Source organism: Nicotiana sylvestris, chromosome 12 (assembly GCF_000393655.2).
Source record: "Nicotiana sylvestris chromosome 12, ASM39365v2, whole genome shotgun sequence".
In the NCBI taxonomy this organism is placed as follows: Eukaryota; Viridiplantae; Streptophyta; class Magnoliopsida; order Solanales; family Solanaceae; genus Nicotiana; species Nicotiana sylvestris.
The window spans coordinates 18,863,522-18,935,610 of NC_091068.1; the positions used below are offsets into that span (position 1 = coordinate 18,863,522).

The 72,089-nt window shown below is 37.5% G+C and overlaps 1 protein-coding gene and 4 long non-coding RNA genes across 6 annotated transcripts; 4 read left to right on the forward strand and 1 right to left on the reverse strand.

The window, feature by feature from the left end:
• Nucleotides 1–2,563: 2,563 nt before the first annotated feature.
• LOC138884406 (uncharacterized) lies at nucleotides 2,564–7,494 on the forward strand. The gene is made up of 5 exons (XR_011404597.1): nucleotides 2,564–2,716; nucleotides 3,690–3,752; nucleotides 3,868–3,925; nucleotides 4,104–4,257; nucleotides 7,196–7,494. It is a non-coding gene; the product is annotated as an uncharacterized lncRNA (long non-coding RNA).
• Nucleotides 7,495–8,096: 602 nt separating this feature from the next.
• LOC138884407 (uncharacterized) lies at nucleotides 8,097–10,984 on the forward strand. Its single transcript, XR_011404598.1, has 2 exons — nucleotides 8,097–8,469; nucleotides 10,810–10,984. It is a non-coding gene; the product is annotated as an uncharacterized lncRNA (long non-coding RNA).
• A 16,357-nt stretch (nucleotides 10,985–27,341) lies between these two features.
• Nucleotides 27,342–32,223, forward strand: LOC104225349 (uncharacterized). The gene is made up of 5 exons (XR_011404595.1): nucleotides 27,342–27,494; nucleotides 28,468–28,530; nucleotides 28,646–28,703; nucleotides 28,882–29,035; nucleotides 31,974–32,223. It is a non-coding gene; the product is annotated as an uncharacterized lncRNA (long non-coding RNA).
• A 671-nt stretch (nucleotides 32,224–32,894) lies between these two features.
• Nucleotides 32,895–35,734, forward strand: LOC104218740 (uncharacterized). Its single transcript, XR_709055.2, has 2 exons — nucleotides 32,895–33,219; nucleotides 35,560–35,734. It is a non-coding gene; the product is annotated as an uncharacterized lncRNA (long non-coding RNA).
• A 6,890-nt stretch (nucleotides 35,735–42,624) lies between these two features.
• On the reverse strand, nucleotides 42,625–52,107 carry LOC104224032 (glutamate receptor 2.7-like). 2 transcript variants are annotated; one of them, XM_009775585.2, is made up of 6 exons: nucleotides 51,801–52,107; nucleotides 45,893–46,669; nucleotides 44,878–45,437; nucleotides 44,217–44,529; nucleotides 43,474–43,862; nucleotides 42,625–43,393 (listed from the first exon to the last, which is right to left on the reverse strand). In XM_009775585.2, exons 1-6 carry the CDS (start codon nucleotides 52,105–52,107, stop codon nucleotides 42,797–42,799), a joined length of 2,943 nt encoding a protein of 980 aa, XP_009773887.1. In that variant the 3' UTR covers nucleotides 42,625–42,796. The 2 variants fall into 2 exon arrangements, with proteins under 2 accessions (XP_009773887.1, XP_009773886.1); XM_009775584.2 differs by having other exon boundaries at nucleotides 45,893–46,672.
• Nucleotides 52,108–72,089: the final 19,982 nt, after the last annotated feature.

The window sequence follows — 72,089 nt, forward strand, 5'->3', positions numbered from 1 at the left end:
AGTTCTGAGATTGTCTAAGTTTAACTAGGATAATCTGAACCTCCTAAGCTTGTTTAACTAATGTATTAGTTCCTGAATGTTAATAAATATGCTTACTTTCTTTGTCCTGAATCTCTGTAATGAACGCTTCACACTTGTGTTAGAACTTCCTGTGTTAATTATGACGATTTTCTACTATTTTGTCACTCAGCATGCTCATTTGATCTCATACCCCTTTTACTAACTGTTTGAGTTTTGGAACAGTCATCTTAATTTGTTTGAACTGGCTCACGATATTAGGGTGAATCTCTAACATAATCTGGACCTTCTTTAGGTAATTAGTCTACTGTGTCAATGCTAGAATACCTACATATGTTGTTTTATATGAGCTTACTTTTTCACTCTGCTCTGAATCTCTGTAATATTTGTCTTGCATATATCATGTGTTTTAACCTGTGTTAAGACCTTTTCTTTATCAACTATGATCTTGCTTCCCTATTAATATGTCCCTCATTATGTCTTTGGCTTACCTAATTCCTTGTTCCTTCAATGATTATTTGGCTTGTCACAATGTGTGCTCCCTATCATGTCTCAATACAGTTTTGCTTCCCGATGAGAGTTAACATGCCTGTCTTATGACAATAGGATGTATAATTAGCATAATTTGGACCTCTTAGGGTTTCAACTTGTTTAGTATTGTGTACCTATGCATGATAACCTCTTGCAAACTTGTTTCTCCCCTAACTCTTTTAATATGTGGCTGTTATGTGCTACTTTGCTAAGTGTCGAAATCCTACTGAATCTGCTTCTAAGTCATGTGACCTGTTTGATTAGCTGCTCTGTATGCTCAACTTGGCTATGTCTACTTTAGGTTATAAGTATATTCCCAACTTCTATCCCTCAACCATTGTCCATTCTCCTCATTTGTTACATATGCTATTTTGAACTTCTCATTCGTAGCCGGCTGAAAGCCAAGCCCACTAAGGCTCTTACTACTGACCTCCCTAGTGTAAGCACTGTTCGGGGTCCATTTGAGACCCTTGTGAACTCTGACACACTAGGATTTGGGTCCTTAGTCACTCCTTGAAACTTGAACTATCCCACTCAACCCTTTCTTCCTATTATGTGTTGGGGTTTAAGTGGTTCAATGCTTGGCAACATGGTTGTGTGATTTGGCTTTGAGCTTTTCTATGGATTCTGGGTTACGTTGGTGAATATGGCTCCTTGTTGGAAGTCTGGGTATGCTGCATGAGAATTGCTGAAGGCCCAGATAGTGTTGGGTATTTCTTTTGGGCCTATTGTGGGCCTACTGTCATTATTTATACTACATTTGTAATTACTTTATTATTGGGCCTGTAATAATTTTATAATGAACAATGAGGTGTTAGTAAAATGAGGAATGAGTAGATTCTTAATGTTTGTATAAAAAGGGTAGACAACATGCCTATAGGACTTCGTGATTTACTTGCTATTCAATCACTATGTGCATCATAGAAATCATGTCATTAGGGGAAGCGCACACACACACTGTCTACTAGCAAATATGAATTCAAATGCTGCAATTATTCTTACTACTACGTGTTACTAGAAAATCTACCTATAGGAACAAATATCAATGAACTTTCTTTCAATTTACTTCAAATCATGCATATAGGATTTTGATCACTTCATTCGCAATTGTATCACACTGATCACTAGAATCATGCCTATAGGATTTTGATCATTTCATTTGCTATTGTATCTCACTATTCACTAGAAATTATGCCTATAGGACTAAGTACAACAATAAAATGAGTTCCAAGCATCAACTGTTAGAGATCCTGCCTATAGGGTATAATTACTCGTTCTGTTAATGATGGACCTCTAAAATACCGTTTACTATTTGTTCCTGCCGCTGTCAGCAAGCATAAGTAATTTTGGGCTCCTCCCAATGATTTTTGTCATTATTCTTACTGCACGAGTCACCTAGACACAACATGTTTAATAACTGGAAACCTGTAATCTCAATAATCAGCGTATATAATTCTGTCTGTGAGCAGCGCCCAGCCTCTGAAACAACTTATATGCTTTGATGCATTGTCACATAGAAATCATATCTATATGGCTTAAGGTTCTTAATTCTGAATTGCCTAACATGAAAATTTATCTTGCGTGCATTTGTTGCTCAAGTGTGGAGGCAAACTTGAGCTCTTGACTGCCCATATTTGAAGTCCAATGTATTTTTGTATGTCGCGTAGTTTTGACATTTCTGAGTAACCTAAATAAAGTCTAGAACCACCCAAATAGAGGTCCAAAACCTCCTGGACCATAGGCATGGAATGGGTAGTACATGCATAGGGTATGACTTAGAATTGAATTAGAGCGCTTTTAGGTAAATACACCATAGCAAAAATGGGCAAAAATGGCTTTTACCGACTATTTATTGCCGATATAGTAATTCCTAAAATTGAGATATTAGCGGTAGATCGATATTTGCCAGGAAAAGGTGCTCTTTTAGCGGCAATGAAATGGAATGGCCACCAAATTCAATAATTAAATGCAATTTTCATTATTTCATCTTTCCCGCCCATTTTTTTCACAACTATCACCCATTACCTCCAAATATTTTCCCTGTAAATTGAATGGATTCGATTAAAGAAAAATCTTAGACAAGAAATAAGCAAAAGGGATTTTATCTCTCTTAGCCACTCCGCTGCCAATCCCATCTTTCTCCATCATCTCCGACCACCATCCCAAGGTAACCCAACTCATCTCTCTCTCACTATCTCAGTCACACACACACAGAATCTTAATCTCTCCCTCTCTCCCTCTCTCTATTTCTTTTATATTATGGGTTGATGATATAAGATTTGATGGAGTATGTAAAGATTCATGGAGAAGGAATCGGAATACACTTTAGAGGATTTTATGGTTGATGAGATATGGAAAAGTTTCTAGGTTAATCATCTGTAACCTAATCGGAATCTGGATATGTATTTATAATGTGCTAATGTGACATTTTGTTTTCTAGAAAATTTATTTTTATAAAGGTCTAATTTTTTAGGCTTGATGGGTTCCAAAATTTAGAGAAAGGAGATGAGTCTGGAATCATGAAGGGTGTTTCAAATGATGTTTTCCATTAATTCGATAAAATGAATCAAAATAAAAGGTAATTTAGAGATGAAGCTTTCGAAACAATGGGTTTCCTGAATTCTAAGGTTGTATGGTAAGTTAAGATATCTAATTTTAATTTGCAATGTAACCTGATTACAGATTCCGTAAACAGCAGAGATTTGAAAGCATTAGTCACAAGGTCTAGTATGAAAAGGTATTAGTTTACTAAAATCAGGGAATTGCAACTTTTGTTCATATTTTAAATTTTTTCATGAATTTGCTCAGCAAAGGATGGTGGATATTTTATCCGACATGTTTCAAATTAGAATACCTTGACTGATGCTCTTGGAACATCTCTAGTCACTATGACCTCGTAAATAACTTGAATACTGTATCACCCAAAATCATGTATTGATGTTAGCATCTCTAATAGAATTAAAATTCACAATGCAGGTTTTGTTTTGTCGGTTACAGTGCCTTCTTTTATAATTGCGTCTGGTTACCATACATTTAATTTCTTCAAAATATTTTCTTCTAACTTTGTTATCTTAAAAGGCTTTTGGCTTCTATTCTGTAGAGTGATAACTAATTTCGTGGCTCATGTTTTCTTTCCATAGTAATGACTTCTTCTCGCTCTTTCTCAATGAGACAACATCATATTCATCTGGGCAATTCTAAAGGTAACCACTTAAATTTCTAATATTTGCTGCTTGGCTTTTTTATCGTATGAGAATTACATTTTCCCCTTAACCACTTTGTTATGGTGGCCTATTTTTTCTTCATAATATTTCTTAGGCAAAGAGAATACTTGAAAGTTGCAGAGCTAAGAAAGATGTTTCTTTTTATTGAAAAGGTAAGTCATCAACAAAGTAATTAATCCCTCTTTTTCTACATAATTTTTAAGGCTAACTCGATTATGCTTGTAATCTAATTATGCACAAGTTAGCAAGGAAAATCATATTTTAGAGACATGATGTGGTTGGGAAAGTTTAATTTACGACTCTTATTTTATTCTTGGTGGCGAGCCTCAGCTTTTGGGGAGGGCTTCTAGTATTGGAGCATTTGTAAAACGCGGGAGGAGTCAGGGTACATCAAGATTTCCTTTGAGAGGGGAAACCAAGGAGGAACATTTAACTATCACGCGGAAAACAGATACACGGAACAAATCTGAGTGGATTTTTAATGGTAAAGAATTCTTTATCTATAATGAGTGCTTCAATTAGAAAGTTGTTTAACTTGATATTTTTGTGATGATGGGCCACTCGAATGGTACAACTCTTTCTGATTTGCTTTACTCTTTTTATGTCATAATATTATAGATTAAGGTTATAAGTGGATGGTTTCTTGCATTTATCCATACGAGTGAAAACGAAGGCTTCTATTTCCTGGAACTTTATCATTCTTTTCAACATGGATGATGCATATTTTCCGACCCCAGTTTTTGGATAGCGTGAGGCGACACATAGCGACGAGGGCCCGCTTCACTGAGGCAAGAGACGCGCACTGAAGCGCTTGCCTTTTTGATGTGAAGCAACAATTTATACAAAAGCATAAATGTGACGACCCGGCCCGTCGTCTCATGAGTTACCACTTCATTTTCCCCATTTTCAGCTTCCTTATGTTTCATTATCCATATCTTGTGTAATCGAGTTGATTTGAAGTGATTTTAATAAAAAATAAGACATTTAGTCTCTTTTAAGAAGGCTTAAGTTGGAGAAATCAACCGGATGTTGACTTATGTGTTAGAGGGTTCGGATGTGAGTTCCGATGGTTCGGTTAGCTTCGGGAGGTGATTTGTGACTTAGGAGGGTGATCAAACGTGGTTTCGGAGGTACGGTGTAGAATTAGGCTTGAATTGGCGAAGTTATTATTTTGGCGAATGGAATTTCGAGAGTTTCTGTAGTTTCGTTATGTCATTTTGGACTTGTCTGCAAAATTTGAGGTCATTCGGACATGGTTTGGTTGGGTTTTTGATCAAAAATGGAATTTGGAAGTTCTTGAGATTCATAGGCTTGAATTCGATGTGATTTGATGTTTTTTGGTGTTAGTCGAGGTGTTTTGATGATTGGAACGAGATTGAATAATATTTAGGATGCGTTAGTACTTTTGGTTGAGGTCCCGGGGACCTCGGGTATGTTTCGGGTGAGTTTTGAGCGAGTACGGACACCCCGGAACTTAGAAATATGGAGGGAGCAGCAGTTGTGGCGCGGACTGCGCTCCTTTTCGCGCTGGGCGCGTTGACCAGCGCTGACCGCGTCAAAATGGCCGCGGCCGCGGTCACTGAAGACTACAGGTTGCTGGTTCTACTTCGGAAGCACATATATTTTGATCCACAAGGAACTTTGAAGTGATTCAAAAACGAAAGTTGTAGCCTTTCGTGTCTAGTTTCCAGAAAGGTAAAGATATCGCAATTTGGACACCTGTAGCGAAAGCTATGGCCAAAATACTGAAGTCTGTCACTGCAGTCAAAAAGCTGCGCGACCGCAGTCATTTTTGCGCGGACCCCGCTGATTTTGCGCGGACCGCGATCATTTGTATGCGGTCAGCGGTGTCGGAATCCGAAGGGTACTATATAAATACGAGGTTTTGAGTTTTATTTAATGTTTTGACCTAGAGAGCTCGGATTTGGTGATTTTTCGAAGGGTTTTCAAGGAACTCATCGGGGTAAGTGATTTTAATTCAGATTTGGCTAGAATACATGAATCTATCACTGAATTCATCATTTAATTCGTGATTTGAGATGGAATTTGGGAAGAAAATTGTGAAACCTTTCAAAAGTGTAAAATGATGATTTGAAGGACCAAATGGTATCGGAATTGGATAATTTTGGTATGGTTAGACTCGTGAGGGCATGAGGATTCTAAAAATGTAAATTTTACCCGATTCCAAGACGTGGGCCCGGAGCTCGGGTTTTGCTAATTTAGAGATTCTTGATATTTTTCGATTGGGTATTGTCCCCTTAGCATATTGTGATGTATTCGCTCTGATTTTGGTTAAATTCGACACGTGTGGAGGCCGATTGGAGGGGCAAAGGCGTCGCGAGCTAGAGATTTCACCGGTTCGAGGTGTGTAATGATTGTAAATGATGTCCTGAGGGTTTGAAACCCCGGATTGCACATCGTAGTGCTATATTGAGGCAAGATACGCGCTGGATGATGAGCGTGGTGTCTTTTACTACTGGGGGTTGTGACTTGGTCCATCCCGATTGATGATTTTACCGAATATTTGACTGAAATTTATTTGTTATCATCATGATTTAGGCTGATTGCCATATTTGGGCTTCGTGCCAGCTAATTGAACCCTTCAGGGATTTTTTTTATCATTGTTTCCTCACTGTTTGACTTATTACTTGAACTCAGTCCTGTTTATATCTACTGTTTTACAAACTCAGCCACTTTTACTCAGACTTGAAACTTAAATGATATTTCTAAATGATGTTTTGGCTGAGAACTACTGTTTTACTAATGCCCGAGGGGCTTGTGATGAGTTTCAGACTGAATGAGGCCGGGGGCCATATGTGAGGATATATTGAGAGACATGAGGCCGAGGGCCTGAGATACTTTATATGCTGATGTGAGGATATGCTGAGTGATGATGCCACGAGGTGGCTTGATATAGCGCTTGGGCCGTAAGGGGCCCCTCCGGAGTCTGCACACCCACAGTGAGCGCGGGTACCCACGTGATGTGAAACAGTGGTAACAATGACACTGTATGATGCAATTTGGTCAGGTAACAATGGCTGACCATTATGCTGAGTGATGATTTGAAACAGTGGTAACAATGACACTGTATGATGCAATTGGGTCAGGTAACAATGACTGACCATTATGCTGAGTGATTGTGAGGTAGTCTGATGGGGCTGATACTATGCCGAGCGATTGATACTGTGCCCGAGGGGCGGATTTTTTTTTTACTTGTTATTTACCTGTTAAATCACCTGTTTTGCTTGTTTTCAAAAGGAATACCATTTGATTTCTTCACTGACTTGCTGTTTTAAGTGATTTTTACTGCTCGATATGGAATTGCTTTGTGCCTTTATGTGTTTTCATACTTTCAGCCATTATTTGTAATTATTACTCACTGAGTCGGAGTACTCACATTACTCCTTGCACCATGTGTGCAGATTCAGGCATCGCAGAGTCCATTCCTGAGCGCTGATTCCTTCCAGGCTAGGCAGTGATTTGGAGTTACGAGGTAGCTGTTGACGTTCGCAGCCCCTTGTCTCTCTTATCCTCTATCATTTATGTTTCCTTCAGACTGTTGTATCGAATTTCGTACTTTGTAGACTCTATATCAAATTCTGTAGTAGCTCATGACTTGTGACACCCCGGTTTGGGCTGTGTCGGGATGGTTTCTACCGCGATTTTCGTTAAATTCCGCAATTTATGAAGATTATAATATATGTTATTACTGTTTACGAAACTTAACTGTTTACAAAAGGTATTTTGTTTGGTCTGACTGGCCTTGTCTTCGCGAGAGGCGCCATCACGACCGGGTTTGGAAATTGGGTCGTGACAATAAAATATTATATACATATAACTAAAAACTCAATAACAATAATATATTAATAAATATATCATTCAAAAATTAAATACTCAATAGATAGTCAGTCTCATAGACCTTTTTCAACAAAGGTGACATTGTATTACATTTTTAAATCCACCTATCAAATATTGCTTGTGACGAGTTATCCCACCATTATATGTTTTTTGACAAAACACACATTTAATTGTGAATCTTGACGAGCCTTATATAGCATAATTCCAAGCTATATCTCGTTTAGTATTATCGGATGACGCCATTTCAACGCTGTTTTATAGATAAAAATTATCAAGTCAATATGCAATTAATTCGACTATATAAAGAAGACAAAAAAAATAGAGCAAAAAAAAAAGATTCTGCCTGTGGAGTTTGGAAACACTGCCTCAAGAAAAAGAAAAAAAGCAAAGAAAAAAGACAAAAAAATAGAGCAAAACCAAAAATTGATTCTGCCTTTGGAAACAGCAAAGAAAGAAAAACAAAAATGAAATTAAGAAGAAGAGAAAACAGAGCAAATAAAGAAGAAGACAAAACAGAGCAAAAAAAAAATATAAGAGAAGAAGAAAAGACTCAATTTTTGCTCGACAAAAAAAGCACAAATACATAACCTATTTGGCTCTGTTTCTGTCGACAAAAAACAGAAGAAAAAAAATAGAAAGAAGAAGAAAGAAGCACAAATACAGAACCTATTTGGCTCTGTTTCTGTAGACAAAAAACAGAAGAAAAAAATAGAAAGAAGAAGAGAAGAAAGAAAAAAGAAGAAAGAAGAAGCATACCTCTGTTTTTTGACTTTTTTCGCTGTTGAAGCTTGAAGAAGATGAAGAAGAAGACTGAAGAAGACCGTTGGTTTGTTCACAGGTGAAAAGCCCTAATCTCTGAAGTTTTTTTGTTCGCAGGTGAAAAGGATCGAAACCCTAATTTCCCGACTAAAGTCTTCTGCCTTTCTCTTCTTCTTTTTTTAAATAGCGACGCTATAGTTGCTACTCGCTACAGTGTCGCCTCACGCAACATACCCTGAAGCAACCGCTATTTTGAAACGCAACGCAACAGTTGCCATGTTGCGACATTGCCTCGCCTCGCCTCGCCTCACGCTATTAGCGCTGAGGCGAGCTCTATTTATAACACTGTCCGACCCTTAAATTCTTTTTATCTTTTGATTGTCAGATTTCAAATTTAGGAGCTTGGGCGTATTCATGTGCTATCCTTTTCAACTCTCTTTTTTCTATCCCAATTTCCTCTTTCCTTTGCCTTCTTTCCTTAGAAGGCTAAGATTCCTACCAGAACTGTTCTCTGTTGAAGTTAGGCTAATTATTAATATTCTTCTTTTGTGTAATTAGGTTCAAATCTCTTTCAGTCTGTTATGCTTCAAGTTTATGAAGTTGGAGTTTTTCTTGCTTCTACTTAAGAGTATGAATGGCTTTTATATAGTTCAAAGCTTTGGCAGTAGTTTAGGAACGAGATTGGAAGATTGTTATTTCTGTGTTGGTGGTACTATAGGGAGGAGAGCATAAGTTGTCACTTTGATGTTGCTTCATTGCATTTCACCATATTTCTTTAATCAAATATTCCAAGGGCACTATTTAGATGAGCACAACAGTGAAACCGTTTTAATTCCTTGTTTTCTATACTAGCAGCTCTATTCCTAGTTCTGTCAATATTTTTTATTATCATCTTAAGAATTTCATGTTCCTCAACTGGAAATTCCGACATATGTTTGGTTGAAGTTCTTTGAATCGTAAGTAGGTTCTTTATTCTACTTTCTGTAATGCCATGTCTCTCTTTGGGTGGATAAACACTTTTGGGGATCAGATAAGGATGTCGTTAATCAGTTGAAAAGAAAATGTAAATTAACATGACTAACTGATATTTCTTTCATTGTTGATCACCTTACTATCTGGTTATTTTTATTCTGCTTTTATATGGCTTCTTGGTACTGTCCCTTCTCGTCTATATTTTCATTAATGTGATGCTTATGCTTTCCTAAGCCGAGGGTCTATTGGAAATAGCCTCTCTATCCTCACAAGGTAGAGGTAAGGTCTGCGTATACACTACCCTCCCCAGACCCCACGGTGTGGGATATTACTGGATATTATGTTGTTGTTATTCTATTCTAGGTATGGCTCCATACTCTCTAAATTTGACTAAGAGAAATGCTAGATAATTTTATTATCTAGAATAATTAGATTTGTTACAACTTTCAGTATTAAACTTGGTTGTACCTTAGTGTTTGTTTTGCATCTCAATTTCTGTTGTCAAATAGTTATCTCTATTATTTTTAAATGCTTATCTGCTATTGTTCTGCTCGATTTTCCCAAATGCTTCTAGTGATCAGCTGATTTACATGATTAAGCTTGTGCTAAGGTGATCTTTAACTATAGTGATAAAATTGAGTTGTCTGATACATCTATGGTTTTATGTGTGTCATCGAAAAGAAGAATTGAAAAGGTTGGTTATGACTAGAGGAACAACGATACCCCTTGAAATAAATCTGCGCATTTTGGACGATTGCTTTTGGAAAATGGAGAACGATAGGTTATTTATAGAAGAGGAGTGTAGAGAGTTGAATTTAACAGAGCAATTCAGTTTTTAAAAGTTCATTGTTGGAACTAAATGGAAATTTACGTGACGGATTTTTTTGGGTTATATCTGGAGCTTATGAGTACAAATGTGGTGTGGCCTCAAACAGAAGCTAAGTTCTGTTATTTTTTTCTCGATACTGAACTAGCAGTGAGTTTATCTATTTTATTATCTACATGTTGATGGCGATTTCTTATTAGCTGCATCAGATTCACATGCTCTTGCACGTAGTGATAAGTACATTTTCTTTGTCCAGTATGCCTTCTCAATCTAGTCGTCATTCGACCTCAAATAAATCATATGGGCAAGTTAAATTGACATGGCTGTGATACTTTTTCGTATTATATGCCGTGTCAGTGGGATATTGCTTTGCCATATATATTTTCTGATTCTTAGCTCGGTGGTACTATCTTCCTGGTTGTGTTATTGTTATTATTCTATTGTCGCCTTTCATCTTCTTGTGCCGAAGATTTATGTGAAACAGTTTCTCTACCCAGGGTAGGGGTAAGGTCTGCGTACACACTACCCTCCACAGACCTCATTTGTGGGATTATACTCGGTTGTTATTGTTGTTGTTGTCACTTGATTTCATATTTTAACATACTTCTATTATTATTTCAGGTCATATACTAATGATGTCCAAAAATTTAGCATTTGGAATATTTCAATACGTTGAAGAGCTGCGGAAATTGTTTGTGGACTTTTTGTATCTATTATTTTATTATTGTAGGCATTCAATAGGATTAGTTGTAATGACATTAGTTATCTAATTCAAAAAATATAATTTTATCTTTTATGTCGTTGATACATTCATAATATCGATTAAGACTTGCTTTATTGTCTAGATTTAACATAATATTAAGTTCTTGTTAATTATTCTATTTGCCAATTCAAAGAAAGTTATAATTACAATAATAAGGTTGTTAAATTGTACCTTTCATCTGCCGCTAAAAGGGTCATATTTCTCAATAATATAATGGGATTTATCAATAATAAAAATGAACGTATTGCAAACTAAATCATTACCCAGATGAATTTAGCAGCCATTATAATAGTTGCTAAAGTATGTAATTTTTAGCGGCAATTTAATTTAATTTATCGGCAATACAAATAGGCGCTAAAAGAGCAAACTTTGCAATTTTGAAAATGGATTTAGCAGCCATCATAACAGCCGCAAATAATTACCGTTAAAGCTAATAGTTTTTAGCGGCAATAAGTTATACCTTTTATCAGCATTTGTAAGAATGGCCACAAAAGCCTTTGCCAACCCCGGATTCAACGGCTAAAAACCAATGGCCCGCAAATGATATAGCGGCAATTAGTATTGCCGCGAATGACCTTTTTTATTGCCGCTAATGTCCCTTTTTGTTGTAGTGACAACTTTAACATAGTAATCGAGTAGCAGGAGATGATAGTCTGTGTCCGCTGAATAATATGAGTAACTCCCTACCTCAAGGGAGTTGCAAAGTATTATTTATATTGTACGGGGTGATCCTTTAGGCTAAAAAATTTAGGACCCCTTTCTCTTTATACGTTGTTATTAGATCTAAATAGTTGTACCCCTATATTCGTACTAAGATCAGTATTAATCATGTTGTAGTAAGGTTCTTTGACTTCTGAATTCCCTTTGTTTATTTGATCACCTAGCTTAATTGTAATCCACATAATCTTAAGTTCGGTCGGGACCCGCAGTTATGGACCTCAAAGAGTGCCTAACATCTTCTCTTTGAGGTAATTTGAGTCCTTACCCGATCTTTGGTGGCACAGACTAGTCAAAAAGAGTTATCTGCATAATAGGTGCCCTAGCGCGCCTTAAAAATCGTTAGGTGGCGACTCTTCTTCTTTTAGCACTCTAGCACCCATTCCAAAAGGAGTTGTCACGACGTCAAAACCCGCTTTCGCGAGAAAATGAGACGCGACAAGCTTTGCAGTTCAGAGTTTGAGTCAATTCATGCAAAGGCCTAAACAGTCACATATGGAGGCAATTTTAAGGGTAGTCAGATATATAAAAGAATATCCAGATTTAGGAGTATTGCTTCAGGAAAGTCCAATTGACAGTATCATTGCCTATGGCGATTCTGATTGGGCTGCTTGTCCAAACATAAAGAGGTCTGTTACTGGCTATGTAATAAATCTAGGAAGCTCGTTGATTTCCTGGAAGTCTAAGAAGTTTAAACAATGAGTAGAAGTTTTGCAGAAGCAGAGTACAGAAGCATGACAACAGATGTGGCTGAGGTCACATGGCTTTCAGGCTTGTTGGATGAATTGGGGATTAATGTATCAAAACCTGTGAACCTACTCTGTGGCAACAAGGCAACTATCCAGCTAGCAGGGAATCCTATCTTCCATAAAAGAATAAAGAACATCGAGATAGATTACCATTTTATCACAGAAAAGATCAAGTCAGGCCTTATTGCAGCTCATCATGTTCCTTCTTCTCCGCAGCTTGCGGACTTGTTAACCAAAGGCTTACCTACAGCCCAGCATAGTCACTTACTTTTCAAGCTTGAAGTGTTAGATATATTTCACCCTCCAACTTGAAGGGGAGTATTGGAAGACAGTGGGTAATGGAAGTTTAGTCTTTTCTAACTCACTATTTGTTAGACACGTGAGGAGAGGGTGGTTATATACCCACACATGAAGTATTTCAGACATATTTATTATATACGATCAATAAGATTTGTTCTCCTTCTTTCTACTTTCTCTCTTAGATTTGATCTTTTGCTTCAATGCAAGTGCTTAGATCTCGATTCATAGCTAATCTGCAGATTATATTAGAATGTTAGCACCACTTTGTTGGGAAACAAACCTCTTGTACGTAACAATTCCATTACCTATCATATTCTTGAGTTCCATAGGAAACAAGTTTATCTCTTAGAGGAATAAAACCTCTCAAATTCTTCCGTTATATCTCTTCTTCTCTAACTATATAGTCTCCCAAACTTGATGATATGCACATGAAAATTACTGTACAGAGATTTACATAAACCTAACCTTAGACCTGAAGAAGAAGAAGAGAAAGCAATGGAAGTAGCAGAGGCTTCACACGGTCGGATGCAATGGCTAGTTGAACCTTCATGGCAGGGGCGGAGCTAGAGATCGAGGTGCGGGTTCGGGTGAACCTAATAACTTATGTTCAAATTCTGTATTTGTCTTATGAAATTTAATTAATTATATGTATAGATTATTTATTCAAAATTCAGTAACTTAAAATGGCTAGAATTCTGAACTCATAAACTTCTCATTTTGGCTCCGCCACTTTTCCGTGGTGAGATTTACGACCATACTTGAGAAAACCTGAAATGCAATTCTATCTGCACTGATGTTGATTTTGTTTTAAGGGCTCATTTGCTTCCGTTGCCGAAAATAAAGATGGTGAGCCAATGCAAGTTCTCTTTTAGACTTGCCCTAATTTTCTTACTATATTTGGATTCACCTATTATTTGAAGGAAGAGTAAACTATTTACCATAATTAATTTTACTTTTTCTTAAAGGAAAATATAGATCTTCTCCATATTTGAAAAATCTCTTTCTTGGAGGAAAAGATTTTGATTTCTATAAAATGAGAAATTCTCCTTCACATAACAATTGAATTCATAATGTTGTCTTTAAGAGAATCTTGTTTAGGGAGAATATTTATTCTCTCATTAGTACTTTTCTCTTTTGGATTAGTAGACTGAATTAACCAAACATTATTAAATATGCATCTTTAGTATAATTCTTTTTTATCGCCACCAAGGTTTGCTTATTAATTTTCGCATTCGCCTTGTTATTTTTTATCCCAATAGTCAAAGCGAGGTTGAAGACAGGATCATATCAATTTATAAAAAAGAAAAAGTCTGAAATATTATATGTGGAGATAAATTTTCAACCATATTTTTAAGATAACTCGTGCTGCTTCTTTAAAACAAAAAGGCCAAATACATATATAGCCATCTGAAGTTGTTACAATTTTCCACTTAGACACCTAAACTGATGGTGTTTCCTATTAAACACTTACATGTAAAGTGTATCTGTTGAACCCTTCATTACAAGCCAGCAAAACAAATAAAGTGTGTGAGATCCACAAATGATGATGTGGCAAAGACAACCAATAAAATGGAGCCATGTGTACTTTGAGTCCGATTATTTACAACAAAAAAATTGTTGAGCCCAAAAAAAGAACTTGAAGCTATCTTCAGAACACACACCCGGTAGTCATCTCCTTCACCGGAAATCCCTTCCTCCCTCTCCATCGGCTTAATTCCATAAAAACATTTGCTTGTCCTTAAGGACAGAGTTCAGCACGATGATGCCAGAGATGTGACCATTGGTGATGATGGGGTGTTGAGGATGCAGGGCCGAATTTGTGTGCCCAATGTGGATGGGCTTCGGGAGTTGATTCTGGAAGAGGCCCATAGCTCACGGTATTTCATTCATCCAGGTGTCGCGAAGATGTATCAGGATTTGAGGCAACACTATTGGTGGAGGAGAATGAAAAAAGATATTGTGGGATTTGTAGCTCGGTGTCTCAATTGTCAGCAGGTGAAATATGAGCATCAGAGACCGGGTGGCTTGCTTTAGCGGATAGATATTCTAGAGTGGAAGTGGGAGAGGATCACTATGGACTTTGTAGTTGGAATTCCACAGACTTTGAAGAAGTTCGATGCTATTTGGGTGATTGTGGATCGGCTGACCAAGTCCGCGCACTTCATTCCAGTGTGTACTACCTATTCTTCAGAGCGGTTGATAGGGATCTATATCTGTGAGATTGTTCATTTGCATGGTGTCCCCGTTTTCGCACTCAGTTTACCTCACAGTTTTGGAGGTCTGTGCAGCGAGAGTTGGGTACCCAGGTTGAGTTAAGCATACGTTTTTACCCTCAGATGAACGGGCAGTCCGAGAGCACTATTCAGATATTGGAGGACATGTTGCGTGCTTGTGTCATTGATTTTGGAATGTCATGGGATCAGTTTCTACCGCTTGCAGAGTTTGCTTATAACAACAGCTACCAGTCTAGTATTCAGATGGCTCCATATGAGGCTTTTTATGGGAGGCGGTGTAGATCTCTAGTTGGTTGGTTTGAGCCCGGTGAGGCTAGACTATTGGGGACAGACTTGGTGCAGGATGCCTTAGAAAAGGTGAAGGTGATTCAGGAGAGGCTTCATACCACGCAGTCGAGGCAAAAAAGTTATGTTGATAGGAAGGTTCGAGATGTGTCCTACATAGTTGGCAAAAAGGTTCTATTGAAGGTTTCGCCCATGAAGGGTGTTATGAGATTTGAGAAGAAAGGGAAATTGAGTCCGCGGTTCATTGGGCCTTTTGAGGTGCTTCGGAGGATTGGGGAGGTGGATTATGAGTTTGCTTTGCCACCCATCTTGTCGAGTGTGTATCTGGTATTTCATGTTTCTATACTCCGGAAGTATATTGGAGATCCGTCTCATGTTTTGGATTTTTGCACGGTTCATTTGGATGATGATTTGACCTATGATGTGGAGCCAGTAGCTATTTTGGGTCATTAGGTTCGAAAGTTGAGGTCAAAGGATATAGCTTAAGTGAAAGTGCAGTGGAAAGGTCAGCCCGTGGAGGAGGCTACTTGGGAGACCGAGCGGGATATGCGGAGCAGATATCCTCACCTGTTTGAGACTTTAGGTATGTTTCTTGACTCGTTCGAGGATGAAAGTTTGTTTAAGTTGGGGAGGATGTGATGACCCGTCCAGTCGATTCATGAGTTACCACTCCATTTTCCCCATTTTTGCTTCTTTATGCTTTGTATCCCGTGTGATGTAGTATCGGGTTGGTCGGATCGAATCCGGAATGATTTTGGTAAGGTTTGAAACACTTAGTCTCTTTTGAAGAAGCTTAAGTTGGAAAAGTTAATCGAATGTTGACTTATATGTTAGAGGGCTAGGATGTGAGTTCTAATGGTTCGGATAGCTTCTGGAGGTGATTTGGGACTTAGAAGCGTGATCGGAATGAGTTTTGGAGGTTTGGAGTAGATTCAGACTTGAATTGGCGAAGTTGAAATTTTGGCAATTTTTGGTTGGTAGGCGAGATTTTGATATAGGGATCGGAATGGAATTCCGAGAGTTGCAATAGCTCTGTTGTGTCATTTGGAATGTGTGAGCAAAATTTCAGGTCATTCGGAGGTAGTTTGGTTGGGTTTTTTATCAAAAGCGTAATTTAGAAGATTTTGGAATTCTTAGGCTTGAATCCGATGCAAATTTTGGTGTTTCGATGTTATTTTGAGCGTTTCGAAGGTTGGAACAAGTTTGAATGAGGTTATGAGATATGTTGGCATCTTTGGTTGAGGTCCCGAGGTCCTCGGGTGAGTTTCAGAGAGTTGAACTGATCATTTTAAGTTGAAGAAAATTGCATATTTTGGTTTCAGCTGTTGCAGGTATTTTACTCTTCGCGTTCGCGAAGGGTCAGTTGAGGAAGGTGGAATTTATGCCTTCGCGATTGCGAGGAAGGCTACGCGTTCGTGAAGGGCTGGATGTTTGTGCATCGCGTTCGCGAGAAGGGGAGCGCGTTCGCGTAGAGGAAATTGGTCAATTGGGTTTGAGGTCGAGTTCGCGATGGGCATGTTGCGTTCGCATAAGAGGATTTTTGGTCAAAGTCATTTTGTGCTTCGCGAATGCGAGGCTTTGACTGTGTTCGCGAAGAAGGAATTAAGGCCTGGGCAGAATGTTTAAATACTCGTCTTGTCCGCGATTTTAGGGTTTATTTCTTCCATTGTTGGTTGTTTTTGGAGCTTTTTGAAGGGGATTGAAGAGGGATTCAAGGGGAATCACTTGGAGGTAAGATTCTTGGACTTAAAACTCGATTCTAATGTGAATTTCACCTAAATAATCATGGAAGAACTAGGGCTAGGAAACTTAGACCTTTGATTGAGGATTTGAGGGACCATTTGAGGTCGGATTTCAGAACTCTTTATATGTATGAACTCATGTGGAGATAAAGAATCAATTGATGTAAAAATTATTGAATTTCGAGATGTGGGCTCGGGGGTTGGATTTTGGTAATTTCGAGATTTATGTTGTAAATTGATTATTTTCGCTTGGGCTTCGTTCCCTTAGCATATTTTGACGTCCTCATTCTGATTTTGGATAGATTAGACGCAATTGGAGGCCGATTCGAGGGGCAAAGGCATCGCGAGCTAGAGATTTGACCGGTTCGAGGTGAGTAATGATTGTAAATGATGTTCTGAGGGTATGAAACCTCGGACTTGCACATCATTGTGCTATATTGAGGTGACGCACACACTTGATGACGAGTATGGGGTCGTGCACTATTGGGGATTGTGACTTAGTCCGTCCCGAATGACTATTTTACCGCGTATTTGACTGAAATCTATTTGTTATCATCATGATTTGGGTTGAATGCCATATTTGGGCCTTGTTCCAACTATTTGAACCCTTCGGGGATTATTATTGATATTTTCTCAATGTTTTGACTTTATACTTGAACTCAGTCATGATATATTTCACTGTTTTCGTACTCAACCACATTTACTATGTTTTAAATATTTAATTGATCTTTTAAATGATAATTGGGCTGAGAATCACTGTTTTACTGTTGCCCGAGGGGCTTGTATGGATTTTGACAGAGTAAGGCCGAGGGACTATGTTGTGAGGAAACATTTGATACTGATTATGAGGTTGATGGCCTGAGATATGTACGTCACGAGGTGACTTGATTGATATGAGGCCGAGAGCCTAGTGATGATACCACGAGATGGCTTGATATTGCGCTTGGGCCGTAAGGGGCCCCTCCATGAGTCTGCACACCCCCAGTGAGTGTGGGTACCTATTGTGATGTGAGATTGAGCCCGAGGAGCTGGTATTGTTCTGAGATGTTGCCCGAGAGGCTGGTATTATTCTGAGATGTTGCCCGAGGGGCAAACCTTTATGTGTTTATCTTTTCTTAATTTCCTGTCAGTTACCTGCTTAATTGTTGAAAAAGGTTTTTCATGAAGTTAAATTTGAGTTGAAGGATTTTTATCTATCTTTCACTGGTTTACTATTTTAAATGGTTTTTACTGCTTCATTATAGCATGCTTTTGTGCCTTATGCGATTTCCTACTTTCAGACTTTATTTATTATTATTACTCACTGAGTTAGAGTACTCACTTTACTCCTTGCACCCTGTGTGCAGATTCAGGCGTATCTGGTCCCGCTCCCGAGTGCTGATCATTTTCGGCTCAGGCGGATCCGAGGAGTCTCTAGGTAGCTGTTGGCGTTTGCAGCCCGAAGCTCTTCCCTAACTTACTTCTTCATGTTCTTGGTTTTCTGTATTAAACTCTGTAGTTTGATTTGGAGTATTCCGTTTTGTTAGATGCTCATGACTAGTGACACCCCAGTATCGGGCTGTGTTGGGTTATTTTCCATGATTTATGCTATTAACTGCTTAAACCTTGGTTTATTTGATCATGCTTATACTGTTTATTAATGTTTAACTGTTAAATACTGAAATGGGTAGTGTCGGCTGGCCTTTTCTTCACGAGAGGCGCCATCACGACCAGGTCCGGGTTTAGGGTCGTGACAATTGTACTGTCAGCTTGTTATTGAAACAGTATTGTATTTCGATCTTTGAGATCTTTCCATGTACTTGGCTAGAGTTTGTAACTTTGTATTACCAAATCATGGGAGATTGTTTTGATTATTTCTGCGTAAGCTTATTCCGCTCTTGTTCCGGTATTTATGTTAAACCATGTTTCAAATTATCATTGTTAAAACTGGCTTAATTGTATATTAATTGGCTTACCTAGTCTTATAGACTAGGTGCCATCACAACATCCTACGAAGGGAGTTTGGGGTCGTGGCAATTACACTGGTGTGCATGTTTGGTTTTGGAGCCCGAGGGGCTCGAGTGAGTTTCGGATAGGCTACAGATTTATTTGGACTTAGAAATCTGTTGGTTTTGCTGTTGCTAGTGTATGTCATTTTGTGCTTCATGATCGCGATGGTACTTTCGTGATCGGGAAGGGAAAATTGGGAAAGGGGTTGAACTCCTTTATCGCGAACACGATGGCTTGGTCGCGAAACCGAAGCACTGGGGATTTTACCCTTCGCGAACGCGACCAGCCTCTCGCGAACGCATATGTTTATGGGATTATGGGGGGAGTTGGTCAGATGCTTTATGCAAACGCGAGCCCAGTCTCGCAAACATGAAGGCCAGGGGGACAAGCTGTCATTTTATGCTTCACGATCGCAAAGGTACTCTCGCGATCGGGAAGGGGAAATTGGGATAGGGGCTGAACTCCTTCATCGCGAACACGTTGGCTTGGTCGCAAATGCGAAGCACTGAGGGGTTTACCCTTCGCGAATGCGACCAGCCTCCGCATAGGTTATGGGATTCTGGGGGGAATTGGTCAGATGCTCTATGCGAACGTGAGCCCAGGCTCACGAACGCGAAGGCCGGGGGGGAAGGTCATCACGAATGCGCAGTGTTTCTCGCGAATACGAAGGCCATTTGGGCTGCGATTCTTTGCAATCGCGTAAGGCCCTTTGCAAATGCGAAAAAAGCCTGACACCCAGTGATTTAAATGTCCCAAAGTCGGGATTTATCCCTTTTTTTTACCATTTCCACGTTTGAGCTTGACCTAGAGGCGATTTTGAAGAGGTTTTTCATCCCAACTTCATAGGTTAGTAATTTTTGACTTGTTTTCTTCCATTTTCACAAACACTCATTGATTTTAACCTTTAATCTATACTTTTTCGTGGTAGAAATTAGGGATTTAGGTAGAAATTAGGGATTTTAAAAAATTGAGATTTAGACCTCAAGTTGAGGTCGGATTTCGAAACTAATCACATAACTTGGGGGGGATGAATGAGTAATTATGTTTTGGTTCTAATCTTGCGTTTTGACGAAGCGAGTCTGGGGTTGACTTTTGTTGATTTTTTCCAAAATCATTAAAGATTGAATCTTTTTCACTCCTGTGTAGTTTCTAAAGCTTATTTTGAATTTTTTGAATATTTGGTTAGATTTAATTGGTTTGGAGGCTAATTTTAGAGGAAAGGCCCCGGTTGAGCTTTGATTTGATTGCGGAGTGAGGTAAGTGTTGGATATAACCTAGACTTGAGGGAATTAGGAATTTTTGAACTATGTGTTGTGTGGATTATGTGAGAAAACATCGTATATGCGAGGTGACGAATGTATATACGCCGTCAAGATATCTATTTTCCATGTTTTTCGTTATTTCATGAATTATGTTATTCCATGCCTTAATTGTTACATGCTTTATTGAATTCTATGCCATAATTGTTATTTGTCATTTAATTATTCTCGTACTAAATTATTCGTCCCTTGCATGACTCCGTGCTTATACTTGCCTTTAATTGTTTTAGTTGTACATCTTGAGGGTCACATGTCTTAATTGTCCTATTGTTTTTGTAATATTTGTTGCATTCTATGATGTAGTTTCATTTGTGTGAGTTTGTTTAGTTTGTTAGATACCGATAAACTTGTAAAGTTGAAACTTCGAATTGTTAGAGATTCCTTGATTATTATGTGGTCCTTTATTGCCTTGTACCTTTACTCTCTTGATGTATAAATTCTTGTAAATTGGGATATTAGATTGTTTATGTTAGTTTAAATTGTTTGGGGAGCGGGTTTCATGTAGCAACTGAAATTGAAAGGTAACGAATTAAAATGGTGGAATAAGGACGGATTTTGACATTCGTAAATGATGATATGGTGGGATCGGGTTGCGCGCTACAACGGATTGTATATGTGGTACTTGACACTGATAAATAATGATATGGTGGGTCCAGATTGCGCTCCGTAACGGATTGTATATATGGTAATTGATATTGATAAATAATGATGTGGTGGGATCAGGTTGATCGCCGCAACGGTTTGTATATGTTGTACTTGTCGTTATTCTTGAGTTGGCCTCAACATTTTTATATGGGTTATGAGACGTATTATTCTGGGCTTTCTGATAATGAGGTTTAAGTTCACTTTCATGAGTTATTGCTTTACTTCTAATTCATGTTTCTTTTCCTGTTATCATCATTATCAATGCGTATAGATTATTATAAGTGGCCCGCTTTAGCCTCGTCACTATTTGTCGAGGTTAGGCTTAGCACTTATAGAGTACATGGGATCGGTTGTACTCATACTACACTCTGCATTTCTTGTACAGATACTAGAGTTGTACCTAGCGGCGCTCAGTAGCTTTTGCTCGGATTCAGTCGTTGTCCGAGACTTGAGGTATAGTTGCACGGTGTTCATAGCCTTGAAGTCCCCTTCCCTTCTATCATTACTGTTTTATTAAGTTTCAAAATAGTGTATTTTTCAAATTTTATTTGTAGTACTCTAGATATTCATATACTCGTGACTCCAAGTTCTGGGTTTTGTTTAGACTTTGTTATTTGGTATTATTTCACTCTACTTCCGACTTATATCGTTATCATTGTTAATATTTTATTTTCAATTGTTAAAATCAGTTAATTTTCTGTGTCATGTAGGCTTTCCTAGTAAGTAGATGTTAGGCGCTATCATGACCCCGAGGTTGGAATTTCGGGTCGTGACATATATGATTTACAAACCAAGTCATTTTTTGTGAGCATGGATGTGTCATTTAGAGAACATGTATTCCCTTTCAAGGAACTAGCATCACATTAGAATGAATTGTTTCCTCTGCAGTCATCTATTTCACAGTATCCAACAGAGGTCTTTCTTAAGAACAATGTTAAGTACTATGTACAAGAGGATGCAACTCTCCCTCAAATAGAAGCAGGTGTCCCAGAATCTATTCAGACTACAAGTGATTCTGCTCAATCAACATGAGCAATAGTTATAGAACAAGTCACTATGCCAGATGCTAATGAAACTATCAATAGTTCAGTTCAGCCAATAGAAGACATATACCTGCAAAACAAATCCCTGCAAATGAAAATACAGAAGTCTTAGACCTCTCTCATGCACCATTGATAGGAGATTAAGCTTCTGATGTGGTCCACGACACAAATAAATCAGTTAAAACATTTAAGTCGTCAATTTGGTTGAAAGACTATGCGACAAACAAGAAATTTACTAGGAAGTGTTCATATCCATTGTCCAATGGTTTGTCTTATGCTAGTCTCATAGTTGGATATCCATCTTATTTGATGGCCTTTTCAACTTGTATTGAAACTAGCTCTTTTAAGGAAGCTTCTCAAGACAACGAGTGGATTGAGGCTATGCAATAAGAAATACAGGCTTTAGAAGATAACCATAATTGGGAGATAGTAGATATACCAGTAGGGAAACAAGCTATTGGATCCAAATGAGTGTATAAAATTAAATATAGAGCAAATGGAGAAGTAGAGAGATTCAAAGCAAGGCTAGTTGCTAAAGGATACACCTAAAAGGAAGGACTTGACTATCATGACATATTCTCACATGTGGCTAAAATGGTCACAATAAGGACAATCATTAACATAACCGCTATTCCAGATGGATGTTAATAATGCCTTCCTACAAGGTGACGTATATGAAGAGGTATATATGAGTTTGCCATAATGATTTCACATATAGGGGGAGAAGAAAGTGTGTAAGCTTTTGAAATCACTTTATGGGCTTAAACAAGCCTCACGACAATGAAATATTAATCAAACTGAACCTTGCTTAATAGTGGATATGAACAAAGTGCTTTTGATCATTCTCTTTTCACCAAGAAACAAGGGACTGAGATGGTAATTATCCTCATCTATGTTGATGATTTACTCATCATTGGAAGTAATTCTTCATCGGTGCAAGATGAAAAAATGACTTTGCATAATCAGTTTAAAGTTAAAGATCTGGGAGAGTTGAGATACTCTATTGGAATATAAGTGATGAGATCAAAAAGGGGAATCTTACTTAATCAAAGAAAACATACCCTGCAATTGATTTCACAAGTTGGACTGAGTGGGTCTAAGCATGTTACTACACCTCTGGAACTTAATCAGAGACTGACCATTGTAGATTATGACTCTTATGTGGGGAAATCAGGTGATCCAAAGTTAGCAGACATCACAACGTACTACCAGTTGATTGGCAAACTCTTATACTTAATAATTACACGACCAGATATAAGCTTTGTTGATACCTAATGTTGCCCTCATATTTTTAAAAAACAAATATATATATATATATATGTGCTTTCAAAATATCAATTTTCCGTAATTTTAGAGCTTTTAAATTGATTTTCCTGCATTTAAATTACTTGAATAATTATTAGTTACTCCTTCAAATTATTTTTGTGATGACTTAGTTACCTAAAGTTATTATTTACACCTATAATATATGTTTCAAATATTTTATTTTATTTCGTATAATTTCATTATCATTCTTTAAGCTATTTATCTAATTTTGCAATAATAGCCTATATTCATATACAAATGCTCCTTATTTATACTATTTGTGTCAAAAATAGCATTTTATATTTTTATAATATTAAATCATTATTCTTAATCATTTTAGTGCATAAAAATATTTTTTACTCATCTAATAATTATTTTTATAAATTATTTTGCTAAATTATATGTGTTTAAAAGGCTGGCCCAATTTTGAGTGATTCTTTCGGACCAAATTGGCCCAGTACCTTAGCCCAATAACCCAAGCCCAAATCAAACAAACCTTAACCTAAAACCCGGTAGGTACTCGTTCTAATTGACCCGTCCCATTTATTTTTAATCCTGGCCGTTGATCTCTCAAGATCAACGACCCTCGTTCATTCTTCTCTTTTAATTAATCCCAACCCAGAAACCCTAACCCCATTTCTCTTGAGACGCTGCCTCTAAACTCTCTCTGTCTCGCCTCTCTCTGAAGAACCCTAATCACCGCCCTTCACCAATCCCCCTTTCTAATCCCGTTAACAATGGGATTCTCCCATTATTTACTTACTATATTAGTGTTCCTCCGCTACTGGGTATTTCTTCATGGTATCACTTAGTACTTGCCTAAATATGGCAAGTACTACCTCTCAGATTCTAACTCATCCAATGTCAATCATCTAAATCTGGACGATATCTCGTCCATATGCATCATGGCCAGGCTATATTGGGTTCGATTAGCAAGATTTTTGGTCAATCTTTGATTTCGGTCAACTATGGTTTACCTATTTTTCCCTAATCCAATTTTCTATTGATTCTGCATGTTAATACTTTCTTATTTATGTTTGATTTTTATAGTTTTCCTTGTTTACTTGTTTGATTTCTGTCACTATATAAACCCCTCCCCATTCCCCTTTGAGATTGGACTTTTAATCGATAATCTCACTAAAAATTTGAAGCTTTGTTCTATTATTCCTTCATTATCTTATTCTATACTTTGTTTTGGCCGGCTGAAAGCTAAGGCCACTGAGAGTCTACTGTTCGAACTTTCTCTTCGTGCGAGCATTGCCTGGGGTTCTTTTGAAGCTCTTGGGAATTTTGGCGCATTAAGGTTCTGGGTTCTTGTGGATATTTTGTTCTTTATTATTGCCCGTTTAACTGGTAAGCCACTTGACTTTTGCAATTTCATACTTATGTGTCTTTGATTTTCATGTTGAAACCCATGGCCTAATGTGTTTTTGGTTACTTTTCTGTCAACTCTGCTTTGTTTTAAGTTACTTTAGCATTTAACTTCTCATAATGCTACTAGTTCTGAGATTGTCTAAGTTTAACTAGGATAATCTGAACCTCCTAAGCTTGTTTAACTAATGTATTAGTTCCTGAATGTTAATAAATATGCTTACTTTCTTTGTCCTGAATCTCTGTAATGAACGCTTCACACTTGTGTTAGAACTTCCTGTGTTAATTATGACGATTTTCTACTATTTTGTCACTCAGCATGCTCATTTGATCTCATACCCCTTTTACTAACTGTTTGAGTTTTGGAACAGTCATCTTAATTTGTTTGAACTGTCTCACGATATTAGGGTGAATCTCTAACATAATCTGGACCTTCTTTAGGTAATTAGTCTACTGTGTCAATGCTAGAATACCTACATGTGTTGTTTTATATGAGCTTACTTTTTCACTCTGTTCTGAATCTCTGTAATATTTGTCTTGCATATATCATGTGTTTTAACCTGTGTTAAGACCTTTTCTTTATCAACTATGATCTTGCTTCCCTATTAATATGTCCCTCAGTATGTCTTTGGCTTACCTAATTCCTTGTTCCTTCAATGATTATTTGGCTTGTCACAATGTGTGCTCCCTATCATGTCTCAATACAGTTTTCCTTCCCGATGAGAGTTAACATGCCTGTCTTATGACAATAGGATGTATAATTAGCATAATTTAGACCTCTTAGGGTTTCAACTTATTTAGTATTGTGTACCTATGCATGATAACCTCTTGCAAACTTGTTTCTCCCCTAACTCTTTTAATATGTGGCTGTTATGTGCTACTTTGCTAAGTGTCGAAATCCTACTGAATCTGCTTCTAAGTCATGTGACATGTTTGATTAGCTGCTCTGTATGCTCGACTTGGCTATGTCTACTTTAGGTTATAAGTATATTCCCAACTTCTATCCCTCAACCATTGTCCATTCTCCTCATTTGTTACATATGTTATTTTGAAATTCTCATTCTTAGCCGGCTGAAAGCCAAGGCCACTAAGGCTCTTACTACTGACCTCCCTAGTGTAAGCACTGTTCGGGGTCCATTTGAGACCCTTGTGAACTCTGACACACTAGGATTTGGGTCCTTAGTCACTCCTTGAAACTTGAACTATCCCACTCAACCCTTTCTTCCTATTATGTGTTGGGGTTTAAGTGGTTCAATGCTTGGCAACATGGTTGTGTGATTTGGCTTTGAGCTTTTCTATGGATTCTGGGTTACGTTGGTGAATATGGCTCCTTGTTGGAAGTCTGGGTATGCTGCATGAGAATTGCTGAAGGCCCAGATAGTGTTGGGTATTTCTTTTGGGCCTATTGTGGGCCTACTGTCATTATTTATACTACATTTGTAATTACTTTATTATTGGGCCTGTAATAATTTTATAATGAACAATGAGGTGTTAGTAAAATGAGGAATGAGTAGATTCTTAATGTTTGTATAAAAAGGGTAGACAACATGCCTATAGGACTTCGTGATTTACTTGCTATTCAATCACTATGTGCATCATAGAAATCATGTCATTAGGGGAAGCGCACACACACACTGTCTACTAGCAAATATGAATTCAAATGCTGCAATTATTCTTACTACTACGTGTTACTAGAAAATCTACCTATAGGAACAAATATCAATGAACTTTCTTTCAATTTACTTCAAATCATGCATATAGGATTTTGATCACTTCATTCGCAATTGTATCACACTGATCACTAGAATCATGCCTATAGGATTTTGATCATTTCATTTGCTATTGTATCTCACTATTCACTAGAAATTATGCCTATAGGACTAAGTACAACAATAAAATGAGTTCCAAGCATCAACTGTTAGAGATCCTGCCTATAGGGTATAATTACTCGTTCTGTTAATGATGGACCTCTAAAATACCGTTTACTATTTGTTCCTGCCGCTGTCAGCAAGCATAAGTAATTTTGGGCTCCTCCCAATGATTTTTGTCATTATTCTTACTGCACGAGTCACCTAGACACAACATGTTTAATAACTGGAAACCTGTAATCTCAATAATCAGCGTATATAATTCTGTCTGTGAGCAGCGCCCAGCCTCTGAAACAACTTATATGCTTTGATGCATTGTCACATAGAAATCATATCTATATGGCTTAAGGTTCTTAATTCTGAATTGCCTAACATGAAAATTTATCTTGCGTGCATTTGTTGCTCAAGTGTGGAGGCAAACTTGAGCTCTTGACTGCCCATATTTGAAGTCCAATGTATTTTTGTATGTCGCGTAGTTTTGACATTTCTGAGTAACCTAAATAAAGTCTAGAACCACCCAAATAGAGGTCCAAAACCTCCTGGACCATAGGCATGGAATGGGTAGTACATGCATAGGGTATGACTTAGAATTGAATTAGAGCGCTTTTAGGTAAATACACCATGGCAAAAATGGGCAAAAATGGCTTTTACCGACTATTTATTGCCGATATAGTAATTCCTAAAATTGAGATATTAGCGGTAGATCGATATTTGCCAGGAAAAGGTGCTCTTTTAGCGGCAATGAAATGGAATGGCCACCAAATTCAATAATTAAATGCAATTTTCATTATTTCATCTTTCCCGCCCATTTTTTTCACAACTATCACCCATTACCTCCAAATATTTTCCCTGTAAATTGAATGGATTCGATTAAAGAAAAATCTTAGACAAGAAATAAGCAAAAGGGATTTTATCTCTCTTAGCCACTCCGCTGCCAATCCCATCTTTCTCCATCATCTCCGACCACCATCCCAAGGTAACCCAACTCATCTCTCTCTCACTATCTCAGTCACACACACACAGAATCTTAATCTCTCCCTCTCTCCCTCTCTCTATTTCTTTTATATTATGGGTTGATGATATAAGATTTGATGGAGTATGTAAAGATTCATGGAGAAGGAATCGGAATACACTTTAGAGGATTTTATGGTTGATGAGATATGGAAAAGTTTCTAGGTTAATCATCTGTAACCTAATCGGAATCTGGATATGTATTTATAATGTGCTAATGTGACATTTTGTTTTCTAGAAAATTTATTTTTATAAAGGTCTAATTTTTTAGGCTTGATGGGTTCCAAAATTTAGAGAAAGGAGATGAGTCTGGAATCATGAAGGGTGTTTCAAATGATGTTTTCCATTAATTCGATAAAATGAATCAAAATAAAAGGTAATTTAGAGATGAAGCTTTCGAAACAATGGGTTTCCTGAATTCTAAGGTTGTATGGTAAGTTAAGATATCTAATTTTAATTTGCAATGTAACCTGATTACAGATTCCGTAAACAGCAGAGATTTGAAAGCATTAGTCACAAGGTCTAGTATGAAAAGGTATTAGTTTACTAAAATCAGGGAATTGCAACTTTTGTTCATATTTTAAATTTTTTCATGAATTTGCTCAGCAAAGGATGGTGGATATTTTATCCGACATGTTTCAAATTAGAATACCTTGACTGATGCTCTTGGAACATCTCTAGTCACTATGACCTCGTAAATAACTTGAATACTGTATCACCCAAAATCATGTATTGATGTTAGCATCTCTAATAGAATTAAAATTCACAATGCAGGTTTTGTTTTGTCGGTTACAGTGCCTTCTTTTATAATTGCGTCTGGTTACCATACATTTAATTTCTTCAAAATATTTTCTTCTAACTTTGTTATCTTAAAAGGCTTTTGGCTTCTATTCTGTAGAGTGATAACTAATTTCGTGGCTCATGTTTTCTTTCCATAGTAATGACTTCTTCTCGCTCTTTCTCAATGAGACAACATCATATTCATCTGGGCAATTCTAAAGGTAACCACTTAAATTTCTAATATTTGCTGCTTGGCTTTTTTATCGTATGAGAATTACATTTTCCCCTTAACCACTTTGTTATGGTGGCCTATTTTTTCTTCATAATATTTCTTAGGCAAAGAGAATACTTGAAAGTTGCAGAGCTAAGAAAGATGTTTCTTTTTATTGAAAAGGTAAGTCATCAACAAAGTAATTAATCCCTCTTTTTCTACATAATTTTTAAGGCTAACTCGATTATGCTTGTAATCTAATTATGCACAAGTTAGCAAGGAAAATCATATTTTAGAGACATGATGTGGTTGGGAAAGTTTAATTTACGACTCTTATTTTATTCTTGGTGGCGAGCCTCAGCTTTTGGGGAGGGCTTCTAGTATTGGAGCATTTGTAAAACGCGGGAGGAGTCAGGGTACATCAAGATTTCCTTTGAGAGGGGAAACCAAGGAGGAACATTTAACTATCACGCGGAAAACAGATACACGGAACAAATCTGAGTGGATTTTTAATGGTAAAGAATTCTTTATCTATAATGAGTGCTTCAATTAGAAAGTTGTTTAACTTGATATTTTTGTGATGATGGGCCACTCGAATGGTACAACTCTTTCTGATTTGCTTTACTCTTTTTATGTCATAATATTATAGATTAAGGTTATAAGTGGATGGTTTCTTGCATTTATCCATACGAGTGAAAACGAAGGCTTCTATTTCCTGGAACTTTATCATTCTTTTCAACATGGATGATGCATATTTTCCGACCCCAGTTTTTGGATAGCGTGAGGCGACACATAGCGACGAGGGCCCGCTTCACTGAGGCAAGAGACGCGCACTGAAGCGCTTGCCTTTTTGATGTGAAGCAACAATTTATACAAAAGCATAAATGTGACGACCCGGCCCGTCGTCTCATGAGTTACCACTTCATTTTCCCCATTTTCAGCTTCCTTATGTTTCATTATCCATATCTTGTGTAATCGAGTTGATTTGAAGTGATTTTAATAAGAAATAAGACATTTAGTCTCTTTTAAGAAGGCTTAAGTTGGAGAAATCAACCGGATGTTGACTTATGTGTTAGAGGGTTCGGATGTGAGTTCCGATGGTTCGGTTAGCTTCGGGAGGTGATTTGTGACTTAGGAGGGTGATCAAACGTGGTTTCGGAGGTACGGTGTAGAATTAGGCTTGAATTGGCGAAGTTATTATTTTGGCGAATGGAATTTCGAGAGTTTCTGTAGTTTCGTTATGTCATTTTGGACTTGTCTGCAAAATTTGAGGTCATTCGGACGTGGTTTGGTTGAGTTTTTGATCAAAAATGGAATTTGGAAGTTCTTGAGATTCATAGGCTTGAATTCGATGTGATTTGATGTTTTTTGGTGTTAGTCGAGGTGTTTTGATGATTGGAACGAGATTGAATAATATTTAGGATGCGTTAGTACTTTTGGTTGAGGTCCCGGGGACCTCGGGTATGTTTCGGGTGAGTTTTGAGCGAGTACGGACACCCCGGAACTTAGAAAAAAGGAGGGAGCAGCAGTTGTGGCGCGGACCACGCTCCTTTTCGCGCTGGGCGCGCTGACCAGCGCTGACCGCGTCAAAATGGCCGCGGCCGCGGTCACTGAAGACTACAGGTTGCTGCACTTCGGAAGCACATATATTTTGATCCACAAGGAATTTTGAAGTGATTCAAAAATGAAAGTTGTAGCCTTTCGTGTCTAGTTTCCAGAAAGGTAAAGATATCGCAATTTGGACACATGTAGCGAAAGTTATGGCCAAAATACTGAAGTCTGTCACTGCAGTCAAAAAGCTGCGCGACCGCAGTCATTTTTGCGCGGACCCTGCTGATTTTGCGCGGACCGCGATCATTTGTATGCGGTCAGCGGTGTCGGAATCCGAAGGGTACTATATAAATACGAGGTTTTGAGTTTTATTTAATGTTTTGACCTAGAGAGCTCAGATTTTGGTGATTTTCCGAAGGGTTTTCAAGGAACTCATCGGGGTAAGTGATTTTAATTCAGATTTGGCTAGAATACATGAATCTATTACTGAATTCATCATTTAATTCGTGATTTGAGATAGAATTTGGGAAGAAAATTGTGAAACCTTTCAAAAGTGTAAAATGATGATTTGAAGGACCAAATGGTATCGGAATTGGATAATTTTGGTATGGTTAGACTCGTGAGGGCATGAGGATTCTAAAAATGTATTTACCCGATTCCAAGACGTGGGCCCGGAGCTCGGGTTTTGCTAATTTCGAGATTCTTGATATTTTTCGATTGTTTTCGATTGGGTATTGTCCCCTTAGCATATTGTGATGTATTCGCTCTGATTTTGGTTAGATTCGACACGCGTGGAGGCCGATTGGAGGGGCAAAGGCGTCGCGAGCTAGAGATTTCACCGGTTCAAGGTGTGTAATGATTGTAAATGATGTCCTGAGGGTTTGAAACCCCGGATTGCACATCGTAGTGCTATATTGAGGCAAGATACGCGCTGGATGATGAGCGTGGTGTCTTTTACTACTGGGGGTTGTGACTTGGTCCATCCCGATTGATGATTTTACCGAATATTTGACTGAAATTTATTTGTTATCATCATGATTTGGGCTGATTGCCATATTTGGGCTTCGTGCCAGCTAATTGAACCCTTCGGGGATTTTTTTATCATTGTTTCCTCACTGTTTGACTTATTACTTGAACTCAGTCCTGTTTATATCTACTGTTTTACAAACTCAGCCACTTTTACTCAGACTTGAAACTTAAATGATATTTCTAAATGATGTTTTGGCTGAGAACTACTGTTTTACTAATGCCGAGGGGCTTGTGATGAGTTTCAGACTGAGTGAGGCCGAGGGCCATATGTGAGGATATATTGAGAGACATGAGGTCGAGGGCCTGAGATACTTTATATGCTGATGTGAGGATATGCTGAGTGATGATGCCACGAGGTGGCTTGATATAGCGCTTGGGCCGTAAGGGGCCCCTCCGGAGTCTGCACACCCACAGTGAGCGCGGGTACCCACGTGATGTGAAACAGTGGTAACAATGACACTGTATGATGCAATTTGGTCAGGTAACAATGGCTGACCATTATGCTGAGTGATGATTTGAAACAGTGGTAACAATGACACTGTATGATGCAATTGGGTCAGGTAACAATGACTGACCATTATGCTGAGTGATTGTGAGGTAGTCTGATGGGGCTGATACTATGCCGAGCGATTGATACTGTGCCCGAGGGGCGGATTTTTTTTACTTGTTATTTACCTGTTAAATTACCTGTTTTGCTTGTTTTCAAAAGGAATACCATTTGATTTCTTCACTGACTTGCTGCTTTAAGTGATTTTTACTGCTCGATATGGAATTGCTTTGTGCCTTTATGTGTTTTCATACTTTCAGCCATTATTTGTAATTATTACTCACTGAGTCGGAGTACTCACATTACTCCTTGCACCATGTGTGCAGATTCAGGCATCGCAGAGTCCATTCCTGAGCGCTGATTTCTTCCAGGCTAGGCAGTGATTTGGAGTTACGAGGTAGCTGTTGACGTTCGCAACCCCTTGTCTCTCTTATCCTCTATCATTTATGTTTCCTTCAGACTGTTGTATCGGATTTCGTACTTTGTAGACCTATATCAGATTTTGTAGTAGCTCATGACTTATGACACCCCGGTTTGGGTTGTGTCGGGATGGTTTCTACCGCTATTTTCGTTAAATTCCGCAATTTATGAAGATTATAATATATGTTATTACTGTTTACGAAACTTAACTGTTTACAAAAGGTATTTTGTTTGGTCTGACTGGCCTTGTCTTCGCGAGAGGCGCCATCACGACCGGGTTTGGAAATTGGGTCGTGACAATAAAATATTATATACATATAACTAAAAACTCAATATCAATAATATATTAATAAATATATCATTCAAAAATTAAATACTCAATAGATAGTTATAGTCTCATAGACCTTTTTCAACAAAGGTGACATTGTATTACATTTTTAAATCCACCTATCAAATATTGCTTGTGACCAGTTATCCTACCATTATATGTTTTTTGACAAAACACACATTTAATTGTGAAACTTGACGAGCCTTATATAGCATAATTCCAAGCTATATCTCGTTTAGTATTATCGGATGACGCCATTTCAACGCTGTTTTATAAATAAAAATTATCAAGTCAATATGCAATTAATTCGACTATATAAAGAAGACAAAAAAAATAGAGGAAAAAAAAAAGATTCTGCCTGTGGAGTTTGGAAACACTGCCTCAAGAAAAAAAAAAGCAAAGAAAAAAGACAAAAAAATAGAGCAAAACCAAAAATTGATTCTGCCTTTGGAAACAGCAAAGAAAGAAAAACAAAAATGAAATTAAGAAGAAGACAAAACAGAGCAAAAAAAAAATATAAGAGAAGAAGAAAAGACTCAATTTTTGCTCGACAAAAAAAGCACAAATACATAACCTATTTGGCTCTGTTTCTGTCGACAAAAAACAGAAGAAAAAAAATAGAAAGAAGAAGAAAGAAGCACAAATACAGAACCTATTTGGCTCTGTTTCTGTAGACAAAAAACAGAAGAAAAAAATAGAAAGAAGAAGAGAAGAAAGAAAAAAGAAGAAAGAAGAAGCATACCTCTGTTTTTTGACTTTTTTCGCTGTTGAAGCTTGAAGAAGATGAAGAAGAAGACTGAAGAAGACCGTTGGTTTGTTCACAGGTGAAAAGCCCTAATCTCTGAAGTTTTTTTGTTCGCAGGTGAAAAGGATCGAAACCCTAATTTCCCGACTAAAGTCTTCTGCCTTTCTCTTCTTCTTTTTTTAAATAGCGACGCTATAGTTGCTACTCGCTACAGTGTCGCCTCACGCAACATACCCTGAAGCAACCGCTATTTTGAAACGCAACGCAACAGTTGCCATGTTGCGACATTGCCTCGCCTCGCCTCGCCTCACGCTATTAGCGCTGAGGCGAGCTCTATTTATAACACTGTCCGACCCTTAAATTCTTTTTATCTTTTGATTGTCAGATTTCAAATTTAGGAGCTTGGGCGTATTCATGTGCTATCCTTTTCAACTCTCTTTTTTCTATCCCAATTTCCTCTTTCCTTTGCCTTCTTTCCTTAGAAGGCTAAGATTCCTACCAGAACTGTTCTCTGTTGAAGTTAGGCTAATTATTAATATTCTTCTTTTGTGTAATTAGGTTCAAATCTCTTTCAGTCTGTTATGCTTCAAGTTTATGAAGTTGGAGTTTTTCTTGCTTCTACTTAAGAGTATGAATGGCTTTTATATAGTTCAAAGCTTTGGCAGTAGTTTAGGAACGAGATTGGAAGATTGTTATTTCTGTGTTGGTGGTACTATAGGGAGGAGAGCATAAGTTGTCACTTTGATGTTGCTTCATTGCATTTCACCATATTTCTTTAATCAAATATTCCAAGGGCACTATTTAGATGAGCACAACAGTGAAACCGTTTTAATTCCTTGTTTTCTATACTAGCAGCTCTATTCCTAGTTCTGTCAATATTTTTTATTATCATCTTAAGAATTTCATGTTCCTCAACTGGAAATTCCGACATATGTTTGGTTGAAGTTCTTTGAATCGTAAGTAGGTTCTTTATTCTACTTTCTGTAATGCCATGTCTCTCTTTGGGTGGATAAACACTTTTGGGGATCAGATAAGGATGTCGTTAATCAGTTGAAAAGAAAATGTAAATTAACATGACTAACTGATATTTCTTTCATTGTTGATCACCTTACTATCTGGTTATTTTTATTCTGCTTTTATATGGCTTCTTGGTACTGTCCCTTCTCGTCTATATTTTCATTAATGTGATGCTTATGCTTTCCTAAGCCGAGGGTCTATTGGAAATAGCCTCTCTATCCTCACAAGGTAGAGGTAAGGTCTGCGTATACACTACCCTCCCCAGACCCCACGGTGTGGGATATTACTGGATATTATGTTGTTGTTATTCTATTCTAGGTATGGCTCCATACTCTCTAAATTTGACTAAGAGAAATGCTAGATAATTTTATTATCTAGAATAATTAGATTTGTTACAACTTTCAGTATTAAACTTGGTTGTACCTTAGTGTTTGTTTTGCATCTCAATTTCTGTTGTCAAATAGTTATCTCTATTATTTTTAAATGCTTATCTGCTATTGTTCTGCTCGATTTTCCCAAATGCTTCTAGTGATCAGCTGATTTACATGATTAAGCTTGTGCTAAGGTGATCTTTAACTATAGTGATAAAATTGAGTTGTCTGATACATCTATGGTTTTATGTGTGTCATCGAAAAGAAGAATTGAAAAGGTTGGTTATGACTAGAGGAACAACGATACCCCTTGAAATAAATCTGCGCATTTTGGACGATTGCTTTTGGAAAATGGAGAACGATAGGTTATTTATAGAAGAGGAGTGTAGAGAGTTGAATTTAACAGAGCAATTCAGTTTTTAAAAGTTCATTGTTGGAACTAAATGGAAATTTACGTGACGGATTTTTTTGGGTTATATCTGGAGCTTATGAGTACAAATGTGGTGTGGCCTCAAACAGAAGCTAAGTTCTGTTATTTTTTTCTCGATACTGAACTAGCAGTGAGTTTATCTATTTTATTATCTACATGTTGATGGCGATTTCTTATTAGCTGCATCAGATTCACATGCTCTTGCACGTAGTGATAAGTACATTTTCTTTGTCCAGTATGCCTTCTCAATCTAGTCGTCATTCGACCTCAAATAAATCATATGGGCAAGTTAAATTGACATGGCTGTGATACTTTTTCGTATTATATGCCGTGTCAGTGGGATATTGCTTTGCCATATATATTTTCTGATTCTTAGCTCGGTGGTACTATCTTCCTGGTTGTGTTATTGTTATTATTCTATTGTCGCCTTTCATCTTCTTGTGCCGAAGATTTATGTGAAACAGTTTCTCTACCCAGGGTAGGGGTAAGGTCTGCGTACACACTACCCTCCACAGACCTCATTTGTGGGATTATACTCGGTTGTTATTGTTGTTGTTGTCACTTGATTTCATATTTTAACATACTTCTATTATTATTTCAGGTCATATACTAATGATGTCCAAAAATTTAGCATTTGGAATATTTCAATACGTTGAAGAGCTGCGGAAATTGTTTGTGGACTTTTTGTATCTATTATTTTATTATTGTAGGCATTCAATAGGATTAGTTGTAATGACATTAGTTATCTAATTCAAAAAATATAATTTTATCTTTTATGTCGTTGATACATTCATAATATCGATTAAGACTTGCTTTATTGTCTAGATTTAACATAATATTAAGTTCTTGTTAATTATTCTATTTGCCAATTCAAAGAAAGTTATAATTACAATAATAAGGTTGTTAAATTGTACCTTTCATCTGCCGCTAAAAGGGTCATATTTCTCAATAATATAATGGGATTTATCAATAATAAAAATGAACGTATTGCAAACTAAATCATTACCCAGATGAATTTAGCAGCCATTATAATAGTTGCTAAAGTATGTAATTTTTAGCGGCAATTTAATTTAATTTATCGGCAATACAAATAGGCGCTAAAAGAGCAAACTTTGCAATTTTGAAAATGGATTTAGCAGCCATCATAACAGCCGCAAATAATTACCGTTAAAGCTAATAGTTTTTAGCGGCAATAAGTTATACCTTTTATCAGCATTTGTAAGAATGGCCACTAAAGCCTTTGCCAACCCCGGATTCAACGGCTAAAAACCAATGGCCCGCAAATGATATAGCGGCAATTAGTATTGCCGCGAATGACCTTTTTTATTGCCGCTAATGTCCCTTTTTGTTGTAGTGACAACTTTAACATAGTAATCGAGTAGCAGGAGATGATAGTCTGTGTCCGCTGAATAATATGAGTAACTCCCTACCTCAAGGGAGTTGCAAAGTATTATTTATATTGTACGGGGTGATCCTTTAGGCTAAAAAATTTAGGACCCCTTTCTCTTTATACGTTGTTATTAGATCTAAATAGTTGTACCCCTATATTCGTACTAAGATCAGTATTAATCATGTTGTAGTAAGGTTCTTTGACTTCTGAATTCCCTTTGTTTATTTGATCACCTAGCTTAATTGTAATCCACATAATCTTAAGTTCGGTCGGGACCCGCAGTTATGGACCTCAAAGAGTGCCTAACATCTTCTCTTTGAGGTAATTTGAGTCCTTACCCGATCTTTGGTGGCACAGACTAGTCAAAAAGAGTTATCTGCATAATAGGTGCCCTAGCGCGCCTTAAAAATCGTTAGGTGGCGACTCTTCTTCTTTTAGCACTCTAGCACCCATTCCAAAAGGAGTTGTCACGACGTCAAAACCCGCTTTCGCGAGAAAATGAGACGCGACAAGCTTTGCAGTTCAGAGTTTGAGTCAATTCATGCAAAGGCCTAAACAGTCACATATGGAGGCAATTTTAAGGGTAGTCAGATATATAAAAGAATATCCAGATTTAGGAGTATTGCTTCAGGAAAGTCCAATTGACAGTATCATTGCCTATGGCGATTCTGATTGGGCTGCTTGTCCAAACATAAAGAGGTCTGTTACTGGCTATGTAATAAATCTAGGAAGCTCGTTGATTTCCTGGAAGTCTAAGAAGTTTAAACAATGAGTAGAAGTTTTGCAGAAGCAGAGTACAGAAGCATGACAACAGATGTGGCTGAGGTCACATGGCTTTCAGGCTTGTTGGATGAATTGGGGATTAATGTATCAAAACCTGTGAACCTACTCTGTGGCAACAAGGCAACTATCCAGATAGCAGGGAATCCTATCTTCCATAAAAGAATAAAGCACATCGAGATAGATTACCATTTTATCACAGAAAAGATCAAGTCAGGCCTTATTGCAGCTCATCATGTTCCTTCTTCTCCGCAGCTTGCGGACTTGTTAACCAAAGGCTTACCTACAGCCCAGCATAGTCACTTACTTTTCAAGCTTGAAGTGTTAGATATATTTCACCCTCCAGCTTGAAGGGGAGTATTGGAAGACAGTGGGTAATGGAAGTTTAGTCTTTTCTAACTCACTATTTGTTAGACACGTGAGGAGAGGGTGGTTATATACCCACACATGAAGTATTTCAGACATATTTATTATATACGATCAATAAGATTTGTTCTCCTTCTTTCTACTTTCTCTCTCAGATTTGATCTTTTGCTTCAATGCAAGTGCTTAGATCTCGATTCATAGCTAATCTGCAGATTATATTAGAATGTTAGCACCACTTTGTTGGGAAACAAACCTCTTGTACGTAACAATTCCATTACCTATCATATTCTTGAGTTCCATAGGAAACAAGTTTATCTCTTAGAGGAATAAAACCTCTCAAATTCTTCCGTTATATCTCTTCTTCTCTAACTATATAGTCTCCCAAACTTGATGATATGCACATGAAAATTACTGTACAGAGATTTACATAAACCTAACCTTAGACCTGAAGAAGAAGAAGAGAAAGCAATGGAAGTAGCAGAGGCTTCACATGGTCGGATGCAATGGCTAGTTGAACCTTCATGGCAGGGTCGGAGCTAGAGATCGAGGTGCGGGTTCGGGTGAACCTAATAACTTATGTTCAAATTCTGTATTTGTCTTATGAAATTTAATTAATTATATGTATAGATTATTTATTCAAAATTCAGTAACTTAAAATGGCTAGAATTCTGAACTCATAAACTTCTCATTTTGGCTCCGCCACTTTTCCGTGGTGAGATTTACGACCATACTTGAGAAAACCTGAAATGCAATTCTATCTGCACTGATGTTGATTTTGTTTTAAGGGCTCATTTGCTTCCGTTGCCGAAAATAAAGATGGTGAGCCAATGCAAGTTCTCTTTTAGACTTGCCCTAATTTTCTTACTATATTTGGATTCACCTATTATTTGAAGGAAGAGTAAACTATTTACCATAATTAATTTTACTTTTTCTTAAAGGAAAATATAGATCTTCTCCATATTTGAAAAATCTCTTTCTTGGAGGAAAAGATTTTGATTTCTATAAAATGAGAAATTCTCCTTCACATAACAATTGAATTCATAATGTTGTCTTTAAGAGAATCTTGTTTAGGGAGAATATTTATTCTCTCATTAGTACTTTTCTCTTTTGGATTAGTAGACTGAATTAACCAAACATTATTAAATATGCATCTTTAGTATAATTCTTTTTTATCGTCACCAAGGTTTGCTTATTAGTTTTCGCATTCGCCTTGTTATTTTTTATCCCAATAGTCAAAGCGAGGTTGAAGACAGGATCATATCAATTTATAAAAAAGAAAAAGTCTGAAATATTATATGTGGAGATAAATTTTCAACCATATTTTTAAGATAACTCGTGCTGCTTCTTTAAAACAAAAAGGCCAAATACATATATAGCCATCTGAAGTTGTTACAATTTTCCACTTAGACACCTAAACTGATGGTGTTTCCTATTAAACACTTACATGTAAAGTGTATCTGTTGAACCCTTCATTACAAGCCAGCAAAACAAATAAAGTGTGTGAGATCCACAAATGATGATGTGGCAAAGACAACCAATAAAATGGAGCCATGTGGCCTTTGAGTCCGATTATTTACAACAAAAAAATTGTTGAGCCCAAAAAAAGAACTTGAAGCTATCTTCAGAACACACACACCCGGTAGTCATCTCCTTCACCGGAAATCCCTTCCTCCCTCTCCATCGGCTTAATTCCATAAAAACATTTTCCCACCTCATCTTCAGTTGTTATCTTCTTCAGAAAGTTCTTGGCGGCATTTTCATCGAATGAACCACTGCTGAAGTCGAACTCAACAAAATCGTGAGCTCGAGATATATACCCTAATTAAAAGAGCAAACACTCCTAGACATCATTATTACTCCTAATATATATTTAGGCTAAAGGTTCGATTTCTGCTATTTAACTTTTATCATTTGAACTTTTTCAGAGCTAACGAAGATGGTAGAAAAGGAATAGTAACTTTTGTCTTTTTCAGCCTTCACAATCGGAAATATCGAACTGGACTAAGGACTTGCAAAGCCACTAAACTTTTGGTATTGGACTGCAGTTCACTATTTCGAGATTTGACATCGTGTTGGTCTGTTGAGAAAATTTACTATTCATAGAAGTATGAAGTAGAGGAAGAAAAGTAATGGAAGTGAGAAAAGAACTCGGCGGAATTCATTCGCCGGCAAGCACGAAAGAGAGCTCTAAATTTAAGTAAAAATATAGCTTAATATGTCACTCCACACGCTAAAAGTAATGTATAATATACACACACTGCGCCATGTAATGTGTGCTGCGCCATGTCAGCAATGTGTGTTCCATGGAGAATTTTATTTTGTGTCTCGTACAACTGACACTAGTTGTATGAGACAACTTTTTTGTCTCACAGTTTTGTGGACCCAAATTCCTGTGGACCCAGAAGCGTAAGATTGGGGTCAACAAATTTATAAGACAAAAAGGAACCTTATATAACTAGTGTAAGTTGTATGAGACACAAAATAATAAAACTTCTCAATAGAATTTAAGGTGGCTATGTATGTACTTGGCCAAACAAAAATTATTTTTAATTCATGCTTATAGGTTCCCATTTTAACTCATTTTTATTTTTGAAGCATGGGCTCTACTTTAAATTTTACGTAAAAATTGCACGGAGCGCTCTATTTGGTCGCCCCATTTAACCTATACCCATTTTTTTTTTAAAACTTTTAACTTGTACCCACTTCTTAAATAACTTCAACCCCCTTTCTCCTCATTCTTCTCCTCCTTCGTTTTCTTCTTCTCAACAAAAGACAAAATGCAGAGCCTATTTTTTTTATTGGTCTTGCGTCGAAAATCTTTCTTCACCCGGGAGTAGCAGTTAATAACTTCAGCTCTTATTCTTAAGATGGAAATATGTTTGATCAATTCGTCAATGTGTTTCTCTGGTGCATTTTGTTAAGTTCTTTGGTTAATAAGTGCTCATAATACAGAGAAGCTAATGCTCTTTGGTTTTATCAAGGATTTATAATGTTGTTCTCTATTATATATCTGTAGGCTAACAGAATCCAATTTGAGTTTCACAATGGTGCTGCTGAGCATACATTTATGAGGTTGGATGGGGAACCATGGAAGCAACGACTTCCCACGGACGATGACACAGAGGTTATAGAACTATCCCATTTTAGTCAAGTAAACATGCTCGCCAGATACTCATGTGTTATGTGCATTACAGAGAGAGTTAAAAGTAGCCAATTACAACACAAAAAAGAGCTGAAGTTTCCCAGTTACAATACAAAAACTTCAGCTCAAGAGCTAAAGTTTTCTAGTTACAACACAAAAACTTCAGCTCTAGAGCTGAACTTCAGTCCCGGCTACTAGAATGCTAAAGTTTTGCGTGATTGCCTTTGCTATTTCAGCCCCGTGTGCTGAAGTTATGTGAAAAAGCGAGTACGTTTGCAATTTTTTTTGCAAAGCGGGCATAAGTTAAAATCTGACACAAAAAGCGGGTATAGATGCAAATGCCCCAAATTTTACGGGCACTTTTAACGCAGGGTTCCACTATTTTTAACACGTGCTCGCTCTTAACGCACGAGGCTCCAATTTTCAACCTATATCTACTTTTAACCATGGCAAGAAGCAATGATGAAGATTATATGGCGAACGCGAACAAGTTTTGTCAAGAAAATTCAGGCCAAATGGGAGAATTGATATGACTTGCCCTTATTTTCTTACCATATTTGGATTTCACCTATTACTTGAAGGAAGGTTAAACTATTTACCATAAATGGTTTTACTTTTTCTTAAAGGAAAATATAGATCTCTTGATAAATCTCTTTCTTGGAGGAAAATGTCTTGACCTTTATAAATTGAGAATTCCTACACAACAACAACAATAGAATCCACAATGCAGTCTTTAAGAGAGGTTTGTTTAAGGGGAAAATTTATTCTCCTATAAGTATTTTTCTCTTTTTATAATAGTAGATTGATATAGGTTAATTGACTAAACCATACTAAAGTTTATTACGCATTTTTAGTATAATTTGCTTTATCGCCTGATTTATCATCGCCAATGTTTGCTTTACCAGCTAGGGCTGGGCATATATCGGGTATAACCGATAGCCCGAACCGAAAAAGCTTATTGGGGTATCGATATTGGGTTATTGGGTTAACGATTTAGTGTTTTTTCACTATTGGGTTATCGGTTCGGGTCTGGGTTTTCCAAGAGGATTACTTGGATATCCTCGGTTTCCCAGTTTCTTGGATATCAGTTCTAGCATAATATACTGGAGTTCCAGCAAGTATAATTGTCCAGTATAATATACTGGAGTCAGCAAAGTATACCGGTCCAACATAATATGCTGAAGTTCATACACAGGTGCGCCGAACTCCAGTATATTATGCTGGACCGGTCTCTGTTGCAGCAAAATAGTGGTTATTTTTCAATGACTTCGTAAACGCTGGTATTTTTGAATGACCAGTCCGAAAACTGGCTATACCGTGCTATTTTTACCCCAATTTTTCCAGTCGCATTCAAGATTGACGTTTCACAGTTCACTCTTCAGACTTTGAATCACTTCTTCTTCAAAATTCATTTTTTTGGCAGATAACAAAAAATTGTTATTTACGTTCTTGTTAATTGCTATTTCCAGTGAATTGGAGATGAAATGTTTGTGGACTTGTAGTATCAATTTTGGAGATTACACAGGTCTTGAACTTGTCAAAATGAAGCATGCTTCAAATATTAGCTGTGGCCAGAACGCATAAATGGGTAGAATAATATGTGAATTCTTCTCTTTTTTGATTAATTCCAGTGAATTGTCTTCTCTTTTTTGCTAAACTCTGGATTGAGTTATATCTTATCGGGTAAACCGATAACCGATTAACCGATAATCGATAACCGATATCTTATCGGTTCGGTTATCGGTTTATCATATTTGTAAACCGATAACCGATATGCTAAACCGATAATATTCATAACTGAACCGAACCGACCGATGCCCACCCCTATTACCAGCTTTCATATGCGCCTTGTTATTTTCGATCCCAACATTTTCCACCGCATCCCATAACCATAGTCGGTAATTTTCTCCCATGGCTTCAACTTTCGGGCTATTTTGATCTGTTTGGTTGTTACAAACAGGTTTAGCAGCCAATCCTTGACATGGAAAGATCCCATAAATAAATATGCATACATTTTTACAATGGAAGAAGTATAAATGAGCTTAATACTACGTGAGAGTGAAGTTAAAGGCTTAATCTAAAAACAATCATAATCCCTTTTTACACCAATACACAAATCAAAGATGGCTATGCCATCTTTAAGTTAGAAAAGAGAAAACATCAACGGCCTGCATTTAGATCAATAGCCAACCCAATGACACTCTCCTGAGTACTAACTGCTACATTCTCTTCATGCGAAGGTGGAGTCCCTCCTTCCTCTCCTGGAAGGTGAAAAATCTGCTCTGTATGACTAGAAATACTTGGACTTGGCGGTTCATTCGTTTGTGGAGAAGCAAACATTGACAAGTTATCATGTGGACTTTGTGGACAATCCATATGTCCTAAAACTCCCACTGCATCTCTCAGTTCACTATTCTTGAACGTATGGCTACTATAGTCTTTTCTGTCAAAATTTCTAGCCAAGATTCTGATTCTTTCGTGGAACGGAAGATTAGATTGTCTCATGATGTGCCAATGTTCATGCATGAACGTTGTGAGGAAGATGAGGAGAGCCAAAGTTGCTGCAACTACAGCTATGACAAAGAGTCCCCAGAAGCTATCTAGGCCAAGACTATTGGAGGAGGGTGAAGCGCTAGAATTTGAACAAGTATATTTCCCGAACCATGCTTTCTCTATTTGTACCATCTTTTCACTTTCTGTCACACTTAAAACTGCTCTTGAAACATCAGGTACTAGAGGAGATCCCATTGGGAAGGCCTGGATGAAAACCACAAGAATGATGAATTCATAATATTCTGAACTAGATGCAAATCAAAAGAAAAAAAGGAGTTACTTACAAAGCCAAAGCCATCGCTCTTATATGTAGGCCCAACGATGGTATATTTCGAGCAATACTTTGCAAGGATAAGCTTCACATAAGGAATCTCATCAAAAACAGCTGCAATACCACCATTCGCACTACCTCTAGAGAGTAAATCAACACATTCCTGTGGAGTGCTATAAGGCCTAAGCCTGTCCTCATCAAAGTTCATCTTTGCTAGAAGTCTTGCTACAAAAGAACCCTGTTGGTAGCCCACATATTCATTGCTCTTTAGAAGTTCTGGCTGGAGTTTTTCAACTGTTAACGTCGATGTAAGACTTGCCATGTAGCTGGAAGTCAATATGAGTACTACTAGGAACCAGATGATCAATACAAACCTAGCCAAGTTGCTTACTATCTTCTCCTCTGTCAGTATCGAGAACCAAAAAGAAGAAAATTCAGATTAGAAGTTTGAATTATATGCTATATATAAGAGCAATGGCTAATTCAGATTGAAGTACGTATGTGTGTGTGTATATATCCCAATTTGATTGTGCATGAAGTTTAAGAAAGAAAATACTTCTGGCACACACCAAATCGCCCTTAGAACTTGTGGTGTTAAACACATCATGATATTTCTATGGCTATAAGAGCATGTCATTAAAGGTAAATGGGAAGTGAAAATATGAAGATTTTTCAAATATATACAATGGTGTCATTCTTTTCAGAGCAGAGAGTACAATATAAAATATAATTAAGGAGGAGGAAAAAAGAAAGTACTCTGTGCAAAGACCATAGTTGAGAAGGGGAACCAAAAGATCAAGCGAACTTGGTGCCAAGGAGGTCCTCTGAAGTCTTCATTAACTCTATGTTCAAGTACCCAAATGACAAAGCCAATGAAAACAAAACAACAGAAGCTTGTTAACCACAGCTCCCATGTCAATGGCTTCACGAACACCCACGCTTTGTTTCTATTCTTGTCTTTGATTGGCACCACCATCGCGACTCCAGATTCCGTGTAAGGTAATGTGAAATCAACATATTGCGATCTATTTGCGAAAATGGTAGTGTCCCCTACAACAGCATCAAAGGTCTGCTCGTTGGTTAGTCCTAGCAACTTGTTAGAATCAAATAAAATTATATATGCAAGAAATGTATTTCACGGCTAGAAATGACAAGAGTGGGTTGCTCTAGTGGTGAGCACCCTTCACTTACAACCAAGAGATTGTGAGTTCGAGTCACCCCAAGAACAAGGTGGGGAGTTCTTGGAGAGAGGGAGCCGAGGATCTATCGGAAATTGTTGTTGTTGGCTAGAACAGCTTTGTTGCTATTTTTGTCAAAAATGTAGTGACATTTCCAACGGAACCGTCGGAAAATAAATTCTTTTAGAAGGAAAAGGAAACCAAATTGATAATAAAGGGAGGGAAACTAAGAGATTTACCCCAAGAAATAATTGATAAACAAGATCGTCGTAACTTTCAGTAGTCTCTCCATCAGGAGTTACATAGGGAACAAATTCATAAGGAACATAATATGGTAATGCGTCCATCACTTCCTTGAAAACATCAATGCAGTAACCAGTAACCGTTGTTGTGTTAGTAGTAAAATCTCTAGTAATTTTCACAAATTGACTGAAACCATGTTTTAGTGGAACTCCAATCCTCAATTTCTTCCCATTTGTTGGAATCACCCAACCTTTAGGAACAGAAGTAGTGTCACCAGGCCATATAATAGTGCCAAAATTAGTCTTAGAAATTGAATGTCCATTTTTTGTGCTTCTCAAACTTAGATCTTTAATAATCCCATTTTCTCTTGTCCAAAAACCAATTCCTTTTGCACCATTGCCAATCACATTAATAATCTGATAAGCTGGTGACCGCAATTGCCCATCAACAATTTGAAAGTCTCCGCTAAGGCCTTTGAAAGTAGTATTTAGTATAGCTTGAAGAAGTTTTGGACCATCCTTGGAAACTCCAATAGCTTCAAGATATGTTGTATTTCCTGAAAGTTCTAGAGGTATCAAAATCAATCCATTTTTACTGTAACCTACACAATCCCTCCAAGTTTAAAGAGGTTGGATTATAACCTGTTTGTTGATTTGTCTCAACGGGTTGAACTCGAATAACCCATCAAACTATTGGGTCAAATAGTGTAATCGACGTGACAAAATGCAATTCAAACTCAAACATACAAAATCATATTTGGCCATCGCGAATTATGTAAATCTGAAAGAACTTAAGCAAATAATTTAATAAAGATATATTAACTTTAACAGTTTTTGTTCAAAAAGAGAACAGAAAAAAGAAAGAGTAAGGAGGCTGGGTTATGATGGACAGATTGAGTTATGACTCGTTATTTAACCCATCTTAAGTTTGATCCAAACAAACTTTAGGAGGATTGAGTCATGACTCTTTTATTGATTTGACCCAACCCGCTCATTTGTCACATTTACTTACCTGAAGTGTGTAGCTTTTGAAAAGAGGCACCAGCGTTTCTAGATTTCTCCACTGCCATGGCTAGTGCAGTAGCTGAATCATAAGCCCATAGTCCAAACACATTCAATTCCGCATTAAGAATTGTTGGATTTTCTTGTTGAAACTTCAGTTTCCATCTAGTAGTAAAATCCTCAAGTTGTTTAGTTCTTGGAACATAAGGTTTTACTCCAATAACTCCTTGCATGGATTCAATAGTTGAAGGATCCATAGAATTAAGTTCATTTGCCATAGCATCTGTAATAATCCAAACATACCCTTCACTCATCATTCCAAGTTCTTTGGCCATAGTAAATATTTTGGCACCAAGTGAAGTTGTCATATGCACAATAAAAACCCGAGTTTGCATACTCCTTAACTTGTGAAGTTCAGATGTAATCCGATCATCAATGGCAAATTCAGGAATAACGCTTCGATAATGGATACGTGCATTGATTTTTTCTAATGCATCAGTCAAGAATGGTATAATACCTTCTCCGAATTGATTGTCAATGTATATAAGGGCAACCTCTCTCCATCCAAAATATTGGATAATGGAACTAATGGTTTTAACTTGAGAAGAATCATTTAGAGTGGCACGAATGAAGTATGGACTACGCAATGATGAGAGAGAAGGACTTGTAGCTGAAAATGAGATGATGGGTACTTGAGCTTTCTCTCCTAAACCAATTATGAAATCAGCTTGCATTGATGATGTTGGCCCTATTATGGCTTTCACTTCAAGGTCCTTCAATAGGTCAACTGCTGCATTTCCAAATAATGAATGAATCAACAAAAGTAGAGTTTAACTTTTATATAAGTGTAAGGAAATTTTACATTATAATTAGGTGGAGTTTAACCGTTTACAACACGTTAAATTATAATAATAGTATAAATTCTTTATACGAAAAAAGGTCAAAACTACCCTGATCTATTGAATTTGGTGTAAAACTGCTCTATGTCTATCTACTAAGCCAAAAGTACCTCCGTCGTCTTCTTTTAGCCCAAAAATGCCCTAAAAACTAATATATCATTTAAAAATAAAATTGAAAAAGACCAAAAATGTCCATGATCTGTTGGATTTGGTTAAAGATTCCCTTTGTTAACCACATATCAAATTATACGACCCACACATACCTAAAGATTCAATCTGCCCATAAGATCCAAACCCGAATTTAATAATAAAATCCCATATCTGATCTCTTTTCTTCTAACCAATTAGTTTTATCTTCTTCTTATATTATGAAAATTATGATTATAATGTTCGTGAAGCTCCAGAACCACTAAAATTCATCAGACTGGCTATACTATGGTTCCAAAATTGCAGACTTATCTAGTAGTTTTGGCCCTTCTCTGTTCTTTATATTATCGGTAAGTGAGAGGCTGATAGCCTGTTTGGCCAAGCTGGAGAAATCAGCTTATTTTGAGAAGTGCTTTTGAAAAAAGTACTTTTGGAGAGAATCAGTTTGTGTTTAGTTTGTGTTTGGCTAATCAGTCTGAAAAGCACTTTTGAGAAATAATTTTTGTTTGACCAAACTTTTTAGAAAGTGCTTTTAAGTGTCAAATTACGAATAAGGACATGAATAGATTTACTTAATAATTAATATTATAAGTAAATAAATAATATCAAAATTTTGTTATTACATGCAATAATTAAAAAAATTCATTTTATTTAAGTAAAATATGAAAATAAAATTAAAAAGTACTTAATTCTTTTAATATAAGTTAAATATATTAAAATTCCTAAGACACTATATATTAGAAAGTTTCCTAAAAATAAGAAGAAATATTTATAAATTAATATCCTAAGTATTAGGTTTAAAGATTATTTTGGTATATACTATATTTTGTTAAGGGTATTTTAGGTAAGAAGAAAAGACAAAACTGCTTCTACTTCTGCTTTTGGAAAGAAGCTACTTTTTTCTGTTTCTCTGAAACTGTGGTTCTTCCCAAAAGTACTTTTTTTCCCAAATAAGCTTGGCCAAACACATCAAATTAGAAAAAAAAAAATACTTTTGAAGAGCATTTTTTCTGTCCTGAGAAGCTTGGCCAAATAGGCCATGAGAGCATTATTGATTCCCCTATGTGGAATGGAATACAGTACCGACTGAAGGCCCAAGCGACTGAAGCAAAAGGCTGTAGGGTGATTGACAGGAATGGTCCTATAAAGCTCTCATCTTTAAATATTGTCCCTGATTTTTAATGTATAATTAAAAATAACGTACGGTCCCACAAAAACTTATTGCTTGTCAGGGATTCCTCTAACGGATTAGTAAATCATTAATTGTTCATAAACTCTAACCGACATTGACTTTGTGATTATTTAATTATTTACCAAACTTTACCATATTGATATGATTTTGTGTTATTGCATTCGATCTATTTGTTAAATTTTTTATAAATCGGTTGATATGATTTTTTGCTTGTCCTGTTGTTCACTAAATTCTACCAAATTGGCATGTGTTATCTAGAATTGGCATATCTATTAAATCGTTCCTCAAATTTTATCTGATTAGCATAATTTGTATGTGTCGTTGGACAAAGTCTTTCTCGAAATTGAAGTTTCAATTCAGATCAAATTACCCTAAATTTGTTCCAAATGATCTCAAATTCGAAATAAAATCTTCAAATACCAATACAAACAATTTTCAATCACCAATTTAGTCAAATAACAGCAAATCAAGAAAATCCACTTTGTCTTTCTTCACCACTTTCTAAAAATCAACAATGGAGTTTCAAGATTCTAAAAATAAATTAGTAAATCAGCTTTGAACTAAAAGCTTAAGCACATATTATCAACACTTAAATAATTGTAACAACGGAAAATGGCTAAAAATACCCCAATCATATTCTAAATGATTTACTATTGTGTTCCGTTCACCTATTGGCCCAAAAATACACCTAACGTTATCTTTCCGTCTAAAATTACTCCGCAGCTAACGGAGTTATCTGTGGTCCCATTTTTAATGTGTTGTCACAATGTGATTGGGACACGTGGTCATTTGGTCAATATCAATTACAATCCGCCCCCAAATATCGACCCGCGCTATTTTTCAGACCAACCCATAGTAAAAATACTGTATTTCTACCTACCAATTCCTTTTAGGAGAAGACCGACCAAATTTAAAAAAAATTCTCCACAGATTCGCCATTTCATCGGAATGGAAAAACCAAAAACAGGATTTTTAACACCCATAAATAATCATGAACCAAAATTAGTGACAACAATGGAGCAATGACAATGAAACAGCCATGAACGAGGCAGAATCAAAACCATATGAGTCCAAAATGGTCGCCGGAACTTGGTACTTGACAAGAGTCTTTTTTTTTCTTTGGATTCGAGCATACTTTTTTCCATGTAAAAAATCGAAAAGAAAAGAGTGAGAAGAGTACAAATAAAGAGAGGTTGCCGAAATATTTCTTCGGTTAGATCCTGGCCAAACTCCGGCGACCGATTTCTGAAAGATCAATACTAGATTTAGCTACTGCAGCTATTATAATTTGTTTGACCCCCAATCTTTCGAAAAATCCTTATGGCGAAGATCATATAACTTGGGATGAAAAGTCAATCTTATCATCAGTAGGAGCATATGGGTGAAATATAAAAAGAGTTCAAAGAATCAAAAGTGAGTCTATAGAGGAGGCTTGCATTTTTGTAGGGACAGTATATTTTATTTTTCTTAAAAAAGGTAGATGAACCGAGACATTCCTCAAGAAACTTGATTAGCGATAAGGAATTAAATATTGAACTGACTAATTGGATGGATTGAAGAAATAGAAAATGGACAACCGAAGAAGGACCCAGGAGGAGGAAGAAGTGCAACAAATTGGAGGGTAGAAGGAAATGGTGAAGATGACGAGAAAATAAGAACTTAGGAGGAAAAAGTTGGGTAAGAATGAAATCTGGGGCGGGTTTAACAAATTGGGGCGGGTAGAAATTAATTTGGACTGGTCACGTGGCCCAATGAAATGATGCCATCGAATTAAAAAAGGACTCACACAATATTCTGTTAGTTGCGGGGTAGTTTTAGACCGAAAGATAACTTTAGGTGTATTTTTGGACCAATAGGTAGACGGAGCGCGATAGTAAACCATTTAGAATACGATAGGGGTATTTAGGTCCTTTTCTGTTTTAACAATAATCAATTATTAACTTTTAGTTTTCACCCTAAACAAAAAATTTACGAAAAAGGATCAAATATAGCCTTGTACTATCAGAAAAAGGTTTAAATGTATGTCACTTTCATTGTACTTTGAGTCCATATATACCCTCGTCGTTATACTATTGGTTCAAATATATCCATTTTTCGTTAACTTTGTCCAAAGTGGACATCCAATCCTACGTGACACTAATATTTGATGAGGTGGATGCCACATGGCTTGCACTGCCCACCATGATAAACTAGCACCACCTTCTTCACTCACAACCACTACCACCACCCACCATTATTAATTATTACCATCTACCACCACTATCCTCAACCATAATCGTTATCAGTACCAATCACCACTAGTTACTACCAGAACCACCACCAACTACCATCTCTAGTTGACATTCACAAACACCACCATTAGTTATCACCACCATTAACAATCATATTTTTAAAAATATATATATTATTGATAGAATATCTGATTAATTAGTATTTTATTTTAATTTTGTGTTTATTAATTTTCAAATAAAGATAAATTTTATATATTCAGATGTTAAAAAATAAATAGTCTTAATTATTTAGTATTCAGATCTTGATACACATCTTAATATTCAGATGTGTATTCATATTCAGATGTCTTAATCTTAATACATATTTTAATATTCAGATGTGTATTCAGATTAGACGTCTTAATCTTAAAAAGAGCAAATGAGGCATGAGTCAGTGCCATATGTTTCACATGTACGAGCTTATAATTATGTTAACTTCCGACTATATATTCAAGAATAGGAAAACTACATAGTATAGTAGCTCCCAAAATAATAAGCGATAATAGAAATATATTTTTTGTATATTAACATCTAATTACATAAAATATACATATTTTATAATAATTTTTTTATATATTTGACTAACGAATATAATTATTTTTTATCGTTCTATCAAATGTGTAACTTGACCTAAAGATTATGTCAACTTAATAATCCATAATCACTTCCGTGACATTAAATTGCTACAAGTGTGAGTTTGAAAGGGTAAAATGGAATAAAAAGAAATATATGTAGTACCACTCAACTATGAAATTCCTATCCCCTAATATAAAATTTTAGTACTAGTATTTACTCTAAATTCTTTAATTTTTGGTTGAAAAGGTCAGAAAGTCAACATCAAAATGACTAACTATTTAATTACTAATAATTCTCAATCATACATGCATGTACCAATCTACAACTTGAATAACATTAATAGAATGACAAATTAAAATATGTGACTAGGCACTAGCGCATTTCATGAGAAGTTTTTAGAACTGCTATTGAGTTTATGGAAATAAATCACATATTAATTATTTACTTGGAGTAAATGATTGATTTTGTACTGTTATGAAGCTTTCTTAAGTTGAAATTCGTGGTGTAATTGAAAAGTTTAATGTGAAGAAAAGATCCAGTAGCTATATGCTTGGCTTTAATTATTTGGCTTAATAAACTAAAGCACTTAATAAATCTTTTGCAAGAACACAATGAAAAGAAAGGCAATTATATGGATAGAAGCATTCCATGTATACATAAAATCTTGTGAAACATAGACTATTTTCTTCGAGTCAAAAAAAAAAATTGTCTTTGATTCAAACTAAAGGATTGAAAAGCATGTGTAGAAATCACACACACACACACTCTAACTAGTGTAAATTTATTCTAAGTACGTTAAAAAAAAAAATAACACTATCGATGTATATTACTTACCTGCTGCAGCGGCGGCAACTATGTCTCTCTTTGAGTCACGAGTATGGAGAACTAGTCTGGTCTTATAATCAGAGCCATGATCAGAGCTATAAAAGTCAGATAAAGCCATAGAAATACAGCTTAAACCCATTTTCCCAACCCATGCATCCATGTCAAACACAACTCCCACATTTATGGGAATTGTTGATCTGTTCTGTGCCATGGCCATTTCCATGCAGAAAAATATCCCTAAACATAGGAAGAAGAAAGAGAAAAAGGAAGAGAAAGAAGAGACTGAGAAAAAGACTTTGCAAGTTTTCTTTCTCATTTTGACAAAAGATGCATTTGAGTCTGATTAGTTGGACAGTTGACTTTTATAGAGAGATTTGAGGTTTGACTACTGTCCAAGAACTCGTTATGGCATTTTAATAATAAGTTAAACTTAACGACAAGCTTTACGGACTCTTGGGGTCAGTGTTGGTACTAAGACAAATTTTTAATTTTTTTTCTTGCTTACGTAACTTTCAGATGTATAGTATTCTCTTATCAAAATTTATGTGATGCATTTTAACTTTTGAAAGAAATAAAGAATAATTTTTGAAATTTGTAATTCAAAATAAGCCATAAATATTTGTGTCATTATAAATTTTGAAAACTATTTTATTCACGGGCAATACCATTTTTATGGAGAAAAATATCCCCAAACATAGGAAGAAGAAAGAGGAAGTGGAAGAACTTGTAAGGGTGTCATTCGGGCCGGATCACCTCGAGATCGGATCGGATCGGATCAGCTAGGTAAAAACTCGAACTAGGGTGGGTTGTGATAGGGGAGGATCGAGTTGGGGGTTGGGCCCGATAGACCGGTCTAGATACGAGACGAGTTCTCAACCCACTAGGGCACTCGCTCGGACTGGCCCAGTAACAAAACTAGCCATTGGCCAATGGCTATTTTCGCAATTTGACAATTGCCAACGGCTATAAACGGCCAAAATAACCTCACAACCTCCCTTAAATTTTATTATTAGTTTTAAAGTTTATAATATTATACTTTTACCCAAATTTTATCTATAAATACTCTTTTTTTTTTTTGGTAATTTTTCATGCCACTTCTATTTACTATCTATTTAATTCTCTCTATCTCTATCTTTCTCTCTCTTACTCACTTAAATTGTAATAATCCGACTGGTCATTTTACTTTCTAGAATCTCGTTCCCCTAAATAAAACTTTTCGTACTTGCTTTTACTGATTTATGACTTGCGGGGATGGTTGGTTCGGGATTTGAAAGAGTTTAGGTTGAAATCGGAACACTTAGTTCCTTAAGGTCGACTTAAAAGGTCAAGTTTGACTTCGATCAATATTTTGAGCAAATGACCTCGAAATCGGGATTTGATGGTTCCAATAGGTTCGTATGATGATTTCGGACTTGGGCGTATGCCTGGATCAGGTTTTGGATGACCCGGGAACGTTTTGGCGCCTAACAGTGGAAGTTAGTTCTTGAAGAACTTTGAAGTTCTTTAAACTTGGTTTGGAGCGAGTTTTGATGATATCGATGTCTGAATTGAATTTCAAGACCGGAAATAGTTCCGTAATGTCATTTAAGACTTGCACGCAAAATTTGGTGCCATTCCGAGTAGTCTAAGTATGATTCGACGCATTCGGCGAATTTGGAAAACTTGAAGTTCAAAGTTTGAAATGACTCAGGTGAGTTTCGAACCCCTCGGAGCTAAGTGCATGAAACCAGATTTTGCCCAGTTATGATTTCCTTCTTCGCAAATGCGAAGATACCATCGCGTTTGTGTAAAAGGAGTTGCACTGGGGGGGGGATGCACATCGCGTTTGCGAAGGTCTGGGCCAGTGACCTTCACGTTCGCATGAGGCGACTAGCGTTCGCGTATAGTAGAGTAGCTGGGTCAGGCCAGCTTTGTTCTTTGCGTTCGCATTTCCATTGTTGTGTTTGCGATGAAGGGCCTTCAGAGGGCCTGAGCCAATGGCCTTTGCGAACGCGAGGCCCCTATCGCATTCGCGATGAAGGGGGAAGCTGGGCAGTGAGTTTAAAACCGGGACCTAGGCATATTTGAGGTTATTTATTACATTCTTGGTGATTTGGGAGCTTCAAAAGGGGAAATTTCAACCTAGCTTTGTGAGGTAAGTAATTTCTACCTAATGTGATATTAATACATAGTTTATGGGTAGATTACAACATGTAAATTAGTGAAAATTATGGGTTTAGAGTAAAATCTAGGTTTTTGATAAAAATGAGAATTAACCACGAAATTTGTTATGGAATATAGTAAAAATCGTATATTCTTGATCCTAAGGTTATGGGAAACAACTTTCTTCGAAAATTTCTGAAATCCAGGCACGTGGGCCCGGGAGTGCATTTGAGGAATCTTGTAATATGGGTTGGGTAATCACTCTAATAGTGGGAATATGAACTTTTGAGCCTATATTGATTAGTTTTTACATTATTTGGATAATTTCGGATTGTTCGACATCAAATTGAGGGTTTGGGCTTAAGCTTGGACCGAAAAGTAGACCTTGAAGCGAGATAAGTCTCTTTTCCAACCTTGTAAGAGGGAAATTTCCCTATAGGTGAACTAAATTAATACATGATTATTTGTGGGGGCTACGTATGCACGAAGTGACGAGAGTCCGTACGTAGCTACTATTCTTGTTATGTCCAGGTAGTTCTAGGCTTACACCATGCTTTGTGGGTACCATTTTCTGAACATATTTTGTTGGTCTGTGTTGAATAGAACTATGTTGAGAATTTCAAAATTTCAAAGGTTTCAAGCAAATTATTATTTTGAAAAGAATTGAGAAGAATTTCATTATATTTATATTTAACCACGTAGCAAGTATATTTCGCGAGCAGGGTGACTATTTCTACTACTCACATGGGAGCGGGCCGTTCACCTCGACAGGTTAATAGATGCATCTATGTTCGCACCTTTCGACCCTTGGCAGTGCACAATTTACTTTTATGTTGGATCGGGTCGAACGTCCTCGTGGAATTTATGTGTGATAATAGAACTGAAAGTCCCTTTTCATAATTTGTATAAGTTTACTACTTTAGAGATCATTTGTTTTAAATGAAGGAAGTGTTTGGGTTCCTAAATATTACGGAAGAACTGTTAATTTATTTCTTGTTCTGAGTTTATTGTTAGTTCTGCATATCATGCTTATTAGAATCACATATTATTATATTGTTGGCCCTAGTAAGTGTCGAAGTCGACCCCTCGTCACTACTTCTTCGAGGTTAGACTAGATACTTACTAAGTACATATTTTTATGTACTCAAGATATACTTCTGTACTTGATTGTACAGGCTTTGAGGCAGGTGCATCTGGCCACCAATTCGGCGCGTAGACTTGATCCCCCAGCTTGAGACTTCACGGTGAGCTTCCCTCTTGAGCCGTTATGCAGCAACTAGAGTCTTTTCTATGTCTTTACTTTCTGTCTATTTCCTTTAATACAATAGGATAGCATGATTTTGTATATTCTACTAGATTGCCCACATACTTGTGACACCGGGTCTTGTCACACACTAGTAGACTTATGATTTTGGATTTGTTTACATGATTTCAATTTTCACTTATTTGCTTTCGTTTAAGTTGTGTTTCAATTTCAAATTTCTAAATCTTTTAATAAAATGAGAAGATAATATTCACCTAGTAACCTATTTAAACGGGAAACTACTAGCTTGTTCAGTGTTAGCTTGCCTAGCAATGGTGTTGGGTGACATCACGGCCTGTAGTGGAATTGGATCATGACAACATGGTATCAGAGCACTAGGTTCACGTAGGTCTCACAAGTTATGGGCAGGCCTAGTTGAGTCTTGCGGATCGGTGCAGAGACGTTTGTACTTATCTTCGAAAGGCTATATGGTGTTAGAAAACTACTCTTTATTCATCTCATATCGTGCAGTTGATGGTATACTAAGTTTTCTTCTTGTATTCTCTCACATATGGTGAGGACGCATACAACGGACGTTCCAGACCCAGGAGGAGCTGCTCCCCCCGTTGCTAAAGGCCAAGGCAGAGGCCGGGGGGCACCGGCCCGAGGTAGGGGACGAGGGCATCTTAGAGCTGCCCAGTAGCACCACTAGTGGATCCAGTGGAGTATCCCGTCATCGAGGAGCAGGGTGAGGTGCATGTCCCAGAGCCATCCCCTGTAGATTTCATGACAGCACCGGGCTTTCAGGAGGTCATGGGCCGTATGCTGCGGTTCATGGACACTATGACCCAGGCTGGTTTATTTCCAGCAGACCCAACCACATCTCAGGCAGGAGGGAGAGCACAGACCCCTATTGCTCAGGCTCCTAGGCACGCAGCTGCCGTATATCAGACTCCGGGTATACTACCCATGGGCGGTGCCCAGCCAGTTGCAGCAGTGGCACCTGAGCCTAAACCAGTTGTGGACAGTGATCCATAGAAGTTGTTGGACAGATGGACTAGTCTACACCCTCCTATTTTCGGAGGTGAACGTCATGAAGATGCCCAGGATTTCATTAATAGGTGCAGGGACAGACTACACAACATGAGGATATTGAAGTCCCATGGAGTAGATTTCACCGCCTTCTATTTAGAGTGCAAGGCCCGTAGATGGTGGCAGTTTTACCTTCCCAACAGACTAGCAAGTTCTCCTCCCATGTCTTGGGACCAGTTTACACAGCTTCTATTGGACAAGTATATTCCACCCTCTTAGAAGGAAGAGTTGTGAGGTTAGTTCGAGCAGCTCGAGCAAGGTCAGATGTCGGTGACCGACTATATGGAGAGATTTTCTAAGTTGTATCGCCATGCACTTATGATACTTTCTACAGACGCAGAGAGAGTGCAGAGATTTGTTGCAGGGTTGCATTCCAGTATTCGGGCTAGCATAGCCCGAGAGGTTGAGATGGGGATTGAGTATCAGCTAGTGGTGGAGATTGCTCAGAGGATTGAGGGCTACTTCCAGAGGGGTAGAAAGCAGATATAGTAGGACAAGAGGACCCAATTCTCTAGAGAGTTTAGAGGTGCCACAGCTAAGGGCAGAGGTCAGTATGGGAGGGGTCAGCCTAGTAGGCCCCCATATCCAGCACCACCACCACCTCCTCGGGGTACTCCAGCACAACCCTATTTCAGTGCTATGCCGGAGAGTTCTTATCGCCCACCAGTTCACTAGGGTTCCTCCAGTTCCTACTTCAGTGCCATGCAAGAGAGTTCATACCGCCCACCAGCCATTCAGGGTTCTTCCAGTGGGTATTTAGGCCATCAGGGTCAGACTTCGGGACAACAGTCTATGGCACCGCGATGTTGTTACGAGTGTGGGAATCCAAGTCACATAAAGAGATTTTATCCCAGACTTCGGGGCAAGGCAGTACAGCAGGGTCATCAGCCAATTATTACAGCACCATCCATCCAGCCACCCAGAGGCGTAGGGTAGGCAGGTAGGGGTTGTTCTAGAGGTGGAGGCCAACTAGGGAGAGTTCAGCCAGGCAGAGGCTAGCCAGCCGACACTCCAGCTTGATTCTATACTTTTTCATCTAGACCAGATGTAGTGGCCTCAGATGCACTGATCACAAGTATTATCTCTATATGCAATAGGGATGCTTTGATATTATTTGATCCAGGGTCTACATATTCATATATGTCATCTTTGTTTGCTCATTTCCTAGATATTCCTCGTGAGTCTTTGGGAACTCCTGTTTATGTGTCCCTCATGTGGGCGATTCAGTGGTTGTGGATATGATCTACCAGTCTTGTATGGTTACATTTTGTGGTGACGAGACTAGAACGAACCTTCTATTACTTGATATGATCGACTTTGAGGTCATATTGGGCATGGATTAGTTATCTCCATATCACGACATCCTGATTGTCATGCCAAGACTGTCACTTTAGTGATTCCAGAGTTACCGAGATTGGAGTGGAAAGGTTCCTCCGTTAGTACGTCTAGTCGGGTTATCTCTTTTTTGAAGGCTCGACATTTGGTCGAGGAGGGTTGTTTGGTGTATCTAGCATATGTTCGGGACACCATTGCAGAGTCTCCGATGATTGATTCAGTGCCAGTAGTCCGGGAGTTCGCCGATATGTTTCCTTCTAACCTTCCAGGCATGCCGCCAGATCGTGATATTGATTTCTGTATTGATTTAGCTCTAGGTACCCAGTCTATATCTATCCCATTGTACCGTATGGCTATGAAAGAGTTGAAGGAGTTGAAAGAACAGCTTGAAGAGTTGTTAGCGAAGGGGTTTGTCAGACCGAGTGTGTCACTTTGGGGTATACCAGTGTTATTGTGTAGAAGAAAGATAGAACTATACGGATGTGCATTGATTACCGCCAGTTGAACAAAGTTACCATCAAGAACAAGTACCCGTTGTCGCGTATCGATGATTTGTTTGACCAGTTGCAGGGTGCTAGGGTGTTTTCTAAGATCCACTTGAGATCGGGGTACCATCAGCTGACGATTCAGGACTCAAATTTTTCGAAGATTGCCTTCCGTACTAGATATGGCCATTATGAGTTTCTGGTGATGTCACCCCAGCGGCATTTATGGATTTGATTAATAGGGTGTTCAGGCCTTATATTGATTCCTTTGTTATTATCTTCATTGATGACATCTTGATCTACTCACGTAGCCTTGGGAACACGAGCAACATTTGAGAGTGGTGCTTCAGACATTGTGAGAGCAGAAGTTATATGCTAAGTTCTCCAAGTGTGAGTTTTGGCTAGAGTCTGTGGCATTCTTGAGGCATGTTATTTATGTATTTGAGCCAAGTTGGGGAGTTTGCTATTAAATAAGTTGATTGCACGATTTTATGCTATATTGGTTCCAGTTTGAGGCGTGTTGGTGAGTCGGTTATTGCTTACGGGGATTAAGGTCGATTAGGCGGTGGACGGGCCTATTTTTTATGTTATTGCTTCAAATGCTGTCATTACAGGAATTGTCCAGTCTGCCACAGAGATGCCTCTGTATTATTCGATCCCGGTTCCACCTATTCTTATGTGTCCTCATATTTTGCTCATTATTTGGGTACGCCCCGAGAGTTTCCTTCTTTACCTGTTCATGTATCTACCCCAGTGGGTGATACTGTTGCTGTGTACCGTGTGTACCGGTCATGTGTTGTGATTATTGAGGGTCTGGAGACCCGAGTTGATCTATTGCTATTGAGCATGGTGGACTTTGATGTTATATTGGGCATGGATTGGTTATTTCTGTGTCATGTTATTCTAGACTGTCATGCTAAGACAGTTACTTTGGCTATGCCGGGTGTACCGCGGATCGAGTGGCGTGGCATGACTGATGATGTCTCTAGCAGAGTAATTTCTTTCTTGAAAGCCCATCGTATGGTTGGGAAGGGTTATCTATCATATTTGGCTTTAGTGCGGGATGTTGGAGCTGAGACTCCTAGTATTGATTCTGTCCCAGTTGTGAGGGACTTTCCTGATGTATTTCCTGCAGACCTGCCGGGCATGCCGCCGGACAGGGATATTGATTTTGGCATTGACTTAGTGCCGGGCACTCAGCCCATTTCTATTCCATCATATCGTATGGCACCAGCAGAGCTGAAAGAATTGAAGGAGCAGCTTCAGGAACTCCTAGATAAGGGGTTCATTTGGCCTAGCGTGTCCCTGTGGGGTGCACCTGTTTTATTTGTGAAGAAGAAAGATGGCACAATGAGAATGTGCATTGATTATAGGCAGTTGAATAAGGTAACAATGAAGAACAAGTATCCTTTGCCTTGCATTGATGACTTATTTGATCAGCTTTATTTAGCAACACTGTTCAAAGAATTCAAGCAACAAGAATAAAGTTGGAGGGGATTCAAGAGCAAATGGATGGACCTGGAAACAGTAATGAAAGTATAACACAAGAAAAAAAGGCAAAGAAGGAGTTAGCTAAATGGATTGGAATTGAGGAAAGCATAATGAAGCAAAAATCAAGGATCAAATGGCTCAAACTGGGAGATGCAAATACAATATATTTTCATGCTTGTGCTAAGAGTAGGCAATCCACTAACCATATTGGTAGTTTGTTTAATAATGCAGGTCAATTACTAAATACAGCTAAGGATGTAGAAGCTGAAATTCTAAAATTCTATAAGAAACTACTTGGAACAACAGCAGTGCAATTGCCAGCAGTAAGTTCAGAAGTGATGAAGCAGGGGAACAACCTGAACATGCAACAACAATTAAGTCTAATAAGAGCAGTAACTGAAGAAGAAGTCAAGCAAGCACTTCAGGATATTGATGATAACAAAGCCCCAGGCTATGATGGATACAATGCTTTTTTCTACAAGAAAGCATGTCATATTATAGGGAAGGAGGTGACTCAAGCTGTATTGGAATTCTTTGAGAACCCACAAATGTGTAAGAAAATCAACTGTAAAACTATAACACTAATTCCAAAAGTAAAAAAACCACAGTAATATTAAAGAGTTTCGACCTATATCATGTTGCACTGTTCTATATAAGATCATATCCAAAATTTTAACATTCAGATTGCAGGATGTTTTGCCAGAATTGATAGATAACTGCCAAACAACTTTTGTATCAGGTAGAGTGATCATTGATAATATTATAATGAGCCATGAATTGATCAAAGGTTATGGGTGGAAGAATACATCACCCAGATGTATGCTAAAGATTTACATGAAGAAGGCTTATGACTCAGTGGAATGGGTGTATGTGAAATAGGTAATGAGGCTGCTGGGATTGCTATATAAGTATGTAAAATGGGTGATAGCCTGCATTAGCACTGTATCATACTCAATCATTGTCAATGGAAAGCCAATCAAGCCATTTGAAGCAAAAAGAGGACTAAGGCAGGGAGATCCACTCTCACCATTGCTGTTTGTCATTGCGATGGAGTATTTATGTAGACTATTGAAGCAACTAGAAAGCAGCAAAAAATTCAGGTTCCATCCAAGGTGTGGTAAAATGAATCTCATACAACTGGGATTTGCTGATGATCTACTGCTATTCTGCAAGGGTGAGGAAAAATTTGCGGTGGAAATACATAATCAGTTTCAAAGATTTTCTAAAGCTTCTGGACTAGTGGCAAATACAAGCAAAAGCAGTGTTTATTTTGGTAGTGTAGACAACAGGGTGCAACAAAGGATCCTGGAAATACTAGGATATACTAAAGGTGATCTACCCTTTAGATATCTTGGTGTCCCCTTGAGTACAAACAGATTATCAACAATCCAATGTGAGCCACTGATTGATAAAATGCTGAGTAGAGTGCAAATCTAGACAACCAAATTTCTATCCCATGCAGGGAGAGCAACATTGATCAAAAGTGTATTGGGTACAATCCAAAATTTCTGGGCACAATGTTCATCTTGCCAAAGAAAATTATGCAGTTCATTGAGACAATATGCAGAAGGTTTTTATGGTCGGGGAATGCTGAGCCAACAAAAAAATCATTAATAGCTTGGGACAAGTTATGTGTACCTAAAGCAACAGGGGGACTAAACTTCACAAACATAGAGTTGTGGAACAAAGCAGCCATATGTAAGCTGCTATGGAACATATGTAAAAAGAAGGAGAAAATGTGGGTGCAGTGGGTTCATACGTACTATATAAAAGAGAACTTTATATGGGACACAGAGCCAAAGAATGCCTCCTGGGTAATTCAGAAGATATTCAAAGCAAAGACACAATTTCAAGAGGAAGGATATTCAGAGGAGGATGTGAAGCAGATAAACAGTTTTTCTACCATAAAGTTGTACAAAAAACTACAAGGGGACTTCCAAAAGATGCCATGAAGAGGTCTAATATGCAACAATAAGGGGATGCCTCAATGGATCTTCATCCTAAGGCTGACAATTCTAGATAGATTAGCTACAAAAGATAGACTTGCAAGATGGGGGTAAGTTGATGAAACCTTATGCACAATATGCCAAAGGAGTAATGAAACAATACAACATCTATTCTTCGAGTGTGAAGTATCATGGGAAATATGGCAGAAATTGTTATACTCGCAAGGGATCATAAGAAGGAAGAAATAATGGCATGAAGAAGTGCAATGGGCAGTGAAGAAAGCAGCAAGAAAGAGTGTTGGAGCAGAGCTATACAGAATAACTTTAGCTGCAGTAGTTTACTACGTCTGGCAGGCTAGGAATAATAGTATATTTTAAAAGAAACAAATCAATGTATTGGGTATAGTGAAAATAATAGTACAGGAGATTCATATACGTGCTCAAAATTGTAAAAAACTGAATGCCTATCTAAGTACTATGAACTGGTATCCAGTATAATCTAGGAGGGGATGTAGTTGATTAGGGGTAGTGAAGAAATCTTATGTTGGGGCTTCATGTCCAACAAAGTGCAGAGTTTTCTTTTCTCGGTGTATGCTATAAATATTTAGTTGGTAATAAAGTTCCTTAATTACCAAAAAAAAATTGATTGAATATTTGGCATTGTTGATACCGGGTCTGTACTTTGGTTTTGGAGCCCGGTATAGGTCCAATATAATATTTTTGACTTATCTGTGAAAATTGGTGGGAAACAATGTCGGTTTGACGTGATTCGGACATCCGGTGGTAAAAATAGAGATTTTCAAGCTTTCTTGAAAATTTCATTTGATTTGGTGTCCAATTCATAGTTCTAGGTGTTATTTTGGCGATTTGATCACGCGACCTAGTTTGTATGCTATTTTTAGACTGGCGTTCACTTTTGGTTTGGAGTCCCGAGGGGTTTGTGTGTATTTTTGAATCATTGGCTGAGAGACTAGTAAAGTGAAGAAATTTGGAAGTTTGACCATGGTTAATATTGGGTTAAGACGATCTCTTTCAGTGTTTTGAGTGAGCGAGTAGGTCCGTAGCGTGTTTTATGATTGAAATTCATATATAGTTTGTGTCTGGGAGGTTCCGGATGAGTTTTGGGGTGGTTTCAGATCATTTCGGAGAAGTTTGGGTTTTGCTGGTTTTTTGTGCGACACCGTTCATTCGTAATTGCAAACCTTTTATGGCAATTGCAAAAATATTGTTCATTCACAATTGCAAACCTTTTATAGAAATTGCGAAAACACTGTTTATCTGCAATTGCTAACCATTTATGGCAATTGCAAAAACACTGTTCATTCGCAAATACGAAGTTTTGTTCGCAAATGCGACATCTGCAGCCTGTTAAGTGCTGAGAATTCCGAGTTTTTGCTTCATTTTGTATATTTTTGAACCATAGCTTCGAGGTGAGGCGATTTTGAGTGGGGATTTTCATGCCAAATTATTGGGTAAGTATCTTTAATTAATTACCAACTATATTTTATAATTTTATACAAGATTTAACATCAAATTGATAGGAAAACTATGAAAAAAATTGGGGATTTTATCAAAGTTTTGAAAAATGAAATTTTGAGATATTAGAGTCGAATAAGACTCGGATTTGAAAACAAAACACATATTTAGACTCGTGGAGCTATGGGCAGTCAAGACCTACTTTTGGACACGGGTTTTGACCGGGCGGGCCTGGGGTTTGACTTTTTCTAACTTTTTAGAATTTGAATAAAAATCATAGCTTTATTAATTGAAATTATTTTCTCTTGCATTATGTAGTGTATTCAAGTCGTCATTGGCTAGATTGAGTCGAGCGGAGGCCAATTTGTAGAGGAAAAGGCTAAGTTGAGTGTTGAGTTAACCAGATCGAGGTAAATATTTTGCCTAACTTTGTTGAGGAAATTTTTCCTCCTATTTGTCATTGTTTTCTACATGCGAGGGTGATACATATATGAGGTGACGAGCATATATTTATGTGCCAGGGTTAATCATGTTCGGGGGTTGGATTATGTTACATTTATATTTATAGAATTTCGTGACCTCTTGCATCATGCCTTACTTGACTATTAGAAACAAAGAACATGATATTAAATGATAGAAATCAAGACTTAGCTTATTATAACTTGATCAAAATTGACGAAAATACTGAGAATTCATTGATGTGTCTAATTTAGTTATCTCCATGCGAAATCATTACTACATTACTACGGCCAATATTCTTGAGATACTAGACTATATAATTGTGTTGTGGATCATTTGTGAGATTTGTGGAAGTATTTGAATACTACAGTTCTTGAAGGTTGTTGAATCATTGTTGACTTGGAAGGTTGTGATTGGGAATTATTTGGAATATCTATTAAAACACTCTCCTTGATGTTATTTATTCTTCCGACCTTGTTTGTCATTATTATACATATACTTGGTAAGGAAGAGTGTAAAGCATGAAGGGTGATGCCATGCCATTGTTTATACATTATCATGTGAGGGAGAGTGGAAAGCACAAGGGTGATGTCGTGCCACATTATTGAGCGTAAAAGCACGAAAGGTGATGTCGTGCCACATTATTGAGAGTAAAAGCATGAAGGGTGATGCCGTGCAAAATTATTGAGAGTAAAAGCACTAAGGGTGATGTCGTGCCATATCATTTTAGAATAAGAGCACGAAGGCTAATGCCGTGCCATTTCATTCATATTGTTATGCTTGTATGTTATTGTGAGGTCATGGAACGAAGGGTGTTTCCATGCAGGTGAGGGCAAGGGACATGCGTTATGATGTGATCTTTGTTTCCCGCGTATCTGTTTGTGCCCTTACATTGAGCTGTTATTGTCGCAATTAAATATTTTGAGTGATATGTTGTTATTGTCCCGTACTTGACCTCTATCTCAATTGTTGTTGTGTTGTCCATGTCTTTTACTTGCTTATCTTGCATATGCTATGCCTATTTCCTGTGTTGAAATTATACTCATGTCATACCTATTCTGTCGCAACCTAGTTTAATCATTCCATCATGCCAGTCATTCATGCCCTTACTTGTTAAATTGTAAAGATCATGTGTTTCCTTCTTATTTGTGATATTTGTACTTAGGCCTCCAATATACTAGTTAATTAACGTTGATACCCCCTTGCTTTTCAATTGTTGTTATTACTCACGTGCTTTCGGTTTAGTCCTTTACTGTTGTCCATATGTATATCCTGGTCTATTGTTGTTACTTGCGTATTTCCTACTTTAAAATTCCTATTATTGTGTTTATGTGATATGGTTGGTTCTGTTATACGTTTATTTGGAAGGATGAGTTGAACGCATGAAGGGTGTTGTCGTGCTAATTGAATTGTACATAAATTTATTTATACATGGTGAGGATGAGATAAAAGCATGAAGGGTGTTACTGTGCCATGTGATTTGATATTTTGGATATACTTCTCATACTAGGAAAGATCGTAAATCTTCTACTGTGGTTCCTTTGAACTGCTTTACTGCTAATATAATGTACATGTTATAACAATAAGCATCTTTTAAATAAAAGCCTCATCACTACTTCGACGAGGTTAGACAAAATACTTACCAGTACATGGGGTTGGTTGTACTAATACTGCACTTCTACACATTGTATGCAGATTTTGGATCGGAGCTGTTGGTGACGTCGGGTGTTGGTTCGGAAGATGTTCGTGCATTTGAATATAGCTGACACTTGTCCTTGGTGGTTTAGGTTATTGCTAATCTGTTTATGTAACCTTCAAACAGAACATCTTTTTATTTGTATCAGTTTTGAAATTCCAAATCTTAGAAGCTCGTGATACGTGCTACCAGTTCTTGGGTAAATTTGTAAATGTTCAGTTATCTATTTTCTATTCTCTTATAATCTCAGTTGAGTTGTATTTTCTGTTAGTTGGCTTACCTAGCAGGGTGAGATAGGTGCCATCACGACTTATGGTTTTTGGGTCGTGACAAGGTGGTATCATAGCTCTAGGTTCATAGGTTCTACGAGTCATGAGCAAGTATCTAGTAGAGTCCTGCAGATCGGTATGATGACGTCAATACCTATCTTGTGGAAGCTACAGGACATTAGGAAAAAAATTTCCCTTTCTTCTTTCCTTATCGTGCGGCCTTGTTTTAGCTTGAAATTTACGACTTTGACTCTTCCCGATCGCTCATATGTGATATTGTGCGCTCAGTAATTGCTATGTGCCAACGATCGGTAATGTTGCGGATGGATTACGACAAGCTATGGATGCTTAATTATCATCGTGATGCATTGTCTAGCCGCCGAAGCAGATGTAGTGTTAAATCTCGTAGTCGTTCATTTGTGGTGAGAGGCGAGTTTATATGCCCGGTTGGTAAGCACAGATTTGTCGATTTGAGTACAACCGGTGGGCCATCTTCTGCATGATGAGTTTGGATCGTGTGTCTCGTATGAGGTTTCCATTCACTAGAGTGCACATGTTATCATTTAAGAGAATTTGGGGAGGTTGTTTGACTATTGCAATGATGGGTAAGTATTTGTCAGAGTCTTCGGGGTGTTCTATGATAAGCATTTCATGAGTTTTGAAGTATTAAGCTAAATAGTCGTGTAGTATCGGGGCATGCTGCGAAGATATGGTACTTTGGGTTGCTGATGAGGTGTTCTACGGCTTCGAGCTAAGTGATGGAGACTGCTAATGACGATCGGATTGTAGGATCATGGACCGTATCAGTTTTCGGACCGAGAGCTTTCATGGTTATTTCTTTGAATAGGCATATGCTGGTGAAGCACGAGTTTCTCAACGCGTATTAGCTGCGTATTGAAGATCAGAATAAGATGAGTGGATTTCAGGACTTTTGAATTTATCTACGGAGAAGTGAATGGTAATCGGATCCACGGTATTTCCTTGTCAAGAAAGGTCTACAAGTCAATGTTGGGGTGATGCAAGAAATGGCTTCCCATGCCCAGAAGTTTCCTCAAGGGCGATCATATCAGATTGAGTTATTTTCAGGTTGTCAGTCTGCGTGACTTGATTGAGTTAGAGGCAATTGGTTCTGATTACACAATTATGTGTTACTGAGTTCCGGAGAATTTATTATGGTTATGACCATGATCAGAGTTAATGTTTTCTACACGTATAGGAGCTATATTGCGTATGGTGGTATTCTTCTGGATTAAAATAGATGGAAGATTATCGGTTGGTAAAGTGTTCAATTTGCTTATGGTTTAGAGTTGGCTATGAGATTTTCGTAGTGTAGCGGGTAGCTTGTTAGAGGCGATGCGCCGTGTGGGGTTGAAATCTGCAGGTATAAGGTTGCAGATAGTTTCGGAGGGAAGGATATGAGTTCTTGATGGCACAAACAATTTCAGGTGTTTAAGGTTTTACTGGCACTATATGTTCCTATCGGAGTAGAGTTCGCATGTTGGCAGGTACCAGGTGTTTTGACTTATGGGTGTTTTTCGTGAGATGATGGAGCATGAGTTACGTATCAGCCATTGAGTAGCGATGTTGAGATTGGGTATGAAAATTCTGGTATTCATGAGGCTCAGAAACTGAACGTTCTTGTTGACAGACTATTCCTGGATTACAAATTAAGAAGAAATGTAGAGGATTGGATGATTGATGGTACGCATTATGGAAAGATTGCTATAGACTTTTGGAAGGTTTATTACATGTTTGAGGAAGATCGGAATTTGGTTTGGGGATTATTTCGAACCTAATGAGAATGCGTATTCTGTATCGGATTAGACCTTTTTGTTTTGTGTAGTTGTTGCCGCGTGTATATTATCAGGTTGAATGGGTGTCATTCACGCCTTGATTTATGTTATATGTTTCTCTCTTATACTATGGCGGGTTGTAAGGGTTATATGATTCCGCACGCATATTGTGATTCAGTTTAGACTTCATGGCACATGGGCGAGGTGGCCTTTATGATGTTGATTTGCTTATTGCATTATAGTTGTACTTGTCCTTTTCAGTATTGTTTGTTCCTAATGATTTTCCCCATAGTTATATTTTTGTGCACTCTATTGTGCTTGATGTTGATGCACATGTGATCAGTGAGCCCTAGTATTATAGCTCGGAGGGTACCCTATGTGGATTGAAATGATGGGATCAGATTGCATGCCGCAACAGTACAGTGATGAAATGTGGCTCCTTATTTCTATTTCATGTATTTTTCTTCCACCTTGTTGACAATAGTTCTTAGTAAAATGATGAAATTTCCCTACCTGCTTAACTTGCTTAGTAGTTTTCTTATTTATCTTTCTTACTGTTATCTGTCATATCTGAATTATTACTTGTTAGTGTACGGAACCGGGCTGTATGTGGCTCCATATGATTATTGTTGATGCTTGTCGGTGTGGCTGCTCGTCTTGGCTGAGATGAGGTTTCTAGACCTGAGATTTATGCTATTTTATTGGGATAAGGAAGGTTTAGAAGAATAACACTATATTTTGTAGAGGATGTGGACAATGGCCTTGGTCAGGCGAAAGAGTTTCTTGGCTTATTGATCAGATGAGTGGTTAAGCAGTTATGCATGTTTCTTTCATCATCGGTAGGGTATGAAGGTTTTGAACGAGGTTCTAATCGATATGAGGTTTGCTACTAGCACCAGATTTGTTTTGGATTTGTTTTAGGAAGAAATGGTGGTCAGCAGATCCTACTGTGACTGTCGAAGTTCTAGGGTATATCATGTGATTACATCTTGGGTTATGGTTGTGACTTGATACAGCTTGTTCAGACCTATACAATGTATAGATGTGGGATTCGGGTCTTGCAATGAATTTTGGATGATAGAGATTGCGTTCTAAGGTTTCAGGACCAAGGTTGAAATAAGGATCTCTAATTGTGTTGTGTTGGTGGGCTTATGTGGAATAGGGTGACGTAGGATCACCCCCAGGTTATGCATAGTAAGGTTACACGGTGATTTGATAGCTTTGGAACGACTCCTGGCACGTTCGAGGACGAACGTGTGTTTAAGTGGTGGAGGATGTAACGACCCGATTGGTCATTTTGAGTATCTGCACTTCGCTTGGTGATTTAGAACAAAACACTGTGCTTTGAAGCTTTTAAAGCCTCATTCTAGCCTTCCTTGATTTGCGTGTGCAGTTTGAGTATTGACCCGGGAGGCTTACATGCTAAATTGTTTTTGATAAAAACTAGGATTTTTTCCTAAAAGTTAATTTTAGTTGATTTCGGTCAACGTTTTGAGTAAATGGATCCGGACCCATGTTTTAACGGTCTTGGTGGGTCCGTATTGTAATATGGAATCTGGGGTATGCCCGGAATCGAATTCTGAGGTCCCTAGCTTGAGTTATAAATTTTTATTGAAAATTAAAAGTCTGAAAAATCTAATGTTTTAAGAATTGATTGAATGTTTGGCATTGTTGATAACGGGTCCGTATTTTGGTTATGGAGCCCGGTACATATCCAATATAATATTTTTGACTTATCTGTGAAATTTGGTGGGAAACAGAGTCGGTTTGACGTGATTCAGATGTCCGGTGGTAAAAATAAAGATTTCAAAGCTTCTTTAAAAATTTAATTTGATTTGGTGTCTAATTCGTAGTTCTAGATGTTATTTTTGCGATTTGATCTCGCGATCTAGTTCGTATGATGTTTTTAGACTGGTGTGCACTTTTGGTTTGGAGTCCCGAGGGGCTTGTGTGTATTTTTTGATCATTGGTTGAGAGACTAGTAAAGTTAAGAAATTTGGGAGTTTGACCATGGTTAATATCGGGTTAAGACGTTCTCTTTTAAGTATTTTGAGTGCGTGAGTAGGTCCGTAGCGTATTTTATGATTGAAATTCATATACGGTTTGTGTCTGGGAGGTTCCGGATGAGTTTCGGGGTGGTTTCGGATTATTTTGGAGAAGTTTGGGTTTTGCTAGTTTCTGGTGCGACACTATTCATTCGCAATTGCGAACCTTTTATGGCAATTGCGAAAATACTGTTCATTCGCAATTGTGAAGCTTTTATGGCAATTGTTCAAATGATGTTCATCCGCAATTGGCAACCATTTATGGAAATTGCGAAAATACTGTTCATTTGCAAATGCGACATCTGCAGCCTGTTAAGTGCTGAGAATTCCGAGTTTTTACTTCTTTTTTCATATTTTTGAAACCTAGCTTCGAGGTGAGGCAATTTTGAGAGGGGATTTTCATGCCAAATAATTGGGTAAGTTTCTTTAATCAATTTCCAACTATATTTCATGATTTTATACAAGATTTAACATCAAATTGTTGGGAAAACTATGCAAAAATTTGGGGATTTTGTCAAAGTTTTGAAAAATGAAAATTTGAGATTTTAGAGTCGAATAAGACTCGGATTTGAAAATAAAATACATATGTGAACTCGTGGGGCTATGGGTAGTCAAGACCTACCTTTGGACCCAGGTTTTGACCGGGTGAGCCGCGGGTTTGAGTTTTGTTGACTTTTTAGAAATTGAATAAAAACCATAGCTTTATTAATTAAAATTATTTCTCTTGCTTCATACCTTACTTGACTATTAGATACCAAGAACATGATATTAAATGATAGAAATCAAGACTTAGCTTATTATAACTTTATCAAAATTGACAGGAATTCTGAGAATACATTGATGTGTCTAATTCGGTTATCTCCATGCGAAATCATTACTACATTACTACGTCGATATTCTTGAGATACTAGACTATATAATTGTATTGTGGATCATTTGTGAGATTTGGAAGTATTTGAATAATACAGTTCTTGAAGGTTGTTGAATCATTGTTGACTTGGAAGTTTGTGATTGGGAATTGTTTGGAATATCCGTTAAAACACTCTCCTTGATGTCATTTATGCTTCCTTCCTTGTTTGTCATTATTATACATATGATTGGTAAGGAAGAGTGTAATGCACGAAGGGTGATTCCATGCCATTGCTTATACATTATTATGTAAGGGAGAGTGTAAAGCACGAAGGGTGATGTCGTGCTACATTATTGAGCGTAAAAGCACGAAGGGTGATGTCGTGCCATACTATTGAGAGTAAAAGTATGAATGGTGATGCCGTGCCATATTATTGAGAGTAAAAGCACGAAGGGTGATGCCGTGCCATATCATTTGATAGTAAAAGCACGAAGGGCGATGTCGTGTCATTTCATTTATATTGTTATGCTTGTATGTTATTGTGAGGTCATGGCACGAAGGTGTTTCCGTGCAGGTAAGGATGAGGGACATGCATTATGATGTGATATCTGTTTTCCGTGTATACGTTTGTGCCCTTATCTTGAGTTGTTATTGTCGCAATTAAATATTCTGAGTGATAAGTTGTTATAGTCTCATACTTGACCTCTATCTCAATTGTTGTTGTGTTGTCTATGTCTTTTACTTGCTTAACTTGCATATGCCATGCCTATTTCCTACATTATACTCATGTCATACCTATTATGTTGCAACCTAATTTAATCATTCCCTTATGCCAGTCATTCATGCCCTTGTTAACTTGTAAAGATCATGTGTTTCCTTCTTATTTGTCATATTTGTACTTAGGCCTCCAATATACTAGTTAATTGACATTGATACCCTTTTTCTTTTCAATTGTTGTTATTACTCACGTGCTTTCCGTTTAGCCCTTTACTGTTGTCCACATGTATATCCTGGTCCATTGTTGTTACTTGTGTATTTCCTTACTTTGTAATTCCTATTATTGTGTTCCTGTCATCTGGTTGGTTCTGTTATACGTTTATTTGGAAGGATAAGTTGAACGCACGAAGGCTGTTGTCGTGCCAATTGAATTGTACATAAATTTATTTATACATGGTGAGGATGAGATAAAAGCACGAAGGGTGTTACCGTGCCTAGTGATTTGATATTTTGGATATACTTCTCATACTAGGAAAGATCGTAAATCTTCTATTGTGGTTCCTTTTAGTAATTGTTGACTGTCTCGCCGAGTTTTATATAATACCTTTATTTGTTATGCTTTGAACTGCTTTACTGCTAATCTAATGTACAGGTTATAACAATAATCATCTTTTAATTAAAAGACTTGTCACTACTTCGACGAAGTGAGACAAAATACTTACCAGTATATGGGGTCGGTTGTACTGATACTGCACTACTGCACATTGCGTGCAGATTTTGGATCGAAGCTGCTAGTGACGTCGGGTGCTGGTTCGGAAGATGTTCGCGTGTTTGGATGTAGCTGCCACTTTTCCTTGGTGGCTTAGGTTATTGCTAATATGTTTATGTAACCTTCAAACAGAATGTGTATTTATTTATATCAGTTTTGAAATTCCAAATCTTAGAAACTCGTGGTTCTTACTACCAGGTCTTGGGTAAATTTATAAATATTCAGTTATCTATTTTCTATTCTCTTATAATCTCAATTGAGTTGTATTTTCTGTTAGTTGTCTTACTTAGCGGGTTGAATTAGGTGCCATCACGACTTGTGATTTTTGGGTCGTGACACGGATGTAGCCTTCAAGTATCCAGTTCATTTAAATTCAGTATTTTCAATGTAGTGTGTAAGTTTATGTGTAAAAATATACCAAAATGCTAATAAATAGTAAATACAAATCCTTAATTGTAAATATATAATGAGTTATTAAATACTAAAAACC

Coding starts and splice junctions, on each gene's coding strand:
- LOC104224032 (XM_009775584.2), bottom strand. CDS start 52,107: ATGAGAAAGAAAACTTGCAAAGTCTTTTTCTCAGTCTCTTCTTTCTCT. Junction 46,673..51,800: donor AGTTGCCGCCGCTGCAGCAG/GTAAGTAATATA, acceptor TTGGAAATGCAG/CAGTTGACCTATTGAAGGAC. Junction 45,438..45,892: donor TCAAAAGCTACACACTTCAG/GTAAGTAAATGT, acceptor TAGAACTTTCAG/GAAATACAACATATCTTGAA.